This window comes from Bidens hawaiensis, unplaced genomic scaffold (assembly GCF_021521415.1).
Source record: "Bidens hawaiensis isolate Kalapana, Puna unplaced genomic scaffold, B.hawaiensis_p1.1 tig00014142_1, whole genome shotgun sequence".
NCBI lineage: Eukaryota > Viridiplantae > Streptophyta > Magnoliopsida > Asterales > Asteraceae > Bidens > Bidens hawaiensis.
The window spans coordinates 1-62,802 of NW_027492218.1; the positions used below are offsets into that span (position 1 = coordinate 1).

The 62,802-nt window shown below is 37.9% G+C and overlaps 3 protein-coding genes across 3 annotated transcripts; 1 reads left to right on the top strand and 2 right to left on the bottom strand.

The window, feature by feature from the left end:
• Positions 1-8,054: 8,054 nt before the first annotated feature.
• Positions 8,055-10,430, bottom strand: LOC143546003 (uncharacterized). Its single transcript, XM_077037760.1, has 4 exons — positions 10,190-10,430; positions 9,966-10,094; positions 8,705-8,753; positions 8,055-8,623 (listed from the first exon to the last, which is right to left on the bottom strand). Exons 1-4 carry the CDS (start codon positions 10,370-10,372, stop codon positions 8,118-8,120), a joined length of 867 nt encoding a protein of 288 aa, XP_076893875.1. The 5' UTR covers positions 10,373-10,430; the 3' UTR covers positions 8,055-8,117.
• Positions 10,431-17,009: 6,579 nt separating this feature from the next.
• On the top strand, positions 17,010-30,506 carry LOC143546010 (ureidoglycolate hydrolase-like). Its single transcript, XM_077037767.1, has 11 exons — positions 17,010-17,270; positions 26,742-26,827; positions 27,457-27,531; positions 27,602-27,730; positions 27,831-27,917; positions 28,482-28,784; positions 28,853-28,944; positions 29,767-29,829; positions 29,896-30,136; positions 30,225-30,265; positions 30,370-30,506. The coding sequence occupies exons 1-11, from the start codon at positions 17,010-17,012 to the stop codon at positions 30,468-30,470; spliced, it is 1,479 nt and encodes a 492-aa protein (XP_076893882.1). The 3' UTR covers positions 30,471-30,506.
• A 1,905-nt stretch (positions 30,507-32,411) lies between these two features.
• LOC143546004 (putative GDP-L-fucose synthase 2) lies at positions 32,412-33,372 on the bottom strand. The gene has a single exon (XM_077037761.1). It carries the CDS (start codon positions 33,370-33,372, stop codon positions 32,431-32,433), a length of 942 nt encoding a protein of 313 aa, XP_076893876.1. The 3' UTR covers positions 32,412-32,430.
• Positions 33,373-62,802: the final 29,430 nt, after the last annotated feature.

The following is a 62,802-nucleotide window of genomic DNA, read 5'->3' on the forward strand; positions in this document are numbered from 1 at the left end:
CGGACAAAAAGTCTATAATAATAATAATAAATATTAAATAATAAATAATAATAATTTTAATAATAAAAAATAACAATAATTAAATAAAAATAATTAAATAACAAATTAATATTAATATTAATACCTAAATAATAAAAAATAAAAATAATAAAAATAATAATAATAATAAATAAATAATAATAATAACTAAATAACAAATTATTATTAATATTAATAACTTATAAATAATAAATACTAATAAATAATGAAAATTAAATAAAAAAATAGGCCTAATACGCCGCGTATAGGCCTATACGCGGCGTATTGGCCCCTTATATCAGTCGCCGCAGCTCAACAGCCACATAATTTCAAATTTCAAACTCCCACCCGATCAACTGAGCATCCGAGCATCCACACACGAGCCTATATCGGACGGACACCGACCGGAATACCAAACAAGCCGACGAGATTTCACCCGACACCGACACGACATATAGGTAATTTTTTAATATTATGTTGATGATGATGATGATGATGATGATGTATTGTTGATGATGTGATGATGATGATCCTGTTGTTTGGCGTATATCCCTATACGCGGCGTCTGATATAAATTTTTTTTATTTTCTGTTTTATTATAAATATTATTATTAATATTATTATAAATATTATTATTAATATTTATTATTAGTATTTATTATTATTATTATTATTATTATTATTATTGTTGTTGTTATTGTTATAATTATTATTATTTGTTATTATTTTAGTTTGTGGACGACGAGATTGAGGCCGAGCTCGAGTAGGTGGGGCGGGTCCAGGGCTATGTCCGTGGCCGGGGCCAGGGCCGCGGACCCCCCGAGGGCAATGATGTGTTGCTCACCTACCCTCATTTGCAGTTTGATGAGGGTTCTCCCGCCCAAACACGATACATTCGCCTACGCCAGATGCACCCGTTTCCCAGCACGATTATATACTAGTCGTTTTTGGAGTCTTGTGACGCGCACCAGCAGGTGGCTGAGTACATTGGAAAGGATAAGCCCTAGAGCCGATGCTTCAGTATGCCACTATCAGCCCACCTGGAGCTGACACTGGAGGTTTACAGCACGATACGCATTACGTAAGTTTACTCCACATTGTTATGTTTTTAATATATTATATTATATTATATTATATTATATTATATTATATTATATTATATTATATTATATTATATTATATTATATTATATTATATTATATTATTTCAGGCCCCGCGCGCCTGGTACGCCAGAGATTCAGATAAGGGTGCCAGGCGCCGATACGACACAGTCGGAGGTTTACTACCGCATGTTCGGGCATGACGTCCATCTCTCGATGGAGGAGTTCGCGGTTGCTCTGGGCTTATACACCGCGCAAGAGGTACGCAGCCCGATATACACGGAGAGCATCCACCAGATGCCGGAAGACGAGCTGCGGGTATAATGGCGGGCCATCAGCGATCACGACTTCGGGGATAGGACCTTGGACACCAGTTCCAAGGTCTCGGCTATTAGGGACCCGCTGCACAGGTACGTTCTTAAAATGTATTCTATTGTTTAATATAACGTAATATATATTATATTATATTATATTATATTATATTATATTATATTATATTATATTATATTATATTATATATTATATAATATTATAATATAATATATTATATTATATTATTATATAATATATAATATTATATATTATATAATATATTATATTATATATTATATTATATTATTAATATAATATATTATTTATTATATTATATTATATTATATTATATATTATATTATATTATTAATATAATATATTATTTATTATATTTATTATATTATATTAATATAATATTATATATATAATATTATATATTATATAATATATAATATTATATATAATATTATATATTATATAATATATTATATTATATTATTATATAATATATAATATAATATATTATAATATAATATATAATATTATATTATATAATATAATATTATATATTATATTATAATATTTATTATATTTATTATATTATATTAATATAATATTATATATATAATATTATATATTATATAATATATAATATTATATATAATATTATATATTATATAATATATTATATTATATTATTATATAATATATAATATAATATATTATAATATAATATATAATATTATATTATATAATATAATATTATATAATATAATATTATAATATAATATATTATATTATATTATATTATATTATAATATTATAATATAATATATTATATTATATTATATTATTGTTAATAAATTATATTATCTTATATCACACAGGTACCTTCACAGCCTGATTGCAATGTCCATCGCGGGTCGCAATCAGGGCGCGGAGCTCTGCAGCCTACGCGACCTGTTTTTTTTTTAGATGTCTGCTGACTCACAGGCACTGCAACCTCGCTATGGGGTTTGCAGACTATTTTGTCGGCTACCAGTTCAGGCAGGGACAAGGGTCCTTGATGGGTGGCGGGTACGTCACCCAGCTTGCGATATCTCTGGGCTATCAAGCCTTGGTGGACGGCCTGCGTATCACTCCGACCCCTCCCAGCCCGCTGGACCGCCTTCGTTGTGGCGGCATGCACATTGTGCATTCGTTCCCCGGGCCCAATGGCCCGCAGGGACCGACTGGTGGCCGGGGCGGGGGCACGTGCGCCTTACGTCCCGGTGCCTTTATTCGAGTCTCCCCCGCTCACGGAACCGGATGTGAAGCTTGTCCATGAGCCTGTCGACGCGGGGGAGGGGGCCGGCGGGGATTCAGACGACGGTGGTGCCGGACGTGAGGATCCGGGCGCATCTCAGGTGCGTTTTAATATATTAACGTTTTATCGTTTCTTTTAATTCAACTTCGTATTAAACGTATTTATGTGGTTTTGTTGTTAAGGGCCGACGTAGCACGTTCCACACACATATTGCGCGGTGCGTCTGGGTCCTGCCACCGACGCTAGATTGGAGGCCCTAGAGTTGGAGATGAGGCGGATGTCGCGCCAGATTGACTGGCGGATGAGCCAGATGTCTCGCCAGATCGACTGGCTTGTTGCCAGTCGGGTAGCGGAGCTGTCTGGACAGCAGTACACCGTGCCACCGCCACCGCCCCCCAGTTTTAACCACGAGGCGAGCACGTCTGGCGTGAGACGCGGACGGTGTAACACCCCGACCGATGGCGGATTATACATCGGGGCGCTACGAATTGTTTCATTACTCGTGACACTATTTGGGTGTCAATATTTAATAAATACATTTCATTGCGCATGCGCTTAACACACCATAAAGTAACATAAATCACATATCATAACTCATAATATTCAAATACATAAATTTGTCTTGTTATATTTTAAACTAGGTCCAAAGTAAAAGAAAACATCCTACGTGTCCTCGAGTTTCCAAAAGCAGCTACAGCAAACCTGAACATGTGTTAAAATAAAACGTCAACACTTGCGTGTCGGTGAGAAATCAAGTTTAATAGATATAAATAGATAATAACAAAGCACTGCGCGCAACATGTGTATAACTGGTGTTCAACATAGTGTGTAAACAGATTGTGATCAAGCCTAAATAGATCATAGCTCATAGTTCATAGCGTGCTCCAAATCGAGCAAAAACAAATAATCATTCGTGTATGTGCAAACAAACCAAGAAAAATCGTAACAATAGGTCTCCGTGTTCATCTAATGGATCCATGAAAACTTCGGAATAGGCCGATCAAAGCGGTTAATGATCAACACATACAAATATACAACACTAGTAAACGTCCATAACACATGGGTTTTGCGCACTAATTTCATAAACAAGTTTAAAACTCAAGTTGTACGAACACATGAACATCCCAAAACGTTAAAAATAAAAGGGGATTAGGTACGAGATTACTCACCTGTAAAAGGTGCGTTGAAAGATAATGCAAGAACCGACTTTTAAACAAGCGAAAGTTAACCTATAAATAAGAGGTTATTGGTTTAACGATTGGTTTTTATGTCTTGAATATATGCAAGTCACTTAAACAAATTATTTAAAAAAAATTATATATTATATATTTACCGAGATTTCTGGGCAGAAAAGAAGAGAAGACGGATGCAAAGAGGGGAGTGGAGGCGTCGCTGAGGATCTTCGGCTGAGAGTAAGGGAGAAAGATTTCGGGGAGTGTTTAAGTGTTTGAGTGTAGTGTTTAATTATCCAAGAGATTAGTTTTATTTATAGGAAAACCCTAGGGAACACATCCCTTGAATTGGGGAAAAAGATCTTATCAAATCAAAGCAAAAGATATCAAAAGCAAAAGATATGGTGGCAGCTGCAGGGGATGGGGAAGGCTGTCAGGTTACTGTTCAAAGCATGGGAGGGGTCGGTCAAAGTACTGTTCAAGACATGGAAAAAGAAGATTTTAAAAGATTATGCCAGTTACTTTTTCTAACAACCAAGAGGGTTGGTAAGCAAGCTGCGCCGAAAGTGACTTTTCGGACAGATGTCAGATCTGGCCTACTGTGCCCATACCTTGGCAGGTATAGCACAGAAGATAAGATATTTCAAAAGCATACAGGCTGGCTTAAACTGGAGAAAAGACTTAAGTGTCTAGCGCGAGAAGGCTTGAGTGCGCGAGGGCGAAGGCAGACAGAACAATCCTTAGCGCGCCGCGGGAAGAACTACAATCCTTAGCGCGCCGCGGGAAGAACTACAAACCTTAGCGCGCCGCGGGAAGAACTACAATCCTTTGCGCGCCGCGGGAAGAACTGCAATCCTTTGCGCGCCGCGGGAACAGTTCGCCTCGCGTATCGCAGGAACAGCTGGTCTTCACGCAGGCTTCCTTGTAAGGAGTCTGGCGCGTGGAGCTGCGCAGACATCCTTAGGCGGGAAGAACCAAAGGACAAGCAAAGAGTTAAGAGAAAAAGGGGCGGGACGGCGGAAGGGAATTATTATTATTATCATTATTATTATTAGTAATATATATATATATATATATATATATATATATTTGATAAATTTATATAGATTATAATCAAATTTTAAATCTTAAAATCGGATCCGAAAACGGGTACCTGGGTCGGGTCGGATTTGGGCAGTTGTCACAGACGGGGCGACGACGTGGATGCCCCGGACGGTTCGGGGCCGAGGCGCAAGGGAGAGGACAACGCCGACGTTGGCGACGCGTTCGGGGGCCTCGTGGGCCACGACGACGACATGAGCATGGACATGGGGGACTTCACGTAGATTTTATGTTCTAGTTGTCGTATTTTCTTTTAGTTTTACAGATTTAACAATGATTTTTGGTATATATATGTGTTAACAGTTTTTCACCAAAAGGATATTAAATAAAAATTAATTAATTAATATATAATGATAATAATAATAATAATAACAAAATAACAAAGAAAAAAAAACAAAAAAAAAACATAATAAGACAAAATTGGTTGGATTTTCTAGAAACACCAACTCATACGCCGCGTATAGATCTATACGCGTCGTATAGACCGGTGTTTTAGCAATTGGGCGGTGTCCCTAAAAAATCCGTAATTTATTGTGAGTGAACAGTGGTACCATAGGACACAGGAGCCAAGAGGTTATTATTGGCCGGAGGATAAAGTTTGTACTTGTTTTACTTTTACTTTACTACTTTACTGACCATCAACAAATATACAGCTAGCAACGGGACTAATAATAAACTTTATTATAATGAATTCCTAAAATTAGTAAACCGGTATTAGATCACTGTTAGTTTCGTTACAGTAACGACACTAAACCCAAAAAATAAATAAGTAAACACCAAGAATAGTATCGGCATTCGTATAATGTACAGATTTGTTGCGGTTCTAACACTAAACTCAAAAATAAATTAGTATAACTTATGATACGAAAAATAACGTATATTCCACTAGTTTAGTATCGGTGTTGTGGCGGCGAGTCGACGCAAATGCGGTCTGTATCAATTAGATTCATTACGGTTCCCAAACTAAATCCAAAAAATAATTTCATCGAATTAACTTGTTAAAAAAAACTTATATAAAATAAAAACAACGACGATGCGACGTGAATTCGATCAATATCAGTTAGGTTTGTTATGGTTCTAAAAACAAAACATTATTAATAATAATAATTTATTAAATTGATGATTATTAAAGACAATGTATAATTAAAGCTAATAAATAGGTAGAGACATAAAAAGTCGAGTTAAGCTGAAACAACCCCAAATTCGAGCTCCACACGATTACATAACTCGAAGCTCAATTGAGCTTTTATATTTTGGATAGGACTGTTCAAAGGGTAAGAACCTACCCTTTTACCTAATATCCTACCCGGACCCTTTACCCTTTTAGGAAGAAATGTGGACTCGAGACCTTACCCTCTAAACAATAAAAGGGTCGGGTATAAATAAGGGTTTCAATGGTCCAACCCTTTACCCTTTAAAGCAGTAATCGCAGCTCATCTTTTGCATTGAATAGTTGCATATATCATATATGACTTTAATATATAAATCCTAAAACAATTATACTTTCATTTAATAACACAGTAAACTCTAACTTCGAAAGTTTATCAATTATTTGAATCGAATACTCACATTCACAAATTTCATGTAGAGAACAATTCAGTGCTTTTCATATATATATATTATATGTTTCCAATCAGTAGTATGGCCTTTTATTTTTATTTTTCTTAGTAGTTGAAAAATTTATGATGAATCGCATATAAAATACAAACCTCTCATATATTTCAGATTAATCACGAATCTGACGTATATCTAGAAACTAGTAAACGGGTAAAGGGTCTGAAAAAGGGTCGGACCCTTGAAACCCTTTTACCCTTTAAGGAGAAATTCAAATACCCTTTAACCGTCCCTTATTATATATTCGGGTCTAATTAAGGGCTTTATGAGTCAGGTAAAGGGTTTTAAGGGTCTGACCCTTATCTTGCTCACCCCTAATTTTGGAATTGAACCTAATTTTGGAATCGAGCTTAAGCTTCAAGTTTTGATTTTTATTGACTCGATGATCAATATTAAACCCCCAATAAGTAATCAATGTTAGTATTTAATGTTATTATTCATCAACTTTAAAAAGAATTGAATGTTTTATTCACTAGCTCTCTCTTTTTTAGATAATAATAATTATATAAAACTAGGTTAAATACCTATGTTATATATAGGTTTGACAACTTAAGTGATAACTTTTGATAAATAAAGTTGAGTAATACATTAATAGGTATGAAGTAAAATTACAACTACTATTCACAATATTAAAAATAAATCATAAATCTCTAAATACTTCTTTCGATACAACAGTAGACGATACACTAAAAATATGGTAACAACTAAAGTAAAATAGAATTATGAGAGCATAAACAGTACATTCGGAACAATACAAACGAGTCATCAATAGAAGAAAGCTTTCAGTCAGTCGAAATGTGCAGTAAAAGAGAATCAATAAGGTTTTGATTGACAATATATGGATAGAAAGAAATAGATTACGGTTATAGGGGAAAAGAAGGCGGGCTGTGTTCAGTTAAAGATCTATGTATTTTAACAATGAACCGCTAAGTAAATTTTAGGAGCTAAGATTTTCATATACATGTAAATGTTTTCTTAAATATAAAAACGATATAATTTGTATATGACAAATTAAATAATGAAAATGTTCAGTTTATAAAAATGTTTTATAAGCAAACCTAACGTTTTTAAAAAATAAAATATGTTTTGTAAAAGCAATTAGAGAAATCATTAAACAAAAAATATATAAAAAGAACTTTAAAAAACGTATAATTAATGTTTAATTAATAGGAAAGAGTGGCGGAAAAAAATAGTAAGAAATGCACAAGGGAATACCATATGGCATGAGTAAACTTTTATTTATTATATAGTATAGATTGTTTTTTTTTTTTTTCAATTGAGGTCCTTGACATTTTATATGGATTCCACTTTTGTTAATTTTGATTTTACATGAATCAAGAAATACACTTGTCTGTCATCAATGTCATGGCATCTAGCACATCAACCAAACTCTAGTAATTAGTTACAAGATACCAAACTACCCTCTAAGTATTCCAACATGACATTCATTACCCTCAACTTGTTATTCTACTAACATCAACTAACAAGTTCATCTTAACCAAACTTCCAAGATGATGTAGTTGTTGTAGCAGGTGATTGTAGCAATCTCTGCATCCAATTGATTTTGTTGATCAGCCCCTCAAGATCAAGCACCGCTGCTTCTAGCGTGCGTTCACGCGTTATATTCAACTCTCGTTTCTCAACCTCCTCAGCCGCTGCTGCTGCTGCAGGCGCTTTTCTCTTTCCAACCTCCTCGTCTTCTGCTGCAGCTTCTCGTTCTGGTGCTTTTCTCTTCTCCACACGCAAACTTGAAACACTCTCGGAAGATTCCACTAAGCCGCAGTCCAGTTTCACATTTTCATTTTGCTCGCCATCTTTATCTCTATCTCCCTCAGCTGGTATACCAGTGGTGGAAGATGCATTGGCAACAGCTACCGCACGCTCAACTTCCACATCTTCATTCTTCTCACCATCTCTATCTCTATCTCTATCTGTATATGTGTCTGTATACGTATCTCTACCTCCTTCAGTTGTCGCATGCTCAACTTCCACATCCGTGCCTAAAACATATGTGCATTTTCATCAACTACATATTATTACCAACAACCAAAAAATATTAATATTAAAATCACAAAGACAACCTTGCATAGTTGGAAAAATTAGTCGTGCGTCACATGGAAGCTGACCTGCCTGCATGTAGTGAAATATAATTGCAAATATCAGTATACAAACAAACAAAGTGAAATCCAAAAGGGATGCTATACTTCACTTGCAGGTTAATAATTTTTTGAGCAATTGAATAACCTGATCTGCATCAACACTCTACACACACGAGCAGAGATAACATCATTTTTTAAGCGCTAGTTACATAAATCAATAAATACGGCCTAACACGTGTCTAAGACTCTTATCCTACTCTGTTTTTTGACTAATCACGACAAGATTATTGGAGTGTGGAAAACTAAGAAAAAAAGGCCTAACAACTAAGACACGATTAGACGAAGAAAGCTACTAATAACTACAAACACACGCATCCAGTCTGTAACATATTTACTATGAGAAATTACTTCCATCCAGTCTTTAATTTCACGAAAGAACATCCATAAGAAGATTCCCTTGAATGTCCATTATGAGAAGTTTAAGTTACTAAAAGCATGATTTAAAACTTCAACCATTACTATAGTGCCAGCTACATAAATTAAGTAGGTGTGTCAACATTGACCGTTCAAAAAAAAAAGTAGGAGTTTCAAGAAATATTATACCAAGAAAAATAATCTTGGAATGATGCATGGCTCTATGCCACAATATCAAACACATTAGGTAAGTCAACTCACAAAAGTTAGATTGTTAAAATCATAGTAATCAAAGGCGCTAGGCGCACTCAAGGCGCATAGGCCTCACCTGGGGCCTAGGCACAAGGTCAAAAAAAAAGCAAGGGCCTGAGGAAAAAAAAGCGCAAAAATAGTAAAATAAATTATAGATACAATAGGTATATAAAACTAGTATTACTCCCTAATAATGATTAAAATTTATACAATTAGAATTTGAAAAACATCTAACTAATACAAAAAATATTAAAACATTTCAAAATAATGATATCTAAACAAATCTTGCTTAACTTGAATTATACAATATATAAATGTAATACAGAATCAAGAATTATCGAGACGTTGGGAGTAAATTACATAAATCTGACCTTTTAAGGTGATCCTTGTCAATCAGTTATTAATAAATAAAAAGAAATCAGAAAAAATAAATCAAAAAAATCAAAAATTTCTCCTAGATTTGCGCCTTCGCCATTAAGAAGCGGGAAACAACCGCTTCGCCTAAAAGTTGCGCCTAGGTGTGCGCTTTGATCACTTCTGATAACTATGGTTAAAATTTAAAGGAATAAAAAGGTACCTTGAGAGGAAATGTCCAGCCTTTTGTTTTAGACCAGTCTAAGGAGGGGCGTAAATCCTTACACAAAGCTACATGCCTCCCCTCTTCCTCATTTTTCCTTTCCCCTACTGGATACTCTGGTAACTCAATCTACACAAATTACACATATCAGAACTTGAGAAATTACACATGAAAAAAGTACATCTACATACCAATATATAGATAAGTATGGCAAGTATAACTACCTGAACCTCGTCGTCACTCAGTACTTTAATAATCGTTGAAGTCCAGTAACAATCATCAGAAAACCAATCTACCAAATTCCCAACTTTCCATGGACCATAAATGACAACACACGCATCTGAAAGTGAGTAGACAGGTGGCATGTTATCTTTGTGGTACTTTGCAGGGTATGGAGGCCGCACCATCAGTAGATATTTTGACTTCCTGTCATACGGAGGCTTTTGGTATATCTTCACCCAACTTGGCTCTGAAAAAACATTCACACTATAACTCAAATGAATGCTTTTATAAATAAGTTGCATTAATATCAACATTGCTTCATATACATGATACAGATAGTTTACTCAACTCACTTTCATCCTCATAATTAAAGTACTCCAGCAAAATCTCATTCTTTTTCATATCGAGAATCTGTTGAACATGGCAAAAGAGAAATCAGAATTTTCTTTTAAGTTCTTTACCTGATTCTCTGTTTGGAATTTTGTTCAAAAACAGTCAGCCTTATTTTAACCTCTTAACAGGCTTGAAAGCTAAAAGGATAACATATACATTATTCACAACAAACTGATGCATAGTTTAACGTATCATGTCAGAATATATTTCCTTTTCCTATAAATACATTGTTTTCAAACTACTTATCACACGGATATAGAACTTTAAAAGGAACTCTACAAATGAATATGATTAGGTTGACTGAATGAAAGGTACCTTGCAGTTGAACCAAGCACTACGAAATCCGTCCTCAAATGTTCTCATTTCAGCCTGTTGGCCAACTTTAAAGCCCAGAACACTTGACTTCTGCATTGTATTGTAGCTGCACCATTAAAAGGTCTTGATGAGAATGCAAAGTACAATAACTTGCAGCAAATTTGTGAAAATAATAATAATAATAGCAAAAACTTTAAAATCTAAGGTTATGTGATTTGGTTCTAGCCAGAGGAGCAATGCTCTAGCGGTACCCCCAGTGACTTTAACTAGGGAAGGTCACCAGTTCAAGTCTCATTCGTAAATATAAGTCGTGCGCGAGCCAGGAGTTTTACCAGACCTTTGGGTGGTCGGTTTCCCCTAGATTGGTAGCGGGCCGGGTCACCAACAATGTCTGCGATCGCAAGCGTGGGTGGTCTTTTGACAATGGGTGTACCCAGGTGGCCAGACTTTGTTGGTCGTTAAAATAAACGTGATTTCGTTGTATTTTGTTTTGGACTCATATTCACCTTCCATTAGAATTTCCTAAATCAAATCTTTCCTACAACTGTATCATCATCATCATCGTACTCAGTAAATCCCACCAATAGCAAAGCTATGGTAGGGTCTGAGGAGGGTAAGATGTAGACAGCCTTAACCCTACTCCATAGGAATAGAGAGGCTGCTTCCAATGAGACCCCTGGCTCGATAGGTGCTTTGCATCAAGCCTTGGCATAAGGCACATAACACTCAACCATCAAGACCCCAGTCAATTGGTGCATGTACCCTTGTCTTTCGGCTATCAATGCCACCACATGATGCCTGATTAACCTTCAACCACTTTCAACGCTATTTTCACGAAATTAGTAAAATAACATCAAAATTAGTGCACTTTCACTTTTGCCCACCCAAGGGTCCACACATATATACGTTATATGCGCACACCGCAAGCAGGGTGTTTTCCTACAACTGTATGAATGTTTAAATTAATTTCACAAAGAAGTCTATATAAACAACTGAAAAGTAATTAAACGAAGTTCTAGGGGTTTAAACGAGCTCAGCTCAGCTCATTTCATGCTCTATTTTTTAAAGCTCGAGCTTGACTTGTTAGTAGTTTTCAAGCTCGATGTCACGGACCAACTTGTAATGATCGTATTTGCTTGCTTGTGCTCAACAGAAGTTTGTTGCCTCGTCCCGGACTTCATCGGGCACGGCCTCAGCGAGATTATCGATGTGTACATGCCTAGTTGTGCTTGCACGACAAGGGCATCACGGTAGAGAGTTATTGCCGCTCAACTGATGAGTCCAAGGCAGGGCGTTATCATAAACGGAACAGATTGGCTGGCGCCACACGGAGTCGGGAAGATTGGCACGTGGCATCTAGCTTGGCTCGTTTATTAAAAAAACAAAATTATAATTACTTTCTGTGTATTTTTTTAATTATAATTTTTAATGTAACAGAAAGTATATAAAATGATGAATACAGGCATGTAAATTTCGGGATCTGGTAGGACTAGTGCAGAGACTTAGGGTTCATTGTACAATAATAATAATAATAATAATAATAAAAGAAATCAAACCTTCAATTGCTTCTTCTCTTCGAGCCCTGGCTTCAGGATCCGACCCACCCGTTCAGTTTACTGGTTTGTTTGAATGGATTTCTTCGCTCAGTTTCATTCAACAAATATATATCATTTGGATTCGTGTAAATATTTTTATATACATTTAAAAGAAAAGATACATTAAATCATTTTAAAATATTGTAACTGAATTTAATTTACTTTTTTTTTTAATAAACACTTTTGTCGTGACGTCTAATAATAGTGCCTCGTGTCTGTAGTGAAAATGAGCTGAGCCGAAGCTCCAATCGGTTGGGATACACAGCGTTCTATTTTGACGTCAACTCTTTTCGATCTGTCTTTTTATTTCTGAATTTTGGGCTGGCTTGTGAGTAGTTTTTCAAGTTCGAGATCGACTTGTTTACTATTTACTCACTAATTTTATATATCTATATTCATATTTATATTTCTATTTTTTTTCAATTATAATTTTGAATATAGCATGATATATTATTTAATTATTTTTTCATAACGTTATACATTATATTAATTAATAATTATTGAACATATACTAAAAAAAATTAAATGATAGGCTTGTTTAGTCTGTGAGCTCTGACTCGTTTAAGCTCGGCTCAATCAAGTTTTTTCATGAACCAATTTCAAGTAGCTTGCAAGCAGCTCAGCTAGTACGCACCCCTAGTAGTGTCCATCAAAACACATTACGCACGTGTGTAAAAGCAGGCATCAAGACGCTAAAATCTTCTTGTGCTCTTGTAACAATACATGTTTGTAAGTAGTTAGTTTGTTATATATTGGATCATCATAGGAGACCAGTAATACAAAACTTTCAATAAGTTAAAAGTGTTATCTAAGATGCGTTTATATCGAATGTATCTATTACCCCCACTAAGGATGGTCCCTTGAGGTTTTCTACCAACAAGTACAAGGATTGGCATCAACAAAGAGTTCCTATCCATAATAAGATGCTATTGATGCGTATCGTACCGCTAGATAATATAGAAGATACGTTATAAAAAAACTAAAGAATAAAATGTAACAACTCGGGTTTTTTCACGTACAACTTATATCCATTACCCGACCCGTTTTACGGTTCAAGAAATTTTAACATTTAAAAATATCACGTTTATCGAGGAATTTCTATAAAAATTATATTTATATAATATATTTACTTAAAATATATTTAACTTTCAAAAATGTACATATTTGGCCCAAATGTAAAATTTAAACCCATGATGTTTCCACCTATAATCTCCAGGGACTAGTTTGCAATTTCTGCATATTAGGTTCATAACCCATTTACCCAGAACCCGTATCCATACGCGAATACCCAGATCCGTGACCCGTTTAGTTACTTGAAGCATAATTAACGTTGTAAGTTAGGAATTTAATCGTGTTTATGATTCTTCTTGCCATAATCTGCCAACCCGACGCAACTAATTAGGAAAACAAGATCGTTTACGATACGAATTGATTTACAAACTAAACCGCCTCAAACCTAAAACTGAATATATAATTTAGGCTTCATTCTAACTCAATTCCTCGTTCCTGTACCTTCCTAATACTAGCGCAGACCAAAGCCCTTTGGTTAATTGGGTTTTCGTCGTCCCGTGATACCTGTTCTTGTGCTTCCCGTCGTCGGCCCTGTTATGCTCCGATTAACCTTTGATTACTCAACGATTGAGGTAATGGATTGTATAACTGAATTCGTCTTGTTAAGCTTTACTATAACCCTAACACTAATTAAACGAACATTAAACGGATTGATCGATTGAAAGTTCTAGGGTTCATGATTAATTGGCCTTTATTTGTTTCTGTATATATAAATTTGGTTTCATTCTATATCCAACTGACTGGACTGGTGTGTGTGTGTTCAAACGCCTGTGCCGGTCAATCACGCGGGTTCGATTCTCAGCAGCCACAAGTTTTGATGGTTTAACTTATTTTAATTATTATTAATATATTATAAGTAATGATAAATATTAAATAAACAATATTCTATTTACCCGACATCATTAAGCTAAAAGTTTTGTGTCAAATAATTTCGTCACAAGTTTTCGTGTATATATATATATATACATATATGTATATATACAAATATATATATATATATATATTATTAATAATAAACCAATATGATTTTATTAAAACTCGAGACCAATCTTAATGTTGTCGTTATTAAAACGTCTTTATCGATTTGCTCATATTTATTATAAATATATAAAAATATGTGTATGTATATATATATACATATATATACACACATATATGTATTGTTTTTAAAACAAAAACTATAATAAACGTATTAAACATATTAATTATATTTTTACCATTGAATTCGTTAAGATTTCCAAAATATAAATTTTATAATAACTATATATCTAAACGATTATTATTATAGTAGGTCTTAACTCATATTTATTTAACTAATCGTAAACCCGATTTTTATGACAAACAATGATTTTTATAACTAAATAATAATAATTCGTAGAGATCAATCGTTCAATCCATAAAATACCAAACATAATTGTAACTCAAATCATATCGAAATCCTAAATTCGTTATACATATTCTCATTTATAATTCACTCATAACATTATTTAATTAGGATTCTTGTCGGTAATTCTCGAAGAGTGTGATATCGCTCTTGTTGTAAACATTCCCGTTTGGCTTATTCGATCAGGTGATTTTATCATCCCCCTTTTTATACATTGTTTTCTAACGTTTTAGGGACATATGCGTACTTACTCATATTTTCTATGCTATATATATACTCAAATTCGCAAACATAATTATTGTGTGAATATCAGTTGAATGCTATTTGCTAATTGCTACATGTTTAATTATTTACTTTATAACGTTTCGAAGAGGTCCAACATATCCCCTTTTGTATAGGGTTCTCATTAGTATGATCATACGTCCGTCTTAGTAACCGGAGCCCGATTCGCTTGACAAAGGTAAAACGACAACCTTAGTCATTGTAATCAATGTCCGATTCGCTTGGCAACGATTTCATTGGCACACACAATTTGGTTATATGCATGATTGTTATGATTCGATTGATTATTATCACATGGTTGGTTTGCGCATTTATCATTTATCATTTATCAACTATATTCATATATTAGCTATTATTTAATGTTTCAAAATTGGTGATCATCTCACTCAACATGTGTTGTTGACAAACTCCATTTTCTACGCATATGCAGGTTGCTTAGATTGAAGTATGGATATTTAGTCAAGACCATAGGTTATATTGAAGACAAACTTAAAATTTAATTGATTGTACTTATTTATTTGAATTGTTTTGTTGTAATTGATTATTGTGTGTACATTTGAATTAAAATAATTAATTAGATATTGTCACATTTTATTTATGATAGTATCTTCGAGCTGTGAGCAATCGGATCACGCCCTGGCATTTCTGCCTTTGGTTGGGGTGTGACAGATTGGTATCAGAGCCGAAGGTTATAAGGTAGGTCGTTAGAAATTGTCTTAGACATATGTTAGGAACCATATACGTGCTTATCTAAACTGCCTTATGTGATATTTAAATTGTTTACAGCTTAATTGGATTAATTATTTTATTATGCTTTGTCTTATCTACTTGTTGCACACATACACAAATTCCGAGGTTATGCCTCAACTTTCAAAATATTTTTAAATCCTCTTAATTTTAGTATATTGCCTTTTATTGTGGAAAATCCCTTAAGAATTCCCGTGATTTGTTTCTTCATCTTGAAGCGTGGGGTATGAAAAATCTCGTACAACCATAACTTCAAGTGGTACCCGTAATCGGCTAAACGGTTACGTGGTAAACATAACCAGCTAAACGGTTATACTTCCAAATTTTTGTTTTAAATTATTTTAAATGCTTAGTTGGGTGAAAAATCCATGAAAATCCATGGGCACTCCAACTATTCATTTCTTGAATCATTTTCAATTTGATTTTTGGGTTGGAACGTATCGTCCGGGGTGGTTCCCGAGATACACCAACTACTTATGTTTGATTCGTTGATTCGATATTTAGTTGAGTCGGTTAAATGCCATGTAACGCTCATGGTCCGAACAACTCCATTGATTCAATAATTTGTTAATTAGTTGAGTCAGTTAAATGCCATGTACAAGCTCATGGGCTGAACAACTCAATTGTTTATTACACGTTATTTGAATTGGGCCATCACAATGCCATGGAATGCTCATGGGAGGTCAATTCACAAACTTTATGTTGTTTATTTAGTTGGGCCATTCAAATTGCCATGGAAAGCTCATGGGAGGCCAACTCATTGAACATGTTTCGTTGTCTTATTTGGGATCTCGAGCTACCATGGGAAGCCCATGGAAAGCCCAACCCAATAACATTTTACTTTTGAATTTTTGTAAACATTAGTTATTAAATTAAATATCTCAAGTAAATTATTCACATTATTTTAAATCCCGACTCGTCCTCGAGTCTTCACTAGCACTAACACATATGCATACGCATCCTCATTACTTCATATCAATTCATTTCTACAACTCACCTGTCGTCTTACACATTTTCATCTTTGGTCCTCGTAGAATGTCTTCCTTAGGAAATCATAGTCGTAATCAACGTCGTCCGTCAGCTGCCCGTGATCACCTTTTGACTGCTAAGATCAATAAGGAGATTGTTGCTACTATGCTTGGGATTGCTACGAGTATGCCATGGGATGAATTCAAGGAAGCGATTGCTCTTGCTGCCTCACGTCCCGATGATCTTGTTGAAGATGGAACCCTACCTCACACGAACTCTAACCCTACCTCTGAAAACTCCAAAACCGAATCCTCAACTGATGCTAAGGCTGAACCCAATCCCACTTCGCGCAATGACAACTCTTCTCATCGTAAACGTAAGATCAACTCTGCTAACCAAACCAACCCTTCACCCTCCACCCGAAATGCTCCTAACAAGAAAACCTATACCGGACACTTCCCGTTATGCTTTACTTGTAACTATCATCATCCGACTCACTCCTTGTGCCGTCTATGCACCCAATGCAACCGTTATGGCCACCTTGCAAATACTTGTCGTGCTTCATCTACTCCTAAACCCTCTACTACCCGTGCTTGCTATAATTGTGGAGGTCCTAGTCATCTTCGTAATGCTTGCCCTCGAATTATCCGTGCACATCAAGCTCAAGCTATGCCTACCCCCGACTACATACCTAATTGTGACATTTGTCAATTTTTTCGATTCGTATTCGTAATTATAAACTCGATCCGTTGAGTCGTTTCGATGTATTATTGATTATTTAATAAGTATTCCGGAAATTTACATTCAAACGTTATTCATTTATTATTACGTTCCATTACTCGAGGCTTATCGATAACCCGCTTAAACGCGTAAATAATCCAAAACCGAAAACTATAAAATTTAATTATAAAGTTTAGGGTTGTAATTGTAAACATTACATACTTATATTAACTTAAAAAGAAATTTAATTACATTTAAAAGGTTTAAGAAACTTGAGGGACCAGAAGTGAAAATTATTTAAATTATAATATATAATATATAACCCGGTCCCCACCCCCCACCTCCTTCCCGGTTTTCCGGCGTGACCTCCGGCCAGCGAGGCTCGAACTCCGGCGACCTTAATAACGACCAAAAAACGTGTTTTATCACAAATTAATGAATTCAATACCCTTCTCCACCAACGTATAACATTAAACGATATTATTAACGGGTAATAACGTAGTGTTACGGCCTAATTAATCCGCTCCAACGGTCGGAAAACGGCTAGTAACCATTAACAACAATAAATCCTCCAACGGCTCGATTTACACTATAAATAGATCAAGCTTCTTCATACCAACTTGATCATAACAACTTATATCTCTAAATCACACTCTATAATCCCAATTAATCCGTCCAAGGTTCGAATCCGGCCAAGTCGCGTTCAACATCAATTAAGTCCTATTCCAGGTAATCAACATAGGGCTTTTGTTCGTTTATATCGGTTTAATGAAACCCCTAACTAAAATCGATCGAACATGGAATAAATTGTGGAATTGAAATCTAGGGTTTATGAGGTTAGGGATGAACTTGAAAGTTTATATAAATATAATATTTCTTATTTCCAAACTGAATGAAGGCTTAGTGCAGCCAGTTAAGTAATGTTTATATTGGAATGAGGACACGGGTTCGAAACCCAGGGTCTGCATGTTTCTTTTTGAATCTTTTTAACATATAATACAATATATATATATATTGTTAATAAATCAATTAAAAATCTTAATAAATTAAATAAAATCATAATTAATTCCCAATAAATTTATACAATAATCAACCTTATTAATCCCATTAAATCGTCGTTAAACACTCGTTCTATTTTACTTATAGCTCTTGAGGTTCAACCGATTCGATTCACTTGACGCTTTTCGACTTATACTTACTTTTCACTTTATATCAAAAGTGAGTTTTCATAACCCCTTTTTACTTTTACACGTTTTGGGGTGTAGCACGTCCAAACTTGGTTTTCTTGTATCAAACTAAAATTCACATGTGTGTCCTGTATGTATTTGTTTTGTATCATATTGATTGGGAACTATGTGATTATGTGCTAGTTGTTTACTGTTTTTGTTGGTGGATATTCATACTCATAGCGGGAGGGTCTGACGAGACGTACCTGCGCCGTCCATTTGTTAATGGCGGTATCATATTCATACTCATAGCGGGAGGGTTCGACGGGACGTACCTGCGCCGTCCATTTGTTAATGGCGGTATCATATTCTATACTCCAAGTAGCTCGGCGAACGGGGGTTCCTTAGTAGATGTGACTTATGTCAAGCGAACAGGAATATCATGTATTTACTTTTCTTTTGTTATATGATTGAAACTATACATCTTGACTTGTGAATTTTACATTTTCGTATTATACATATGCAAAACTTTATGAATTCCCACCAACATTATTGTTGACAAATTATATTATTTTAAACGTGCTGCAGGTTGAAATAAGGATTGAAGACTAGATTAGAGGGGCCATTAGGGTATTATAAATACAACATATTGAAATTCAATGTTTATCGTATTGTTATTTGATTGTGTATTTGTGATGTAATGAAATGAAATAAATATAATTATTGTCGCTTTAGTAGCGTTATGAGCTTATGAGTGATCTGTACGTCACACCCAAGGGTATTCCGCTTTAGCTGGGGTGTTACACTAATGCTTCTCAAGTCCCGACCCATCAACCATATCCACTGCAAACTCCTAACACCAATATGACTCACCCATTACCAACTCCATACCCGCAAGTTCAAGTTTACCAAGCCTACACCACCCAAACCTCACTAGTGTCGTCTTTCCAAGTTCAACCTACTCCATATCCACCTGTATCGACTGCTCAAGTTATTATGGATTCAACTACCTCAGGCGCTCCAAGACAAGTGAATCACACCTACCGTAACTGAAGATGCTTGAAGACTCTGAAGATTTTTGTTGCTTTCCTATCTTAAGTTATCTTATCTTTTCGTTATTGCTTTGTATCGACTCTTTAGTTATTCGCGACATTTGATGATTTCAATTTGAACTATTTAAGTATTTCATTACATGAATAAAGTTTCCTTTACCAAAATTAAACTATTAGGATCTTGTATCTCTACCTCATTACTTTATTCTCGATTATCTTAATAACACCAAAATCACCAAATCTATTTTCTTCAATTTACAAAATTATACTTTAAAAACAAAGGAGGTTTTCGAAATCTCACGGTTTTATTAATTCCACTAAATATTTATTAATTATAATTTGAAATTATATTTAGAATTATCAAAACAATTGTTTTCTCTTAAAATTTTATGATTTACAAACCACATGATGGAGCGGATTATGCAGACCATCGGACGATAAGAGTAATTATGGATGCATACATAATTATCCAAGTCCTCGCATGGAAATCATAATACGTACAATTGTGTGTCATGATTTAGAACCGAAAGTAATTTGAGTAACGGTACGAATGAGGAGATGATAAGGATATGGTGGATACGCCGCTGGTACATCCTATATATAAGTGCCCTTATCGGGTTGTCATTTGAAGCGTTGCTTCGGTTAGTATAAATTCTATGTTATGATTATTTTCGTTAAAAGTATAATAGTTTTCAAAACGTAGATGTTGTGGATTTCCTTAATTTCGGGACGAAATTCACTAAAGTAGGGGAGACTGTAACAACTCGGGTTTTTCCACATACAACTTATATCCATTACCCGACCCGTTTTACGGTTCAAGAAATTTTAACATTTAAAAATATCACGTTTATCGAGGAATTTCTATAAAAATTATATTTATATAATATATTTACTTAAATATATTTAACTTTCAAAAATATACATATTTGGCCCAAATGTAAAATTTAAACCCATGATGTTTCCACCTATAATCTCCAGGGACTAGTTTGCAATTTCTGCATATTAGGTTCATAACCCATTTACCCAGGACCCGTATCCATACGCGAATACCCAGATCCGTGACCCGTTTAGTTACTTGAAGCATAATTAACGTTGTAAGTTAGGAATTTAATCGTGTTTATGATTCTTCTTGCCATAATCTGCCAACCCGACGCAACTAATTAGGAAAACAAGATCGTTTACGATACGAATTGATTTACAAACTAAACCGCCTCAAACCTAAAACTGAATATATAATTTAGGCTTCATTCTAACTCAATTCCTCGTTCCTGTACCTTCCTAATACTAGCGCAGACCAAAGCCCTTTGGTTAATTGGGTTTTCGTCGTCCCGTGATACCTGTTCTTGTGCTTCCCGTCGTCGGCCCTGTTATGCTCCGATTAACCTTTGATTACTCAACGATTGAGGTAATGGATTGTATAACTGAATTCGTCTTGTTAAGCTTTACTATAACCCTAACACTAATTAAACGAACATTAAACGGATTGATCGATTGAAAGTTCTAGGGTTCATGATTAATTGGCCTTTATTTGTTTCTGTATATATAAATTTGGTTTCGTTCTATATCCAACTGACTGGGCTGGTGTGTGTGTGTGTGTTCAAAGGCTTGTGCCGGTCAATCACGCGGGTTCGATTCTCAGCAGCCACAAGTTTTGATGATTTTTGCTATTTAATGGTTTAACTTATTTTAATTATTATTAATATATTATAAGTAATGATAAATATTAAATAAACAATATTCTATTTACCCGACATCATTAAGCTAAAAGTTTTGTGTCAAATAATTTCGTCACAAGTTTTCGTGTATATATATATATAAATAGATATATGTATATATACAAATATATATATATATATTATTAATAATAAACCAATATGATTTTATTAAAACTCGAGACCAATATTAATGTTGTCGTTATTAAAACGTCTTTATCGATTTGCTCATATTTATTATAAATATATAAAAATATGTGTATGTATATATATATATACATATATATATACACACATATATGTATTGTTTTTAAAACAAAAACTATAATAAACGTGTTAAACATATTAATTATATTTTTACCATTGAATTCGTTAAGATTTCCAAAATATAAATTTTATAATAACTATATATCTAAACGATTATTATTATAGTAGGTCTTAACTCATATTTATTTAACTAATCGTAAACCCGATTTTTATGACAAACAATGATTTTTATAACTAAATAATAATAATAATTCGTAGAGATCAATCGTTCAATCCATAAAATACCAAACATAATTGTAACTCAAATCATATCGAAATTTTTAAATTCGTTATACATATTATCTCATTTATAATTCACTCATAACATTATTTAATTAGGATTCTTGTCGGTAATTCTCGAGGAGTGTGATATCGTTCTTGTTGTAAACATTCCCGTTTGGCTTATTCGACCAGGTGAGTTTGATCATTCCCCCTTTTATACATTGTTTTCTAACGTTTTGGGGACATATGCGTACTTACTCATATTTTCTATGCTATATATATACTCAAATTCGCAAACATAATTATTGTGTGAATATCAGTTGAATGCTATTTGCTAATTGCTACATGTTTAATTGTTTACTTGATAACGTTTCGGAGAGGTCCAACATATCCCCTTTTGTATAGGGTTCTCATTAGTATGATCATACGCCCGTCTTAGTAACCGGAGCCCGATTCGCTTGACAAAGGTAAAACGACAACCTTAGTCATTGTAATCAATGCCCGATTCGCTTGGCAACGATTTCATTGGCACACACGATTTGGTTATATGCATGATTGTTATGATTCGATTGATTATTATCACATGGTTGGTTTGCGCATTTATCATTTATCATTTATCAACTATATACATATATTAGCTATTATTTAATGTTTCAAAATTGGTGATCATCTCACTCAACATGTGTTGTTGACAAACTCCATTTTCTACGCATATGCAGGGTTGCTTAGATTGAAGTATGGATATTTAGTCAAGACCATAGGTTATATTGAAGACAAACTTAAAATTTAATTGATTGTACTTATTTATTTGAATTGTTTTGTTGTAATTGATTATTATGTGTACTCAACATGTTATCTACTATTTGTTAATCAACAAAAAAAATTTTATACTCACAAAAACCATGAGTAACGAAAGTGGATTATTTATCAACTATAAGGTGTGATGTTTATAACAAATTTTTAATTCATGTTGGTTAAATATGTAGTCCATTGAGTCTTAGTCAATTTTCTTATTGAACGTCTCTTTGATTTCCTTGTGAATATGAATATGAACTCATGGTAGACACATGCCTTGCTTTACGCTAACTACACACTTATTCGTTTATGAATTTTAAATTTTTAACTTATAATTGTGTTTCTAAACATTGTACTTCGTATCTTATTTTGGTTTATCTTTATGTCTGACAATAATTTCCTTTCGTACCAGTATTATTTACAACTAAATATCATGTTGTCGTCTTAGAAAACATATTACAAATTACAATATAATATAAAATTATATATGTTTATTAGACGATTTCTATACGTCCACCCGTGCCGTGCACGGGTCAATAACCTAGTAATGATATTAAAAAAATAAGCATTTAATAATTTTAGTTTAAATTTAATATTGGACCCAAATTTTACCTTAAACAAATGGAGTAAGGGTAAGTAATAATGAACATTAGACTCATGAAATGGGTCCTAATAATGATATAAAAAAATATGAGCATTATCAATTTTAGTTTAATTTTACCTTAAACAAATGGAAATAATAAAAATATTAAAGCAAGGGAATGATACAAAGATTTGACACATGGACGGCTCATTTGATGGTTGATTGTTCCTCCAGTTGAGCTAGTTTTATGCTACTAACCTATAAATGCTTAAATAAACTGGTTAATCGAGCTGACCTGAAAATTGAACCGTAAACACCGGTTTAAAACTGATTGAAATCGTAGTTCTGAAACTAATTTGTAATTTTCTCTGACAAAACCGCTTCTAAACTGATTAACCGAACCAAACCAGCAAAAACCTGTCAAAACCGAACCGAAACTGACCGTAACCTAGTCAAGAAACAAGTTTTGATTGGCCTCCAAAAAATTAGGCTTTCAACCGTCACCCACTCTGCCCCCTATGGGCCGGGTTTGGATATATGGGTTACCTCCAAAGGAATTAGATAAAATGTCAAGTTTAGTAAAGCTGTTATCTTTCTAAATAAACCATAAAACAACGTTTGAACCCATTTCTAATACCCGAGTCATTTGTGCAATGATTTGGTGTTGGCGTGGTTGCTAAATTTAATTATGTGGTGATTGAATAAGGTAACATCTTTTTTGAACGGCCAATAAATCTTTCAAATGAGTTATTGACGAAATTCACCACATCGGAATACACTCGCCTCCAAATCGGGAAAAACCATCACCTAAGGCCAATGCTAGTGAACACTTTTCTAAAGGCATGACCGTGCGGTGAGGTAAAACCCGCTCACTTTAAGGATCGAACTAGCAATCGCCATCTATTCGCTTAGTCTCCCATCATCACAAGACACCGACAAAGTTAAATGATGAGACAATAATCAAACTTGAATCCCTTAAAACAACAAGCCTCTCCTTTACCACTCCGCCATTAACTCATTGCCCAATGTATGGATCATACGATGAGCAATGTAACAATTGATCATATGATTCATATCATATCCTTTAAATTATGGGTCAAGTTATTATACAACAGGAGACAAAAAGAGAAGGATGAGAAGGATTTATATAAAAAAAAAAAACCCTTCAAAAAAATTTTAAAAAAATAAATAAATAATTATAACTCAAAATTTAATAAAAAAACAAAAAAAGTAAAAATACAAAAATGTTTCCACCGTCTTCCTCGTTCATAAAAAAAAAACAATGTTAAGGGAAAAAGATCATTGTCTTTTTGTTTATCATTGTGTTTTATGTTTATTTTCGTCATTGATTATGTCTTTTTTTTTCTTGATATTGTGTTATATTGTCTAACATTGTGTTATATTTTGTTCGACATTGTGTTATATTTTGCTATTTATTGTGTCTTTTTTTAGTTATAATTTTGTTATTTGTTAATTTTCGTCATTGTGTCTCTTGTCTCTGCACTGTGTCTTTGGGGGGGGGGGGGGGGGGTTGGAACGAGAATGACGAGTGAAACCTTTTTTTTTTTGTTTTTTATTTATATTGTGTTAATTTTGATTTATGATTTTTTTAATTAATTTTTTAGAATTTTTTTTAAGAATTTTTTTTGTGTGGCTACAAATGCTTCTCACACTTGTCATTTTTGTGTCCCTTTTTATTATAGCCTTTCCCTTAAATTATTATTATTACTGTTATCTATAATATATATAAACCAAAACCCTAAAATCCTATGTGTCTCTCCCCCTTTTATGGAAGTCACCAGATTGCTTATAATGGAGGCCTCTCATTGATTTAACCCAAATTCATGGGTATGGGTCTTACCAAAACCATATAGCTCTTAAACGGGTTATAACATCTCATTAAATTAAAAATTAATCTTACCAATTATTTGATGTGAAAATCCTATAAAATAGGGATAAACTAAAATTTAATATCCAATTTAAAAAGAAAAAGATATTATCTATAATTAATAAACGATTTTATAGTAAAAAACATAAGCGGATCATGGGTCACCAAATCCAGATAGCTTTTAAACGGGTTATAACATATCATTTATTTACGAAACTCTTTCATCATCAAACCCTAAGTATATTATTAACTTTCTTACAATAAAGAAAATTAAAATCCCAAAAATAAATATTAAAAAATAAAAAATGTAAAACAACCATTCTCTCAAGCCATCAGATTGCTTTATTTGTAAATGAAGGCTTCTCATGCATTTGAACCGAATTCACGGGTAAAGGTCTCACCAAACCCATATAGCTTTTAAACGGGTTATAACATCTCATTATATTAAAAATTAATCTCATAAAATATTTGATATGAAAATCCTATAAAATAGGAATATACTGAAAATTAATATCCTATTTTCTTTAAAAAAAATATTATTTATAATTAAGAAACAATTTTATAATAAATAAAATAAACAGGTAATGGGTATCACCAAACCCATATAGCTTTTAAACCGGATTATAACATATCATTTATTTGTGAAACCATTTCATCATCAAACCTCAAGTATATTAATTATTAACTTTGTTACAATAAATAAAATTAAAATCCAAATATATATATATAAATATTAAAAACAAATAATGTAAAACAACCCCCGTAATACGGGTGATAAAATCTAGTTATATTAATAAAACATAAAAGTATAAAACTTAGTTTATGGAAAGCTGCTCATGGTTTGTCATCTATCCGGTAATGACTCGTGGATATCTGACTAACCCCACTTTCACTGTATCATCATTCTTATTATAAACCCCCAAACAAAACAAAACAAAACAAAATCAAATCAACAAACAACAATAATAATGGCTTCCAGATTCCGTCTCACACTTCTTCTCCTCTTCACCTTGTTCATCACTTGCAATTCCACACAAAATAATAATAATAATAATAATAATAATAATAATAATGTTGAAGACGATGATGAAACAATCATCAAAACAATGCAAGATTTCTCTGGTTACCCCAACCCTTCTCCTCACCACTTTCAATCCATTTCAGTCGATTCTTTAACTCTTCATAAACAGGTTGCTTTTTGCTTTTTATTGTTATTATTATTACTGCTAAACCCTTGACAAAGTTATAAGCTTTATGCTCAAATTGGATTTTAGGTTCAACTTACTAAAGTGTAAACTGTTCGTAATTTATAACCAAATAAGCAGCATCACTCATATGTTTGTTTCATGTGTAGATTGATGAGCTCTCAAGTTTCTCCGATTCACCGCCTCCTTCGGTTACAAGAATCTTGTACACTCATAATGATGTGGTGGCAAGAAGGTATATATGCACTTAATAATCATCATAATAATGAGGTGTACAAAACTGGTTTATCTGTAAACCCAGTTCGGTTTATAAACCGGTTTAGGGGGGAAAATGTTTAAATAAGTTCGGGTCGGGTTATAAACCTGAAAAAATAATAAAAACATATTTTTTGCATGTTTTTCAAATCGGTTCGGGTTGTAAGCCGGTTTCAGTAACTTAGACTATGAACTGGTATACAAACCAGCCGGGTTAGGTCGAGTCTAAATTATTATTAGTATTTTTTTTGGTGACATGGGCCGGGTGACGGTTTCTTTGTTCATCCCTAGTGACAGTATTACATTATTATAACTTTAGAGATTGGATTGATATACTAGCAGGTGCCTTAACCCTTGAAAAGTTTTTTTTTTTTTTGGTAATTATTATTATTGTTATTTGCAATTTACTTTTTTGCTCAATGAATTCCACTTGAACAAGTCTGTTTATGCATATGCACATGAAACCAAGTATTTCATAGGCTATAGTTGTTGCCTATTGGTATGCTTGAGCCAACATTCCAACTGTTAATTTATATTTATGTGGTAATTGTTATACTTTTTGCATACTGTTTCTAGAAATGTTTTTTTAATCATAAGTTGTTTTTGTAGGTTTATCAAAAATTTGATGGGAGCCGCCGGTCTTTCTGTGAAGGAGGACGCCGTCGGCAACATATTTGGTCGCTGGTGAGTTTTTGTTTTGTATACCTTTGTGGAGTCATCTTAGTTTCTAAAGTGAAGTTTTGATAGTACACAGGGAAGGTAGCGAACCGGATGCACCTGCGGTTTCAACGGGATCTCACATTGATGCTATTCCATACTCTGGGAAGTATGACGGGGTAGTCGGCGTATTGGGTGCTATTGAAGCCATAAATGTACTAAAGAGGTATACTTGCAGTTGTAACATGTTAAATTATTATGCATTCAGAAAAATTTGAGTTTGTATTGATATAAAGTTTTGAGTTGTTATGTTTTTGAATTTACAGATCTGGATTTAAACCTAAACGATCGTTGGAAGTAATAATGTTTACATCGGAAGAGCCTACACGATATGGAATCAGTTGTTTGGGAAGGTAGGTCTTTACCTCCATTTCATTGAGACAACTAAGGCTGCAAAACAGATCTAAACGTGTTAAACACACGACACGATTAACTAATTGTGTCATTTCTTCAAACACGAATGCGGGCCTGCATAATAAACGTGTAACACGACACGGACTGTTTAACACAATTAACATAACTTGTTCAGTAACACGACACGGCCCGACAAGAATATGGAATCTGCAATGCGGCTAACAAAACGTCAAAAAGCTAGGGTTTTGTACTTTTGTTTGTAGTATTTATGTATGTTCATATATTTTATTATTTTAAAAGGTTGTTTAATTTGATATATAAATGGATTTAACCAGGTTAGGCAAGGCTTTAACCTGTTTAGACACGATTTTAAGCGTCCATAAACAATTCGACATGCTTAGACACGAAACCTGCATAACCCAAACACGTTTAACTCCATGCTGTGTCGTGGACCGTTAGCAGGTCTGTGTCAGAGGTTGCCAGCCCTAGTGATAGCACTAGAAACATAAAATACAATTACTTTTGTGCACGTATTGATAGTTATTAATATATGAAAATTTCAGCCGTTTATTAGCTGGGAGTGTGACACTTGCAGAAGTGCTTACACAAACAGTAGATAATGCCAATGTATCGTTTCTGGATGCTGCAAAGTCTGCTGGTTATGCAGAAAATGAGGATTTTTCAAATGTTTTTTTAAATGAAAAAAGCTATTCAGCCTTTGTAGAGCTGCACATAGAACAAGGCCCTATTTTGGAAAACGAAGGTATTTCTATCGGTATTGTGACCGCTATTGCTGCACCAGCAAGCATCAAAGTTGACTTTGGAGGAAACGGAGGACATGCTGGCGCTGTCTTAATGCCACAAAGGTAATAAAACTTTCATCTATAATTGTTTGAAAAATTAAATAATGACTAAATGGAACGATTTGGAACAGAAATGATGCAGGATTGGCTGCTGCTGAGTTGTCATTAGCCGTGGAAAAACATGTTCTGGAATCCGGATCCATTGACACCGTTGGGACAGTTGGTACTACTTTCTTCTCTTATTTAACGGGCCTTGCGGTTTGGGCAAAGTAACACCTAACGTTTAAAAGTAACAAGTTTGGGGTCTAAGGCTAACTTTCGTTTGACTATCTGTTATGTTTGGGTAAAATGACCAAAATACCCTTGTGAGTGACTGTTTTTATAAAAAAGGGGGGCCGCCGCTATTTACACAAACACATAAATATATAGAAATTAAGGTTTTTTAATTATTTTGTTTCTTATACAAATAGTCCCTCAAAAATGTTGGGTTTAACAAAGTGTTTTGAGTTAATTACGCAAGCAGTCCCTCAAAAGTGTATTTTGGTCATTTTACCTGAAGTGAACAGAAATTTAACGGCTTTAGTTACAGTACCGTCACGAACCTAACCGATACCAACCGGATTCGCTATGAGCGGGTGTTTTACCACCCGAAGTTTATTGTTTTGGGTTTAGTAGCGGTGCCTTTTCCAATTTAATATTTTTTAAATATGTTAATTTTGGTATTTGGGCCTTCACGATTATAGGGTTTAGTTATGGTATCATCATGAACCTAACCGACAGACCAAATTTGTGACGACTCGCATCCACAACAAGTAGGTTTTACCAACCGGATACACGCTGTTTTAGATATGTTTCTTTGTTTTCTCGTAAGTTATACGAGTACCAATACTATTCTCATCGTTTACTAATTTATTTTGTGGGTTTAGTGTCGTTACCGTAGCGTACCTAACCGATACCGACCGAATTCGCATCGCTGTGTCGCCCCAGCGCTACGGGCTTTGATGCCTGTTTTTGTATAATAAACTAATTGCGTGCGTCTTTGAAGGTATACTGGAGGTGCATCCCGGAGCAATCAACAGCATCCCCAGCAAGTCACACATTGAAATAGGTATAATAATATCTTGTTAACATATCGTGTTATCATAAACATGTAATGAGAAAATCTGTCTTACAGACACACGGGACATTGATGAAAAACGAAGAAACACGGTTATTGAAAAGATCCACGAGTCGGCTGTGAGCATATCGAAGAAGAGAGGTGTGGAGCTTTTGGAGTTTAAAATTGTGAACCAGGATCCGCCCGCCCTCTCAGATGAATCTGTGATCAACGCGATGGAATCCGCCGCTCGAGATTTGGGTTTGACTCACAAAAAGATGATCAGCAGAGCTTATCATGATTCTCTTTTTATGGCCAGGTTTGTTACTACAAAATTTAATTAATTGTTTTCTAAACTTTTAACTTAGGATTAATGTGGTTTGAAATTAAATTATTAATTGATGCAGAAAAGCACCAATGGGAATGATATTTATTCCATGCTATAAAGGTACAAACAGCCATAAATATCATCATTTTCTTCTTTTTTTTTCTTTTTTTTTTTTTGAATTTTATACAAGTTTATGTGTTTTTATTATTTTATCTATTTTGCAGGCTACAGTCATAAACCGGAGGAGTATGCCTCACCTGAAGATACAGCAAATGGAGTGAAGGTGTTGGCGCTAACACTCGCCAAATTGTCCCTTAACTCATGATATGCTTTATGTTTAACCTCGTTTTAATTTGTACGAGTAAATGTTTCAAACCGAACAGACGCAGTTAAACCGCTGTTAACTGTTAAGGAGCCATTTAATGGAAATGGACTCAGGATTGAACATTTGGTCAATGATTTATTTGTGTTGATGGTGCTTAGAATTATGTATATATGTGTTGTACATTGGCTTGTGAGTTAGCGTGTGCGTTTGGAGGCAATTGAGCTGTCGATAGTAACTGTCTTGCAGAGATGGGCTCTCGGTGGTAACTTACCTACTGACGTTCTTTTACTCGTATAACTATATAGCTGTTGGTAGTTATAACCGTGAACTATCAGCTACCAATTGTTGTGATAGTTCGTCTCTTATATAAGGAACGTCGTTGGTCTGTTTCTAAACATATATTTTGGTTTAATATCATCAGATGGTATTGTAATTATAAAGGGTTTGGAACAAAGACAGTTTGCCAAAATTACAACTTCATTCTTCAAGCTAGTCCTGCTGTTAACTTTAATGTTATATGTTTGTGAAGTTACTTTTCTACCCTTTATAGTAAAAAGTTAAAAAGTCGAAAGAGATCATATAAAAGCCTAATGCCACACCCGCTTACCAACAGTAACCCTCTCGCCGACCATCACTACTCAATCCGTATCTCTCATATAAACAAAGGATTGGGCACATTTCAGAGCAACACATAATAGTTAGAAGTTGGAACATACAAAATAAGTTGTTCAGTTTTACATATCAAAAGCCTTAAATTTTCACAACACAAACTTCAAATCTTAGTAATGGTGATTGATTTTGTTTGACCTGTGGATGTTTCCCTTGCATAGACTTGAAGGATCCCATTAGCATCTGTATTGAACAAAACCTCTAGTTGCGACATCCCTTGATACACCTGGATTTCTACCGATGTTACATTGACCTTTGAATAACACATAATTGTTATTATTCGCAGGAACACATCGATACCCACATGCCAGAAACAGAGATACGGTTAGGATCGGGGTTGGGCGACGAACCGTTGGTAAGCGGGTGTCGGATTGTTCTCTCTTTTAATTCTTCATTATAGAGGGTAGAAAGGTAATTTCGCATGCATTTAACATAAAAGTTAACTCCGGTTAGTATAGTCAAAAGGACTTGGTGTAGAGACCGAAGTTGTAACTTCTCATACTTAAAACTTAAAACACCAAATTCTATAAAAGATGATCTTCATCAATATGCTCATCAGTTGTCATAGTTCACTTGCTGCTCACCAGCAGCCTTGTTACTTCTTATAGTTTTATGACATGGCAGATTTTAATACTTTGATGGCTATCTATGCTTGAAACAGAGATTGCTGAACTTGAGAGATGGTTGATACAAAGAAGGAACAAGATAATAAGTCATTTTGGTTTCAATAAAAAAAATAATGTAATAAATTTACAGGCTGTAAATTGGTAATGAGTTCATGTTGATCATGAATTGTCATCATGGATAGACTTTGAGAAACATAACGAATCTCACAGGTATTCAACACTGTAACACCATCATATTCAACTATTGTGTGGTTCGCCAGAAATAAACGAGCGGACTGTGTAGATCAGTGGTGGCTTCGGCCTATTCAGGTCCAGACGAACGCATGGAAAGCTAGAGATTGATCTAATAGCAGGCGAGTTCCATATGCCCTGTTTTAACTGTTTTTGATGCGTTTCGGGTTAATTACAGAAGTTTTAACATAAATCCGAAAAAGTAACACTAGCACAAGGATAATACCAAAATCTGCTATAGAAACAAAGTTCCAGAATTGAATACTTGATCATAATTCATAAATTGCTTGATTATTATTCAAACCATAATCACCAAAATATAGTATAGCTCTTAAAAAGTATTAGTAAATAACAATCACACAACAGGCACTGTAAATATAATAACCTTAAAACAGAAAACAAATTGGCACCGGTAACAACACACAGACGCAAACTTATTGCGTCGTAACGTACCATTTGTAAGTACCAACAAGACCATCCCGAAGCGAAATCTTCGGTTCCCAACCCAACTTGGCAAGCGTCGAACTATCCATAAGCTTCCTCGGGGTCCCATCTGGCTTTGAAGTATCCCAAACGAGCTCTCCTTCAAACCCGACAACCTCTTTAACCAACTCTGCAAGCTCCTTAATCGACACCTCCTTCCCACTTCCCACATTCACGTGCTCTAAATCCGAATAATTCTCCAACAGAAACACAACCGCATCCGCCAGGTCATCAACATGCAAAAACTCACGCAACGGTGACCCTGAACCCCACACCACCACTTCTTTTGCACCCGAAACTTTAGCCTCGTGAAACCTTCTCATTAAAGCGGGCAACACGTGTGAATTCTCGGGGTGGAAATTGTCATTTGGACCGTATAAGTTTGTGGGCATGGCGGAAATCGCGTCCCACTTGTATTGCAGCCGATACGCTTGGCACATTTTGATTCCGGCTATTTTGGCAACCGCGTACCACTCGTTGGTGGGCTCTAACGGGCTGGTGAGTAAAGCCGATTCGGGTATGGGCTGGGGCGCGTGTTTGGGGTAGATGCAAGAAGAGCCTAGAAACAAGAGTTTTTTGACGCCGTAACGGTATGCGGAGTCGATGACGTTGGTTTGAATCTGGAGGTTGATGGTGATGAAGTCAGCAGGGTAGGTGTTGTTGGCGTGGATCCCGCCGACTTTGGCTGCAGCGAGGATCACGTATTGAGGCTTTTCAATGGAAAAGAAGGTTTTGACAGCGGACTGGTTGGTTAGGTCTAGCTCAGAGTGCGTGCGGAGGATGAGGTTGCTGTAGCCGAGGGTGCGCAGGCGGCGTACGACAGCAGACCCAACCAGTCCACGATGGCCTGCCACAAAGACCTTGCCGGATTTGGGGGCGTCGGTGACTGTCATTTGTCAATCTGAAGAAAGAAAACCTAAACAACAAATCATATCTGTTTAAACAAACTGACAGCATTATTGCTAAGGAAATCAAATTATAAACGGGTCGTATTCATGGGTTGGTGACCCAAATCAGTCATGAATAGTAGCGAGATCTATGGACGTCAACAAAGAGGTTACGAAATCAAAGCTAATTCAGTTAGGTTTGAGAATAAAAAACAAGTATAGTTAAGTTTCATCATCTAAATGCAGGTGGTAAGTAAGTAAGTAATTAGGGCAAACATACAAACAAAGTTAGGGTTTGTAATAATAGAATAGAAATGACTTACCGGCGGCTAAATGAAAAAGAAACAAAATTTTGATCGTCAGGAATTAGATTTGATCTCCTTCCTTTGTGGCAGGCACTTTGTACCACTATTTTATACTTTCACCCCTCTACTTATCATACATCACTTTATTATTATTATTATTATTATTATTATTATTATTATTATTATTATTGTTATTCAATTACTCTATTTGAGTTTATTTACACACATAACGTTTTGATGAAAAGTTCGTTTAATAAATGAACGAACATGAACAAGAAAATTCTGTTTGATTAATTAAACAAGCAAAAATAAACAAAGCCCTTGCTCGTACAATTGCGTTCACGAACGTTAAGCAATGTGTTCACGAACCCGTTCATGTTCGTTTGTATATGTTATTCACAAAAGCTTTTTGTACATTTATTTATTTTATTTAAACATTTTATATATTTTTTTTAATTTATTGCCCCTAACATAAAATCTACATATAATATTAAAGCAATAGACTTTTTGGACAAATGACATAATCCTATTGGTTCATCACTATAGTTTCTGTATATATTGTCACACCCCAACCTAATGACAAAACAAGCCCGACACGACAATATTTGTATCATAGTTCAAAAGACATAGTTTCTATACATACTGTCACACCCCAACCTAATGACGAACAAGCCAGGGCGCGACAATGTTTGCATCATAGCTCAAAGACACTAAATAATTATAGTGACAATAACTAATTAATTTATTAATATCAAAGTACAGTAGTGCTCACAAAATCAAAATAAACCAAAGCATTACATTTAACTTAAAGCAAAAGAAATTGTTCATTGTTGTATTAAATACTAAGGTATAACTAGTGTCTTCAATCATCCTATGTAGCAACCTGCGATACGCGTAAAAATAGATATATTTGTCTTTACTTCAACTAGCATAACAATTAAATAAAAGTTGTCTTTTCACTCGAATCACATAGATAATGAGCTGCTCCGACGATATATGGTCATACTATAAGGATGAGGATGAGATACCAACCAACCATAAAACTTTAAATACATAGTCAAATAGCATGTAACAACTAATCGAGCAATATCACAATATGCAAATAATGGAATTGAGCTTATAATGTACTTGAGTAAATAAATAAACCTGAGTTTTGTGTATACAAAAGGCCCTCAAAACAAAATAGAAAAAAAGGAGATGTGATTATTCACCTTTGTGATTAAGCGAGCTATCACGATAATAAGAATAAAATAAGCGAGCTAACCGATCCAACATAAAACAACCTATAAAAACGAGAAGAAATCAACCTATAATATGTGAAAATATCATTAAAACCGAGAAGAATTCAACTGGAATCATATTAATATTCATTACGGTTCTCAAGTTATAACAAAAACAAGATTTAAGCGAGTTTTAAGATTATAAACATGTCTTGTTTTTAAGCAAGAAACCATAACATACATACACTACCAACAAATTTGAAGTTATTAAACCAGTGTACTCCAAACCCAATTCTATTCAAGTATATTGAAGAATTCTAACTGTACTCAAAACCCAATTCTATTCATGTATATTGAAGAATTCTATCGAGACGGGGGTCTCACCGGAAGCAGCCTCTCTATTCATACGGAGTAGAGGTAAGGCTGTCTACATCTTACCCTTCTAAGACCCTACCATAGCATTGCTATTGGTGAAATATGCTGAGTACGATGATGATGATGATGATGAAGATATATTGATTTTTATTGATATTGGCTTTTCAAAGAAAAAAAAATCTTCTCTCTCTCTCTCAAACACACACACACAAAACGCCGGCCCCTCACAACTTTGACACCCAAAATGAAAGGTCGGCTCTAAGAATTATAAAAATATTTTGGGCCTTAAGTAAAAGAAGTATTTTGTTGGGTTAAAACAATTTAATTTTAAAATGGACTTAATTGATTATAATTTGGGTTGTGTAAAAATTTGTATAAAAATAGACTTAAAATTGTCTCAAATAAGACTAAAACCAGTAACCTTTTGGTAGGGATTCATACCTTACCACTAAACCAAATTAGTTGTTATGTAATTAAGTTTAAACATTAACTATACATATTGTTTCACATTAAAATACATATAAATTAAAAAAAAATCGGGCCTAACAGGGTGTCGGGGCGGGGGTCGTAGACCACCCAGCCCCTTTTTTTTGGAGGGGGGGATACATGACGTATTGGGAGACTTTTGGTCTCAAAACATCTCCTAAAATATCTTACTACGCATGCATACATATGCATACACTACACTTCATTATAACCACGAAAATACTATAAATGACTAATGTGCATACAAACTGATACTATATTGTTAACAGAAGCTAAACTCTTAAAAATGAAATTTTTTATGTTCAAAGCAAGTATAGTAACATGTGTTGGTTATGAGTGAAGAAACACTAACCGGACCCCGGACAGATTACGGGTAACCTGGGGGTTGAATAGATGTTTCCCACGAGGGGTTAGACCCGGCAAAGATGGTTCTTCTGATAACCTGCAAAACAGACACCGTGAGCTCGTCACTGAGAAGGGGGGGGGGGGGTTCCTCCTTGTGACCACCCTCCGGCGTGAGAATCAGACTAGATTGCTCTTGAATATAAATGTATATTAAGAGATTGCTAGAGCAGATATCAGGTATAATATGTAATACGAGATAGTATATGATGATAAGATCATACCATTTGGGGTATTTATAGCCGAAGGTAGGTTTCCAAGGAGGTGTAGCCGGCTGAATAGTATTCCTGTTCTACCAACTGTGGCCTACGCACGTGCCATGCTGGTAGTTGGTGGGTAGGCAGCGGCTGACAGTGACCAGGCCTGCTGTGTACTATTCCTTTTCCATCAACTGCCGGCTATGCACGTGGTATGACAGGAGTTGGTGAGTAGGCAGCGGCTAATAGTGACATACAGTACAAGAGCATGCTGCTCGCCATACTGTTGTCAATGAGCTGTCGTATCTTTGGTCAGATCTTTTGCCCATACCTCGTCAGGTACAGTACAGAAGATCTTCCCGTATCGTACGGACTGGCTTAGTTGGGCGGGAGTATTCCCCCTCCCGCCTTTGTGCGGGATTGTTCCCGGCTTTGCTCATTCCTTCAGGTGACAACTGAATGATTGAGAGCTAAGTGCCTTGTGCGTGTAGCCTTGCTGCGCGGGTGGCCTTCCCTGATGGCTTGTATCCGCAGCTGCGGGAACAGGCAGAGTACTTCACCATTGGGAGGCATTTCCTGCGGGAACAGCTTGCGTACTGCGCGTAAGGACGTCACGTTTCTGAGCATGGTGGGTCCTGCGTATCCAGTTGGTTTCTGCGCAGACGTCTCTTTTGAAGGTGAGTCTTGCGGGTCCAACTGGGCTCTACTGGGACCTACCTCTTCAAGTCCCCCCAGTCCAATGTTCTTCTCATGAATGTTTAATAAAGTGAGGTGAACTTTTGGACTTAAGCAAAGGGTTTTGAAAATGGTTTTTTAAGGTTTTCCATGGGGATTCTTCCCGCGGAAGTCCTTGTCACTTGCAGAAATTCCCGACTTTCCTGCTTGATCTTTGGGTATGATGCGGGTAGGTCTGTAACCTCCTCGCAAGTCAGGAGCGTTGAGTCCCACTTGTGTGGATTCTCCATGAGGTTTTGGTAGTTTTGAACATAGTGATCAATTATGTTAAAACCACCAATTCCATCCTGGAGCTTCAAACAATGTAGTTCTCGACGTTCCCGCTATGCGGGGATGTTATTTCCGTTTCCGCAAGCATTGCCCAGAAGATCCTTTTTGGTTTCAATTCCCTGCGGAGCGCTAGGTATGTGAAGGGTTTTGCCTTGACACTGTACCCGCGCTCGTCTTACGGTTACTTTACTTCCAAGGTATTCCTGGCGTCAATTCCCTGCGGGTGCTAGGTATGTGAAGGGTTTTGCCTTAACACTGTACCCGCACCCGTCTTATGGTTACTTGGTTGCCAAGGTATTCCTGGCGTCAATTCCCTGCAGGTGCTAAGTATGTGAAGGGTTTTGCCTTAACACTGTACCCGCACCCGTCTTATGGTTACTTGGTTGCCAAGGTAAGGGGTATTTTCCCGCTTACTTTTGAATCTTTTTGAATTTTTGAAATTCGAAGGGTTGGTGAAAGGATAAGAACAGTCCAAACCTCTGAAACGTCGTGCGACGGTTTCTTCTGACTGTGTCAGGACGTGCAGGAAGTTATGGTGACGTGACAGTACATGGTCATTCCAGACGCTTTTTCAGGCGCGTGGGCGCGATTTTTCGGGCGCGTGGCCGCGAAATTAATGGTACGCGTCCTTTCAACAGCTGTTGCCAGCTTGCTTTTTGCCACGTGTCATAGTTTCATTGCACCTTCGATTTCTCTCTCTTCAGCATTAAATTCATCGCATTAATTGCGATTAGTATATAAAGGGGGAGAGGGTTCTTTGTAATCCACACTTTCACTTTTCTCTTCATCTTCAAAACGATTTCCGGCGAATACTCACCTTTTCAGTCGAGCATTCTCTTGAAATCGTTTTCTTCTTTTATCTGCAAGATGTCTTCTCACGATCTCGAAGCTACAGCCCAGGAGGCTGGGGTGTTCGCCGATGACAAGAGTACTGCTGGCGAGTGCCAGTGTGCTCTGCCTGTCGATCTGTATCAGTACATCGTCAGGAAGTTCATGCTCGAGTCTCTCGAGCCTGAGTTTCCTGAACCCCATCAGACGGTGTATGATGCCCCCAGAGGCAAGATCGGGGTTTATGCTGCATTCTTTGTCTATGGGAATCTTAGGTTCCCTTTGACAAAGTTTGTGTACCGTGTCCTGGAGAGGCACGGTGTGCACCTGACCGAGGTGCACCCGATGGCGATCGCGAAGATTCGCCACTTCGAGTGGGTGTGCCGGATTCTGGGCATTGAGCCCTATGTCGACCGCCTGATGACCTTCTACTCTTGGAGGTGCATCCAGGGGTGGTATACGCTGATAACCCGGATCAAGGGTTTGAAGATTTGCGCAACCGAGCGCAGTCTTCGTTCGTGGAAGCGGGAGTTCTTCTACATCTCCGCTCGCGCCATCCCCCTTGCCATGAAATTCAAGAATGGGCAAGCACTTCCCAGCCTTCACGCCTCCAACTACCAGGAGGCGGAATGGTTCTAGAAGATATCCCGAGTCCAATCTCCGGTTTACCGGTTTGCGGAGTCCGGGATGGTGATGCTCGGGATGAACCGGGTGTGGAAGGATGCGGATGCGCAAAAGATCCCAATCGTCCTTGAATACGGTTCGAACTCTGTTCCTTACGGTATGCTCTGTTTCTTTTTGTTGATTTAGAATCTCTTCTAACTTCTTTCATGTTTATTTCAGAGGGGAACGACTTGCAGTCGCTCCTGTATCCGCGGGAGGCTGACAGTCCCGCTCGGATGGGTACTCGTGCTCTAGATGAGAACGAGTTGCCCATCCTAGAACAAACGGCGGATCGGTTCGTGGAGGTCTACCCGCTAGGCCACGAGATCCTGAGCGCCAGGCGGCCAGGTAAGGCGCTATTCAACCCTCGACCCCTCAATGTTGAAACCTCTGCTGGAATTCCTCTAATCTTATGTTCTGATGAGGAATCCGCAGATGGTCCTCCGTTGGTGCGGAAGAAGAAGGCTGCCGGCGGGAAGGGGAAGGAGAAGGTGGCCTCCACTACCGATCCGGTGCCTCGGTCTGACTCAGAGGCCGAGAGCGAGGAGGTGGCGGGGAACCCCGGTGGTGATAAGACCACCGCTCCGGAGGCTGCGACGACTGTCACCTCCGGAGAGCCCAGGATGACAATGGTGAGCGGCGTGAAAAGGCCGGCTCCATCGGGTTCATCCCCGCCTGTCCGCACTTTTAGGCTCAAGAAAACCCGTAAGTACAAACTTTATTTTTAACTTCATAGTTTTCCATCATTAATACTTATCTTCTTTGTGCAGGCGTGGATGTTGACGCATTCCAGTGTGGAGCGGGGAGGAGTACCTTTCCGCCCATGACGGTAGGCTTGGTCAGCCTACCTGAGGCGACGACCCAGGCGGCTGCGCCTGCTCCCGCTGGTTCAGTTGCTCACTCCATTGAGCCAACTGTTCCAGCTGTGATGACATCACCGCCGGCTCAGTGCCATTTTTACCGCATCTTTCACTGAGCCGGCGGTTACTTTTGCTGCGGATTCCGCAGCGGCGACCGCGGCGGCCGCGGCGGCCTTCACCATGCCTCCTCCGTCATCGGCAACGACGGCCGATCCTTCAGGTATGCATGGGGCTTCTCGCCAACCTCTGCCTCCTTCCCATCTACCTGACCTCTTGGACGGATTTCCCTTGGGTTCAGGTGATGGGTTTGGCGGCTATCGGCCTGTTATTGACCCTACAGGTGCGTAGGGTTCTTTTGGCCTATTTTTTTTTTTTTTATATATCATCTTTTCCTAACTGCTTTTTGTTTTTTGCAGTGTCGGATTCCAATGAAGTGTATGTTCCACGATGGAACATCCGCCGAGGAACAACCCTTCGCACACCTGTGGAGTGCGTGGAGTGGGCTCGTCACGCAGCTCCCAGTGGTGCGTTGGGGGAAGCCATGGCTAGCTACCAGGAGGGTAGGCTAACCAATGAGCTTCGGGTTCTCCTTGCCCGGATGCAGCCGCGCGTCGAGCTGCTTTGTCGTGAAAACGACAAGTTAAAAGCAGCTCGCATTCAAGAAGTAGCTCAGGCGCGGGCTATCCGGGAGGAGAATAGGAGGCTCTCCGCCGCGGCTGCGGAGAAGGAGAAGGCGTTCAAGGCCCTTGAAGTTGAGGTTCAGGCCCGTCTCGAGGCCCGTTCCAAGGCTGCCCAAGCTGTTAATGAACAGCTTCGGCTGGCTAAGGAAACTGCTAGGAACGCAACTGAAAGGGCCACCAAGGCTGAAGCTGTTGCTGAGCCTCTACGCGTGGAGAATGAAGAGCTTAAAGCCAAATTAAAGGCTCTCCAGCAGGCTCATGATGCCTTAGCGATGGAAGACGCCAAAAAGCTCCAAGAGATCTTGGACCAGAGGGGGGTGCTTGACCACACTGAGCGGAAGCTAAAGGGCGTCGAAGAGGCTGCGGCTAAAGAAGTGTTGCTTGCCAACCTCAACAAAAGTGAAGCCGAACGCGCCCGTAACGAAGCTCAAGCTGCCCTCCAGGAGGCTCTGGTTGCCAAGGAATGGCTTCTTCGAGAAGCGTTGTCTCAGGTATGTTTAGCTTCATGTCTTCACGCTTTTCTTTGTAAATAGAAAAGGTTCTGATACTTGTATATTTTCTTTTTTGTAGGTTGTGCATCGAGTCTTCACGGAGACGTCTTATGACGATGCTATGAGCGCAGCCCTCAACGCTTCTCATGAGGATGGGGAAAAGGCCGGTTTCCTGCTTGGTCTAGGGTTCGTTGAGAAAGGCATCCCGCCTTCCAACTTCCCTTTATTTGATGTAGATACTGAAGCTGTATACGACCAAGCAGTGAATCAGTATGCCGCCTTCCCGCATCCGGTGGTGGAGAAGGTGAACGAAGTTGCTGCTGCTGATGATGGGCTAGCTATCCTTAAAGCTTTCCTTGAACCGCCACGCTCTACTGATGGTGCTGGTCCAAGTGGAAGTGGCCCTGAAGCTTGATCCTGAAGATCCCTTCCCACTGCTCGGATAGGTTTAGCTTGTATAGATTTATATTCTTGTAGGCGGGTAGTTACCCGGCCATTCTTGTAATGAATATTATGAAATATAAATCTTTGTGCGGGTAAGACCGCTATTTTCACTGGATTCCTTGCTTTATAAACGTTATATGACTTGCATACTTTAGTTTAAATTAGCAATTTTCCAAGTGTTTAGAATAAGTTAACCTTTGAACGTGGTAGATAATAGGCTGAAGTTTTGTTTCCTCTTTCGTGATTGTGCGGGTAGGACCGTCACTTGCACTTAGTAGGATGGCTAAACTTTACCTACATCTGACCTGCGTGGAGGTTTTCCTCATCTTTTTTGAAATTTCTAAGTGTTTAGGATAAGTTAACCTTTGAACGTGGTAGATAATAGGTTGAAGTTTTGCTTCCTCTTTCGTGATTGTGCGGGTAGGACCGCCACTTGCACTTAGTAGGATGGCTAAACTTTACCTACATCTGACCTGCGTGTAGGTTTTCCTCATCCTTTTGTTAGAAATTCTCTGTTTTGAATAAGTTATCCGTTCGACGCGCGGTTGTCAATAGGTTCGGTTTCCTCTCATGATTTGTGCGGTTAGGACCGGCACTTTCATTTAGTTGGATGACCAAAGTTTACCTATGACTGACCTGCGTGAAGGTTTGCCGTTTTTTGGGTTTATGCGGGTTTTGCCGCCTTCCCCACGCAACGACTTTCCACGTAATTATGCGGTGAAAACCGGCATATCCGTGTTGAATAAATTAACCGTTCGACGCGCGGTTGTTAATAGGTTAGTGTTCAGTTTCCTCTATCATGATTCATGCGGATAGACCGGCACTTTCATTTAGTGGGATGACTGAACTTTACCCTTCAACTGACCTGCGTGAAGGTTTGCCGTTTTTTGGGTATATACGGGTTTTGCCGCCTTCCCCACGCAACGACTTTCCACGTAATTATGCGGTGAAAACCGGCATATCCGTGTTGAATAAATTAACCGTTCGACACGCGGTTGTTAATAGGTTAGTGTTCAGTTTCCTCTATCATGATTCATGCGGATAGACCGGCACTTTCATTTAGTGGGATGACTGAACTTTACCCTTCAACTGACCTGCGTGAAGGTTTGCCGTTTTTTGGGTTTATGCGGGTTTTGCCGCCTTCCCCACGCAACGACTTTCCACGTAATTATGCGGTGAAAACCGGCATATCCGTGTTGAATAAATTAACCGTTCGACGCGCGGTTGTTAATAGGTTAGTGTTCAGTTTCCTCTATCATGATTCATGCGGATAGACCGGCACTTTCATTTAGTGGGATGACTGAACTTTACCCTTCAACTGACCTGCGTGAAGGTTTGCCGTTTTTTGGGTTTATGCGGGTTTTGCCGCCTGTAACACCCCGTAACCGCAGCGGAAACGTACACGGGATGCAACAGACACATCTGATATCAACAGCATTGCTTATAAGGAAAACACCACTACATTAATTTATAACATATTACATTGTTGCGAGTTTCGTTACTGTCTAGGTGTTACACACATATTTTACCGATAAGACATTAATAAATTCATTACAAAACATAGAGCAGCAAGCTTCCAACAGGTAGCACAGATAGTTAAGCACATATCAATCATTCCAACTTGGGCATACCTAGAAAACATGTAAAGAAAACGGGTCAACTACGAATAGTTGGTGAGTTTCACTAATTTAAATAAATACTGACAAATCATTTTAATAGTCATTTATTAGCAATATAATCATGCTGGGAACTATGTTACCCCAGAACATTTCCATTAACTTTCTGGGAACTATGTTACCCCAGAACAATAAAAACCCCTGGGAACTATGTTACCCCAGAACAATAAATACCCCTGGGAACTATGTTACCCCAGAACAATAATAACCCCTGGGAACTATGTTACCCCAGAACAATAATAACCCATGGGAACTATGTTACCCCAGAACAATAATACATGATAAACATTTTATATATTCTGTGCATCAGACCATATATATATAAATATACAAGTATTTCCATACGATCGGTATGTACTTAAATACTTTAAATAAGACATGTTTTCCGCCCCGGGAAAATATAATTGAAACAATTCATTAAAAGGGGCTCGTGAAAACTCACCTTTTTGTGAGTCGGTGGGTAATATAATGAACAGCTACGTGCCTGGATCTGTAATATAATATCTAGTCGTTACTATATAATTCCCATAACTTAAATACGTATCAATCGGTACATCTGGGAACACTGTTAACCCAGTACTGTACTCGATTCGGGGACAACGTTAACCCCGTGACACTTCTAAGAACTCAGATTGTGACATTGCTTAGAGTCTGACGGTCAAAATTATCATTTTTATGATTTCCTTGATTTGCGTGCCTAGCACAGTTATCCGTTTTTAGTTTCAAAAATGAGTTTGGGCCACACCCGACCCAAAATGGTGTTTGGATGCTATTTTAGTTAAAGTGATGAAATTAGAGCTCCGTTTGACACCCCGTTTGGCCGCGGGGTCCGTTTCCGTCATTTAGGTGCCGGAAACAGTAAAATCGGGTAAAATTACCCAAATCATCCGAATTATTTTCGGATGATTTATTTTTACTTAATTTACTTAGATTTATGAAAATAGTCCATTTTTAGGTTTTTATATGCCAGTCAGCTCGCTTATGCGAGTTTTGCCGGTTTACACGTTTTAAGCTTTAAAAAATTTGTTTTTATGTTCCTTTTAGTACAAATAATTACCCGTTTAGTCTCGGGTCTTGAAATTTTGCACAAAACTTATTTTGACAGAAAGAAAATTTTACAAAATTTTTCCAGATTTATTTTCCTATATTTACATTTATTTATCTATTTTTAAATCTTATTAAAACACTAAATATGTCAAAAATACCAAAACACTTTAGAAAAATCCCAAATTTTTCTGGGATGATCTCTGTCATCCTCATAACTTCCTGGAATTTTTCCAGATTTATTTTCCTATATTTACATTTATTTATCTATTTTTAAATCTTATTAAAACACTAAATATGTCAAAAATACCAAAACACTTTAGAAAAATCCCAAATTTTTCTGGGATGATCTCTGTCATCCTCATAACTTCCTGGAATTTTTCCAGATTTATTTTCCTATATTTAAATTTATTTATCTATTTTTAAATCTTATTAAAACACTAAATATGTCAAAAATACCAAAACACTTTAGAAAAATCCCAAATTTTTGTGGGATGATCTCTGTCATCCTCATAACTTCCTGGAATTTTCCCAGAATTTAAAACTCATTTTTCAAGCCATTTTCACCCAAAACCGAGCTAGAAAGCCCTAGAACTCGTTTCACCGAAAACCCTACTTAGACTTTTCCAACTGAGCTCAAATTTTGTGGGTGACTTTTATATGTTATAAAAAGCTTATCTTAAATTTTCCAGAATTTTTCATCATGTTTAGCTATTTTTCACTATTTTTGGCCAAAACCGAGCATTAAATTCACCAAATATTCATCTTTTATCCAAAAATTACCAAAAATTCACAGATCTCATATTTTCATGTGTAGATCATCTCTGTGAAATTTCGTGACCCAACTCTAAGCACACAACAATCTGTCCATTTTACACATAACACACGAAAACCGAACTATCTTGTGTTTTCTAGCGTTAGATCGCAAAGATCTCGGTTTCTAGCCTTTGCTAGCCGCTAGATACAACACTTACAAGCACACTAACACTATACCAAGCAAACTATACCAACAATCAAACCATTTCTTTCATAGTGTCGGTTTTTAAGTAAAAACAAAGGTTTTAACCGTAAAAATCCGTTCTCGACTCTTTTTACTCATTTCTTGGACCAAGATCCCTTGTATAACATGTATACATCTCTTGATCATGCAAGAGTCGGTTTCATCTCGGGTTTTCACCCATCTTTCACTTGGAAATCCATTTTAACAAGATTTTAACCGTAAAATTTTATTCTAAACACTTTTAGCTCATTACTTGGATCAAGATCCTTTGTATAACTTGTATACATCCCTTGATCATACAAGAACCGGTTCCATCTCGGGTTTTCACCCATATTTCACTTGGAACCTCTTGTTCTTGCAAAACAACTCAAAATAAAGAAATCAACACCAAAGATCATGTATTATAACATGTTTATACCTTGTGTTCTTGATTAGAATGGATGGATTTGATGAATACTTGAAAGAGTTAGAGATTTGAGAGAGTTTATGAGTGAAATGTGTTGTAAAAAAAAAAAGAAAAGAATGGAATTGTGTGTGTGTATACATGGCCGGCCAAAGAGGTGGGGTGGGAGGGCCCCACAAGTTCAATATTAGCCACACATTTGGATTACACAATCTGGATAATGTTGTGGATAATCTGGTTCAGTTCGTTTCTCGTTTAAGCTCGTAATTCGGCTTAAAACGAGCCTAAAATGGTCGTTTTTCGGGTTAAAATAAAATTTACATAAAACTGATTTAAAAACTTTAAAAACTTAACCCATGACATTAAAACATCATATTATTAATAATTACGCATCTTTTTCGGCTTGATTGATCGTCTCTTGCGTGGTTTGGTGTTAAAGGTTTCGTTTAGCGTACCGACGTACCATTAAATCGAAATCCTTTTTCTGTGCTATAATTCACCTATCCCGAAGCATTAATACTTCGTAAACATCACTAAACATTATATACTTCGTCTATAATGTAATTCCCGATTCGTTCGGGTTTCAATAATCGTTCATTGGTTAATTGTAATTCCAATACGATTCACTATATAATCGAGTATGATTCGTACTATGAATCATATATACTCGTATAAACGTACTATAACTCATATAATCAGTATTAAATAACACGTAAATAGTATATTCCGGCTAGGGTATACCTGGATTTGCCGGAATCGTTACATTCTCCCCCCGTTATAAAAATTTCGTCCTCGAAATTTTACGCGACAACTACTTCCTTTTGAGGAAACAGGTGGGGGTATTTCTTCCGAAATTCATCCTTTCGTTCCCAAGTAAATTCTGGGCCTCGTTGCGAATTCCATCTAACCTTGACCAACGAGATCTTATTGTGTCTAAGTTGCTTGATCTTACCGTCCACTATTTCAATGGGCTCCTCTACGAAGTTGAGCTTATCATTTATTTGAACACCCTCTAAGGGTAACACCGATGTCTCATCCGCCAGACATCTTTTCAAATTTGACACATGAAACACGTTATGAACTGCACTTAGTTCCTCAGGCAGTTCTAATCGGTAAGCTACCGGACCGATTTTCGCAGTAATAATGAATGGTCCAATATATCTAGGGACCAACTTCCCCGCCTTTCCAAATCTGACCACTCCTTTCCAGGGTGATACTTTCAGATATACCTTTTCACCCTTCTCAAATGACAACGGTTTCCGACGGGTATCGGCATAACTCTTCTGCCGATCCCGCGCGGCTTTCAGGTTGTTCTTAATTTCAAGAATCTTGCTGGTCGTCTCCTGGACCAGATCCGATCTAATGACCTGCGGGTCCCCCACTTCAGACCAGCAAAGTGGTGATCGGCACTTCCGCCCATACAATGCTTCATAAGGTGCTGCCTTTATACTGCTATGGTAACTGTTATTATAGGAAAATTCAACGAGTGGGAGATGTTGATCCCAATTTCCCTTAAAGTCCAGTACGCAGGCACGAAGCAAATCCTCCAAAGTTTGAATGGTCCTCTCAGACTGACCATCGGTCTGAGGGTGGTAAGCTGTGCTTAGGTCAATACGTGTTCCCAACGCTTCTTGGACAGCTTGCCAAAGTTTGGAGGTGAAATGGCTATCCCTATCGGAGATGATCGAGATGGGGATGCCATGACGAGACACTATTTCATTTATATAAATTTGCGCAAGTCTCTCGGTGTTATAATTATTTCTAATTGGAATAAAATGTGCCGATTTGGTTAATCGATCCACGATTACCCAAATTGCATCATGACCTCGGGGCGTCTTGGGGAGATGCGTCACAAAATCCATTGTGATTTGCTCCCATTTCCATTCGGGAATCTCCGGTTGTTGTAACATCCCCGAGGGTTTCTGGTGTTCCGCCTTAACCCTCGCACACGTCGTACACTTGCCGACGTAGGTGGCTATATCCTTTTTCATACCCGGCCACCAGTAAAATTCTTTCACATCCTTGTACATTTTATCTGATCCCGGATGTATGGAATATTTCGATTTATGCGCTTCATCCATGATCAAATCACGAAGGTCATGGAGGGTCGGAATCCAAACCCGACTTTTGAAATAGAGAATTTCGTCCACACGCTGTTCGAAATTCTTCTCATTCCCGTAAAGTCCTTCTTTATCCAATTGGTCCTCTTTCGACGCCTCGCGTTGAGCGACTCGAATCAAATCCGAAAGGCTCGATTGGACTACCATTCCCAACGCTCGCACGCGTAGTGGCTTAACTCGATCTTTCCTACTCAAGGCATCGGCTACAACGTTAGCCTTGCCGGGGTGATATCGGATGTCACAGTCATAGTCACTTAGTAACTCGACCCACCTTCGTTGTCTCATATTCAGTTCTTTCTGATCGAATATGTGCTGCAAACTTTTATGATCAGTGAAGATGGTGCACTTTGTACCGTAGAGGTAGTGTCTCCAGATTTTAAGTGCAAAGATGACTGCTCCCAGTTCCAAGTCATGAGTAGTGTAGTTTTTCTCATGAACTTTCAACTGTCGAGACGCATAGGCTATGACCTTTTTATTTTGCATCAACACGCATCCTAACCCTTTACGGGATGCGTCACAATATACAACAAATCCATCGTCTCCGTCGGGGAGACTTAAGATTGGCGCTTGACACAATCTTTGTTTTAGCGTTTGAAACGCCGTTTCCTGCTCTTCACCCCATTCATACTTCCGATCCTTTTGAGTCAGGAGGGTTAAAGGTTGGGCGATGCTGGAAAAGTTCTCTATAAATCGACGATAGTATCCAGCTAAGCCTAAGAATTGGCGGATTTCCTTTGGAGATTTGGGCGCTTGCCAATTCTTAATTGCTTCAACCTTACTCGGATCAACGTGTATTCCTTGGTGGTTTATAACGTGACCGAGGAATTGCACCTCTTGTAACCAGAAGTTACACTTGGAGAATTTTGCAAATAACTTCTCCTGATCCAGGAGCTCTAAAACTAACTTTAAGTGTTGCTCGTGCTCTTCTTTACTCTTTGAGTAAATCAAAATATCGTCAATAAATACAATGACGAATTTGTCAAGATAGGGTTTACAGACTCGGTTCATGAGATCCATGAACACTGCTGGCGCATTTGTTAGTCCAAAAGGCATAACTAAAAATTCATAGTGGCCGTAGCGAGTCCGAAACGCGGTTTTTGGGATATCCTCCTCCTGAATTTTAACTTGGTGGTATCCCGATCTAAGATCAATCTTTGAGAAATAGCTCGCACCTTGTAGTTGGTCGAACAAATCATCGATCCGGGGAAGAGGATACCTATTTTTGATGGTTAACTTGTTCAATTCCCTGTAGTCAATGCACATTCGAAGGCTTCCGTCCTTCTTTTTCACAAATAGTACAGGTGCACCCCACGGGGAATAGCTGGGACGAATAAATCCCTTATCCAACAATTCCTGCAACTGGTTGGATAATTCTTGCATCTCGGACGGTGCAAGTCTATAAGGGGCCTTAGCAACAGGGCCAGCTTGTGGTAACAGATCGATTCTGAATTCGACCTGTCGGGTTGGCGGTAATCCAGGAAGTTCCTCTGGAAAAACTTGTGGAAATTCGCGTACCACGGGAATATCGTCCACCCGTTTTTCCTCAGAATCAGCGGCCGTCAGGCTCGCTAGATACGCCACACATCCCTGACGTATATATTTCAACACCTTGAGGTGGGATATAAATGGTATCATGGTGCCGGATTTTTCTCCCTGCACTAATACCTCCTCGTCATCCGACACCCGGATCTTGACGGTTTTCTTTTCACAGTTTATTTCTACCCTATTACGTGCCAACCAATCCATTCCCACTATCACGTCAAAACTACCCAATTCTACCGGTAACAAGTCAATCAGGAAGGATTGTTCGCTCAGAATAAAAGGGCAATTCCGAACTATCCGATTAACTATCATGGTTTTACCGTTAGCGACTTCTACGTTGTAAGGTTCTATGGTTTCACCAATAGGAAGGTTTGCTATCGAAAGGAATCTAACGGAGACAAAACTTCTATCGGCGCCTGTATCAAATAATACAGAAGCGTAATGACCAGAGACGAGGAAGGTACCTGTCACTACGCTGGGGTCCTGGCGCGCCTCGTTCGCTCCCATCACAAATGCTCGGCCTCGCGCCGGATTGGACGACGATGGTTGACCCGTGAGTTGTCTCCCGTTTCCTCCCTGATTCAGTTTCGGGCAGTTCCTTTTGAAGTGATCCGTGCTGCCGCATTCGTAGCAAGCACGGCTAGTGGTCACCATCTGGTTTCCTTGCGGGTTCTGCTGTCGGGCTGGTTGAGTTCTAAATGGTTGCGCCCGAATAGGTTGTGGTTGTCGGTTCAGGTTGTTCAGATTTGTCTTACAATTTGGTGCGTAGTGTCCAACCCTGCCACACCGGTGGCACACCACCTCTTTGCACACGCCACTATGGTGGTAACCACATTTCCCGCACCTAGGAAACGTTCCCTTCTGCGGTTCTTGCCTTCCGCCCGAACTAGTCATGGCATAGCTCTGGGCAGCGGGCCTAGCTCGTTTGCTTTGCTGCTTTTCTTGGATTCTATGATCATGTGTACCCCGTTTTCCCCCAGCGGATTCTCCTGTCACCTTTAGTGATCCGCTCCGCAAGAAATCATACGTGACTATGCCAGCCTGTGTCACTGCACTTTCATACGTCCGGTGTCCCCCCGCGTTGACTATACTCCTTACTACTGGAGTAAGTCCCCAAATATAACGTTCCACCCTCTTCGTCTCCGGGGTGACCAACCACGGTACTAATCGTGACAGTTCATTGAACCGATTGGTATAACCCAAGTGGTCCGCCCCCTTCATCTCCAGATTCCACAACTCATTTTCCAGTTTCTGCAATTCATTCTTTGGACAGAAATGTTCCAACACAAGAGCCTTAAGCTCCGTCCAGGTCATGTGGTTTGTCGCCACCTGACCTCGAGTCTGTACTATGGTGTTCCACCATGTCAAGGCATGGTCGGTGAATGTACAGGTGGCGTACTTAACGATACAATCCTCGGGACAGTTGCTAATATTCACCACTGATTCTATTTTCTCTATCCATTTAACTAACCCATTCGGTCCTTCAGACCCGCTAAACTCTAATGGCTTGCACAACATGAAATCCTTGATCGAACATCCCCTGGATGCACGAATTGGTTCCGTACGGTTTGTCTCTACCGTAGGTATAGGGCCATTGCTGTCAGTAACGACCACCCTAGGCGGTGCGTCATTACTCGGAATAGTGTTATCATTCCTTGGAGGATTAGCATTTTGTTCCCCGTCATTATTTATGGGCGTTTGATTGCTCGGAGGAGTTGGATTGGTCGAGTTATTAATACTGGCGGCGATGCGCGATACTATGTCCGGTATCGCCGCCTCCAACTGTTGAGCAATCAAACGGCTCACATCTACTTCCGATATTTTCGTTGATCGTTTCGGTGCCATTCTACACAATCATCAAAGAAATACATATAATCAATACCATCTCAAATCATAAAACACAATACATATTTCATTCATTAGTAAACATGGATACATATTACACAAACATCAGTTTACATACTTTCCAGTCAACATTACATAACTAAGTTTTATTACAAGGGCCCTATGTCGGTATCATCTCGACATAACCCGCAATGGGTCAGTGCTTGAATGATACCCAAAAGTATCGATAATGATATGCCCTAAAAGAGACCTCCTATGGGCCAGTGGTTGTATCATACTAAACAAGATTCACTCCATGTTAGCATCACCACTAACTGCTCACATGGAGTATCAAAAAGCGGTTCAAGATTCTACCATCTAACACATCTACACATGGTGGTAAACCAACCCCACCAACACCGCCACCAGCACCACCAACACCGCCACCATGACCCGGATTCGGGTTTCCATCTGGCCGATCAACCAGTGGGAGTATGAGCACTCCCTCTTTAACTGGTTAATAGCATACTGGTGGTCCTGTATGCTGTCCCCGAGGTACGCCCGCCTCTGTACCCCCACAACCAGGGCGGCAGAGTGCTCGTTCACCTGTTCGGTGAGAACACGTAGCCAAGCCGCCAAGTCCCGTTCCTGCCTCGGAAGACCCCACACAGGTAGGGTCGCAGGCTCGGGCTGGGGGCGGGAGGACTCGCCCCTATGGTAAGTGGATCTGGGTGGGGTAACAGTGGGCGGAACATACGGGGCACTGATCCGCGCCGTGAGGCGGGGACCGTGTCTGGGGGGAATCGGGGCGGTCTGTGGTGCGGGCGGGGTAGGAGACCTGGTAACCCTAGCAGGGGAGGGTAAACTAGCACTCCTAGCTGGGGTGGTCTGTCTAGAAGTACTATGACTAGCCTCCGAAGGCTCGGAGCTGGGTGCTACACTTGGGCTTCCAGAGGCCCCGGAACTGACCTCTTCCGGGTCCTCTTCCGTCGACACACTAGGTGTTCTTGCCATTTTTACCTGCACACAAGTTAACAAACATATAGTCCCTTTTCATAGTGTAATTCATAATCAAAATAACATGCACTTACTTATACAATTTTACCACATAATAATATTATCATATATTTACACATATGTTGCCAATTTTACCTATTTAAATTCCCCGTGACTTCCCCTGAATTCCCTCGTGCAGACAAGTCTGTTATTATGTTCCGGACCATAATAGCCCACTTGTCCATCCAAGTTCATCCCGATCTCGTCACAATATATTATTAGTTGATATTCAGATCCTATAATACTTGAGCTACTGGTTATATTTTAGGTATCTCTTTCAGACATCCTAATTCTTTATAACCAATGGCTCTGATACCAAGTTCTGTAACACCCCGTAACCGCAGCGGAAACGTACACGGGATGCAACAGACACATCTGATATCAACAGCATTGCTTATAAGGAAAACACCACTACATTAATTTATAACATATTACATTGTTGCGAGTTTCGTTACTGTCTAGGTGTTACACACATATTTTACCGATAAGACATTAATAAATTCATTACAAAACATAGAGCAGCAAGCTTCCAACAGGTAGCACAGATAGTTAAGCACATATCAATCATTCCAACTTGGGCATACCTAGAAAACATGTAAAGAAAACGGGTCAACTACGAATAGTTGGTGTGTTTCACTAATTTAAATAAATACTGACAAATCATTTTAATAGTCATTTATTAGCAATATAATCATGCTGGGAACTATGTTACCCCAGAACATTTCCATTAACTTTCTGGGAACTATGTTACCCCAGAACAATAAAAACCCCTGGGAACTATGTTACCCCAGAACAATAAATACCCCTGGGAACTATGTTACCCCAGAACAATAATAACCCCTGGGAACTATGTTACCCCAGAACAATAATAACCCATGGGAACTATGTTACCCCAGAACAATAATACATGATAAACATTTTATATATTCTGTGCATCAGACCATATATATATAAATATACAAGTATTTCCATACGATCGGTATGTACTTAAATACTTTAAATAAGACATGTTTTCCGCCCCGGGAAAATATAATTGAAACAATTCATTAAAAGGGGCTCGTGAAAACTCACCTTTTTGTGAGTCGGTGGGTAATATAATGAACAGCTACGTGCCTGGATCTGTAATATAATATCTAGTCGTTACTATATAATTCCCATAACTTAAATACGTATCAATCGGTACATCTGGGAACACTGTTAACCCAGTACTGTACTCGATTCGGGGACAACGTTAACCCCTTGACACTTCTAAGAACTCAGATTGTGACATTGCTTAGAGTCTGACGGTCAAAATTATCATTTTTATGATTTCCTTGATTTGCGTGCCTAGCACAGTTATCCGTTTTTAGTTTCAAAAATGAGTTTGGGCCACACCCGACCCAAAATGGTGTTTGGATGCTATTTTAGTTAAAGTGATGAAATTAGAGCTCCGTTTGACACCCCGTTTGGCCGCGGGGTCCGTTTCCGTCATTTAGGTGCCGGAAACAGTAAAATCGGGTAAAATTACCCAAATCATCCGAATTATTTTCGGATGATTTATTTTTACTTAATTTACTTAGATTTATGAAAATAGTCCATTTTTAGGTTTTTATATGCCAGTCAGCTCGCTTATGCGAGTTTTGCCGGTTTACACGTTTTAAGCTTTAAAAAATTTGTTTTTATGTTCCTTTTAGTACAAATAATTACCCGTTTAGTCTCGGGTCTTGAAATTTTGCACAAAACTTATTTTGACAGAAAGAAAATTTTACAAAATTTTTCCAGATTTATTTTCCTATATTTACATTTATTTATCTATTTTTAAATCTTATTAAAACACTAAATATGTCAAAAATACCAAAACACTTTAGAAAAATCCCAAATTTTTCTGGGATGATCTCTGTCATCCTCATAACTTCCTGGAATTTTTCCAGATTTATTTTCCTATATTTACATTTATTTATCTATTTTTAAATCTTATTAAAACACTAAATATGTCAAAAATACCAAAACACTTTAGAAAAATCCCAAATTTTTCTGGGATGATCTCTGTCATTCTCATAACTTCCTGGAATTTTTCCAGATTTATTTTCCTATATTTACATTTATTTATCTATTTTTAAATCTTATTAAAACACTAAATATGTCAAAAATACCAAAACACTTTAGAAAAATCCCAAATTTTTGTGGGATGATCTCTGTCATCCTCATAACTTCCTGGAATTTTCCCAGAATTTAAAACTCATTTTTCAAGCCATTTTCACCCAAAACCGAGCTAGAAAGCCCTAGAACTCGTTTCACCGAAAACCCTACTTAAACTTTTCCAACTGAGCTCAAATTTTGTGGGTGACTTTTATATGTTATAAAAAGCTTATCTTAAATTTTCCAGAATTTTTCATCATGTTTAGCTATTTTTCACTATTTTTGGCCAAAACCGAGCATTAAATTCACCAAATATTCATCTTTTATCCAAAAATTACCAAAAATTCACAGATCTCATATTTTCATGTGTAGATCATCTCTGTGAAATTTCGTGACCCAACTCTAAGCACACAACAATCTGTCCATTTTACACATAACACACGAAAACCGAACTATCTTGTGTTTTCTAGCGTTAGATCGCAAAGATCTCGGTTTCTAGCCTTTGCTAGCCGCTAGATACAACACTTACAAGCACACTAACACTATACCAAGCAAACTATACCAACAATCAAACCATTTCTTTCATAGTGTCGGTTTTTAAGTAAAAACAAAGGTTTTAACCGTAAAAATCCGTTCTCGACTCTTTTTACTCATTTCTTGGACCAAGATCCCTTGTATAACATGTATACATCTCTTGATCATGCAAGAGTCGGTTTCATCTCGGGTTTTCACCCATCTTTCACTTGGAAATCCATTTTAACAAGATTTTAACCGTAAAAATTTATTCTAAACACTTTTAGCTCATTACTTGGATCAAGATCCTTTGTATAACTTGTATACATCCCTTGATCATACAAGAACCGGTTCCATCTCGGGTTTTCACCCATATTTCACTTGGAACCTCTTGTTCTTGCAAAACAACTCAAAATAAAGAAATCAACACCAAAGATCATGTATTATAACATGTTTATACCTTGTGTTCTTGATTAGAATGGATGGATTTGATGAATACTTGAAAGAGTTAGAGATTTGAGAGAGTTTATGAGTGAAATGTGTTGTAAAAAAAAAAGAAAAGAATGGAATTGTGTGTGTGTATACATGGCCGGCCAAAGAGGTGGGGTGGGAGGGCCCCACAAGTTCAATATTAGCCACACATTTGGATTACACAATCCGGATAATGTTGTGGATAATCTGGTTCAGTTCGTTTCTCGTTTAAGCTCGTAATTCGGCTTAAAACGAGCCTAAAATGGTCGTTTTTCGGGTTAAAATAAAATTTACATAAAACTGATTTAAAAACTTTAAAAACTTAACCCATGACATTAAAACATCATATTATTAATAATTACGCATCTTTTTCGGCTTGATTGATCGTCTCTTGCTTGGTTTGGTGTTAAAGGTTTCGTTTAGCGTACCGACGTACCATTAAATCGAAATCCTTTTTCTGTGCTATAATTCACCTATCCCGAAGCATTAATACTTCGTAAACATCACTAAACATTATATACTTCGTCTATAATGTAATTCCCGATTCGTTCGGGTTTCAATAATCGTTCATTGGTTAATTGTAATTCCAATACGATTCACTATATAATCGAGTATGATTCGTACTATGAATCATATATACTCGTATAAACGTACTATAACTCATATAATCAGTATTAAATAACACGTAAATAGTATATTCCGGCTAGGGTATACCTGGATTTGCCGGAATCGTTACACCGCCTTCCCCACGCAACGACTTTCACACTTATGTATGCGGTGAAAACCGGCATCAGTGTTGAAAGTTCATAAAAGTATAAATGTGAAATCATCAGCGTCGATGTTCTAAGGAGAATCATTTCCATTAGAAGTGGCTCTGGGCCTTTTCTTTACAAATTTGGAATTGATCTACATGCAAACTGTGTAATTGAGCTCCCTTCCATGTTGTTGGGATGGGAGTGCCATCGAGCCGATATGCACCTGGTTCGGGATCTCGTTGTTTGCGCAGTATGTAGTCTCCAACATTGAAGCTGCAATTTTATTCGTGTTTTCCCCAACTGGGGTTCTACACGCGTCAGCCTGCTCAGTGTTCATTGCGCCACGAGGTGCGCGAGCGTCCCATCTCTGACAAATGCTTCGACCATGTCCTTTACGTCTGTGCATTCTTCAGTGTTGTGGCCTTTTGTCCTGTGAAAGTCACAGTATTTGCTCCGATCAGCATTGTGACGATGTCGGATTATTGGAGCCTTTGGCCATGGGAGCTCCTCAGTGGCGAATATCTCGGTGACGCTTTTGGTGAGTGGCGTCCATCTGGAGTTCTGGTTCGATTGTACGTTATCCCTTCCGCCTAACCGATGTTGCAAGCCGGATGAGGTGTCAAAGTTTACCCTTGACTGCCAAATGCCTAGCTTCCGCTTTTTGTTTAATCGGGCGGTAAGGACGTTGTCTTCTCTTGTTTTCTGGGTGTAGAGGTTTGTGCTCTGTGGGAGATCTCTACCCAGTTGCTTCTCCGTTTCCGCAAAGCGTTTAGCTGCTGTCATGATGGCATCCCATGTGGATGGCATGCCATCTTTACCCGTTAAGGTGCGGATGAGCTCTGGGTCGTTCGCGCCCTGGATAAAGGCAGCGCGAACAAGATCTTCGCTGATATTACCCAGACTTAGCTTCTTTGAGTTGAAGCGAGTGATGAAGTCTGGCAAAGATTCATCTTTTTCTCGAATGCACTTGAGGATTGTCCATTGCTCCTCGGTATACTTTCTTTGTTGGCTGAAGTGTTGGCTAAACTTCTGCTGGAAGTCTGCCCAGTCGTAGATGTGGTTGACCGGTAGACGATCGAACCACGATCTAGCTGCCCCAACAAGCGTCATTTGGAACATGTAACACCACGTAGGTTCCGTCCAACTACTGACGGTTGCCCCCGCTATGAACATGTTCAAATGATCGTCTGGATCAGATATACCATCGTAAGTGCCGATGTTGGACATCTGTTTGGCACTTTTCGGGGCGATTGCTTCCGCAATGTCCCTTGCAAATTTGGACGTTCCCGCATTTGCCACAGTTGGTCTGAATGTTTTGGAGAAGTCACGTGGGTTTCCACCCGCGTTTTTTGGTTTGAAGGTTTCTCCAAATAACCTTCTCGGTTGGGAGTCCGTTTCCTTACGCTTCCCTTTTGCCCTATGGCGAGGGTTCGCGTCGGTATCGGATTCCTCCGAATCATTGTCCCAGTACTCTCCGAATTCCTCAGGCTGTTGGAGTGAACGTAAGCGTTCATCCAACTCGGCTTGGAATTCTTTTTGACGTGCCTCCGCCCACGCTTTAACTTCATCGAGTGTTTGGCGGGGGAGCCTCGTTCGTTCTCTCTCTAACCGGGTATCGGTGAATCCCAGTGAGCGATTATTTACTGCACTTGCCCCAGCTTGGGTAACTGGGGTAGTGTTCGTAAAATTTACTGCACTTGCCCCGGCTTGGGTAACCGGGGTAGTGTTCGTAAAAACTGTGTAGTCGCCGGTATTCCCCCCAGTAGCTGGGGTTGTGGTTACCGGAGTTTCTTTAACCATCATTTCAGAAGTTTGAAAAAACTGAAAAGAAATGAAGTTCTAGCTTTTATGCACGGATGGCGCCAATGAAGAAACACTAACCGGACCCCGGGCAGATTACGGGTAACCTGGGGGTTGAATAGATGTTTCCCACGAGGGGTTAGACCCGGCAAAGATGGTTCTTCTGATAACCTGCAAAACAGACACCGTGAGCTCGTCACTGAGAAGGGGGGGTTCCTCCTTGTGACCACCCTCCGGCGTGAGAATCAGACTAGATTGCTCTTGAATATAGATGTATATTAAGAGATTGCCAGAGCAGATATCAGGTATAATATGTAATACGAGATAGTATATGATGATAAGATCATACCATTTGGGGTATTTATAGCCGAAGGTAGGTTTCTAAGGAGGTGTAGCCGGCTGAATAGTATTCATGTTCTACCAACTGTGGCCTACGCACGTGCCATGCTGGTAGTTGGTGGGTAGGCAGCGGCTGACAGTGACCAGGCCTGCTGTGTACTATTCATTTTCCATCAACTGCCGGCTATGCACGTGGTATGACAGGAGTTGGTGAGTAGGCAGCGGCTAATAGTGACATACAGTACAAGAGCATGCTGCTCGCCATACTGTTGTCAATGAGCTGTCGTATCTTTGGTCAGATCTTTTGCCCATACCTCGTCAGGTACAGTACAGAAGATCTTCCCGTATCGTACGGACTGGCTTAGTTGGGCGGGAGTATTCCCCCTCCCGCCTTTGTGCGGGATTGTTCCCGGCTTTGCTCATTCCTTCAGGTGACAACTGAATGATTGAGAGCTAAGTGCCTTGTGCGTGTAGCCTTGCTGCGCAGGTGGCCTTCCCTGATGGCTTGTATCCGCAGCTGCGGGAACAGGCAGAGTACTTCACCATTGGGAGGCATTTCCTGCGGGAACAGCTTGCGTACTGCGCGTAAGGACGTCACGTCTCTGAGCATGGTGGGTCCTGCGTATCCAGTTGGTTTCTGCGCAGACGTCTCTTTTGAAGGTGAGTCTTGCGGGTCCAACTGGGCTCTGCTGGGACCTACCTCTTCAATGAGCAAAGGAAACATGCATATGTGCATATTTTAACCCAAGAGTTTTACTCACCAGTATATGTTATTACCATAGATCATCGCAAAATTGTGTTTTTACAAAAAATAATAATAATAATAATAATAATAATAATAATAATAATAATAATAATAATATTATTATGTATTAGCTTATCTCCAAATAATGAAAATAACAACCGAATGACTTCCATAAGTTAAAATATTCAAAACCGACAAATAAAGCATAACTAACGCATACATGAAAATCGACAAGATAAATTCAAAAATCACAAAAATGTAACTTTTACAGTAAACTAAAACATGTATAAATTCTTTTATTAGATATAACCTAGGTTGATTAAATGTTAATTGGAAAATATTTAACTACGAGAACCACAATTGCTTTAAATATGATATAAAAAGCGATTGAATAATCACCTATCCACTATTACATTAAATTATCAATGAACAACATAGAAGACTACAAGGGCTTAATGTAGTTGTAGTTTTCGACATAAAATTTTGTTCTACACATAATGTGTCGTGTCTCAACTAGAGGTGAACAACAAACAGTTCGGAACCAAGAAACCGGGCCCGAACCGATGCCTTAGAACCGCTAACGTGTGTTAGCTTATGGTTCTCAATTCGGTTCCAGGTCTATAAAGTTTGCCCATATAAAAATGAGCCTAAAAGGCTTACCTTAGTAAATTGATGCGGTTGAATCAATAATCAATAGTTTTTACATAAGCTTATATTAAACTACATTGTTAAACACGAAACTAGTTCTTGGAAACAAGCTAGACTGTTCTCTCTCATCAAGTGGCCCCGCCTGGGTTTGTCAAACCAATAGTACTATTCACAAGCCACCGGCTCGAAGTTAATCATGGTGTTAGTGGGGACTTTCATGTGTTAGCACTTAGATAATTCACATCATCACGTGTTTCAGATAAGTATATAGATATAAGCAAACATGCTTTTCACCCCCCAAAAGTTCGTAAAACAGTTTAGAAGTGGGGTCATGAAACTCACTATTTAGTAGATAATAAGTAGCACGTCGGTTCGAGGTTTGTATAACTTGCAATCACGGTTTCCTATAATCAATATTATAATAATATTAATATTTTAATATTATTATAATCTCAATACTAAACTGGGCTGTATAACTAATCTGGGTATAGCTGGAACGCCCAGAAAGTGGTAATAGGCTTAGGTTGTGATGTTGTTCAATGTCTAATACTTAGAACTGAACTTGGCTCAGATTCCCGTTTTCCCAGCTGAGCCAAGTTGTTCGTTTATGCGTTCAGAAAACAGTTATGGGGAAATAAGCTTGGGTAAATGTATTGGTTAATAAAATAATTAAGTTATAAAGAAAGATCACATATTGGGGTCCCGGAATAGCTACGGGGCCCGTTTCCGTTTATTCAGTTTGATTTGAGAAGAAACGTGCACAATCTATCCAGATTGTCCAGGTTTCTCATAGAAAAGTTCGTTTTTACTTAATTAATCCAAAAATATGACTTTTGATCACTCTTGGTGTTTTGATATTCCCGCAGGTTCGTTAGTCGCGAACTTGCCGGTTTTTATAAAAACTGAATTTGTTTAATCTTCAAATTAGCATAATTAATTAATCGTTAATCATTAAATTATGAAAATTTAGCCACTTATCAATTAAAATATGTAGATTTTTATAAAATATTTCTGGAATTATTTACTGATTTATTAATTTATAAAAATTCATTTTATCAGCTATATTTCGCCTGAAAATCATCCGTTTTTTCCAAACAATTTCCAAAAATTCCACAAAAATTCCTAAATACTCAAATTATGTCCCAAAATAACCTGTATCAATTCCAGAATGTAAAAAGCTTGTGCAATATTCTTTTCGGCCCAAATTCGGCTATAAAAATTCACACGAACGCATATGCACAAAATACCTTTAGACTTCTCCAAATGATCCCAAAATTCATATGTGATGAAAATACATTAAATCTGAGTTCCCAGAAAAATTTCATAATTTTTGAAGCATTCTAACTATTTTTCCCCATCAAACGTCCCAATTAGGTAATAAATTCGCCAGATATTCTCGTCGAAAAATTACCAAATTTGAACAGGGACTCAATGACATGGTCCCTGATGTTCCTGCAAAATTTCAAGGCCTAATAATATGCACATCACAACTTTAACCTAAACAGCCCGTAAGCGAGTGTTTCGGCATTACCTTAGCGGTTTTGATTCGTTTCCGTCTTTCTAATCAACTTTTCAAGCTCTTGTGCTCCTATGTAGGCTATATACAAGTCCTATATCACAAACCAATCAATTTTTCATCAACATAACAGCCCTTAACTTAGGGTTTCGGCTAGTGCACAAAAACGAACTTTTGAACCGTAAAAACGTCGTTTCAACCTTTAATCCGTGTTTATGGCCAAAAAAACTATCAAACCATGTTCCTTACCATGTTTATGATCAAAACATGTTTATGGACCATTTTTAGGGTTTTTACATGGTTAGGAATGATTTTTGACAATCAAACTATGTTTATTTGGTATAAATCAATGTTAAACAAGTGTAAAAGTAGCTTATTTAAGTTGTTTACCTTAGGGTTTACAAAGTTTCCTGATGAAGAAAGGTTTTTCAAGAATTTTCTTGAGGATGAATGTGCAAAAATATCCTTGATCTAGTTTATATGTGAAAGAAATAAAAAAAGGGGGGTGGGGTTCCAATATTGCGGCCGCTAGGTTGCTTGGGCCCCCTTGGGCCCATTTTGGCCCAAATAAATGATTCCAAAGGCCAAACACGAGAAGACCAGTCCAAATTTAGTTCGGGTTCGGTTTTTGGCACGAAAAACTTATCGGGTGCGTCAAACAGCGCGAAAACGAGTGTTTTTTGGCTAATTTTGTGTAAAATTATAAAAACATACTATACGTTTATAAAAATCAAAAATATTTTCCCGGATCGCTTAAAACATTTCAATTAAGTGTTTGGTAAGTCTTTTTCGGCTTAACGGATAATACAATGCTTGGTTTGTAACTATCTTTCGCGTTTAAATCTATAGCGGGTAGTTAAGCGAGCATGTTTTCGTTCAACTTGTTTGCTATCGAACTAAGGCCATATTACTAATATTTTATTTTATATTAAACGTATAACACTTATAGATGGCCCCTCGGAATATCTGGGACTTAACCCGGCCCGTTCGGTTAATCGTTCGTTTGTTACGCAAAAAGCGTTTATTTGCTTAATCGGTAAATATGTACTGAGGTGTACCTTGTTTTGGCTCAAATGTCACAATATTGAAAGATCCTCCATGGGACTTACAATTGGTATCAGAGCCTTAGATCTATTCAGGCTCGTTATTGTGATATCAACGGATTCAAGAGTTATTCGTTTGGTGGTGTTTGGTGATTCTCCGGCGAGTTTACCAATCGGAGTAAAAAAGAGATTTATTTTGGATAGAGATTTGGCTAATCTGGAAACAAATTTGAATCCCGTAATTCACGAAATTCAGTTGGTTGCCAATCTTATTCCATAATTCAGTTCTCGGGTGATTTTGGCAGTTCTCGGCTTCTAAACAAGGGTTTTCGGCGTAACATTAGTGTCTTCGGTCAAGAAATAGTATTCTCGGTGATTATCGGTCAAATCTTGCAGTTTTCGGTCAACAGTTGTAGTATTCGGGTGAAGCTTTTTTTCAGCCAGAAACCGAACCGAGAACCTAGTTGGACCTGTTTAATAAATTTTTTAAAAATGGAACAGTTAGCCAACAGTAATGTGTCATCGAACGCTTCACTCCATCAAGAACTAGATTCCATAATGGGGACGACCACTCGTGTGCCTCGTCTATTGTCACATGAGGGATTCAGTGAGTGGAAATTTCGATTCGAAAAGTATGTTAAGATGAAAGATGCTAAGATCTGGAGAAGCATAGTTAGGGGACCTCAAATCATCACGTATCAACGTGAGAATTCAACTGAAGTTGTTGTGAAGCCTGTTGCAAAGTATGATGACGATGATGATTTTGCAAAAGTTGAAGAGGATGAAAAGGCCGTATCAACCTTAAATATGGCTCTATCACCTAAGATTACTTTAAGCTTTAGAGAACTTCAATCTGCTAAGGAGTTG

Coding starts and splice junctions, on each gene's coding strand:
- LOC143546004 (XM_077037761.1), bottom strand. CDS start 33,372: ATGACAGTCACCGACGCCCCCAAATCCGGCAAGGTCTTTGTGGCAGGC.
- LOC143546010 (XM_077037767.1), top strand. CDS start 17,010: ATGTCTTCCTTAGGAAATCATAGTCGTAATCAACGTCGTCCGTCAGCT. Junction 27,731..27,830: donor GCCATAAATGTACTAAAGAG/GTATACTTGCAG, acceptor TTGAATTTACAG/ATCTGGATTTAAACCTAAAC. Junction 29,830..29,895: donor CAAGTCACACATTGAAATAG/GTATAATAATAT, acceptor TCTGTCTTACAG/ACACACGGGACATTGATGAA.
- LOC143546003 (XM_077037760.1), bottom strand. CDS start 10,372: ATGGTGCGGCCTCCATACCCTGCAAAGTACCACAAAGATAACATGCCA. Junction 10,095..10,189: donor TGAGTGACGACGAGGTTCAG/GTAGTTATACTT, acceptor TAATTTGTGTAG/ATTGAGTTACCAGAGTATCC. Junction 8,624..8,704: donor AATTTTTCCAACTATGCAAG/GTTGTCTTTGTG, acceptor CATATGTTTTAG/GCACGGATGTGGAAGTTGAG.